This window comes from Lactuca sativa, chromosome 4 (genome assembly GCF_002870075.4).
Source record: "Lactuca sativa cultivar Salinas chromosome 4, Lsat_Salinas_v11, whole genome shotgun sequence".
Taxonomy (NCBI): domain Eukaryota; kingdom Viridiplantae; phylum Streptophyta; class Magnoliopsida; order Asterales; family Asteraceae; genus Lactuca; species Lactuca sativa.
Genome location: NC_056626.2, coordinates 308,306,175 through 308,378,263, shown reverse-complemented (window position 1 = coordinate 308,378,263; position 72,089 = coordinate 308,306,175).

Here is a 72,089-nt window from a genome sequence, read left to right as displayed (position 1 = left end):
TGATGGATGAAAGGACCTTTTCTTTGGTCAGGATGACCAAGGAATCATTAACAAGGTTTAGATGGACTTCTTGAGGGTTATCAACTGGGCAATTGTAACAACGTAAATTTCAAAACAAAATTTTCATTTTTGTCACAACCATTTTCACATAAAATATTTTATAAAATATCCAACAATAGTTATCAAAACATATCGTATCCCAAGATCACAAAAAATCAAATCCTCTCTCTAGTGTGTACGAGTCACGCCGGCGCCTTTCCACGGTCCTCGCTAGTACCTGAAACATATAACACAACAACTGTAAGCATAAATGCTGAGTGAGTTCCCCAAAATACCCTTACACACATATGCCTTTCCAGGCCATACTCTACACGACCTTCCGGTCCATGTGTCTCAGGGGGCTTCTGTCCCAGTCCCAGTAGAGCTTCTGGTCTTACTCGTATCGACCTTCCGGTCCATGACTCCCTGACCTTCCGGTCCACGTCATAATGCCTTCCGGCCCATATCATACATAGCATACATATCACATAAATAACGCATACAGAACATGCAACACATATCATACAAAACATGCATCTCATAACATACAACACCTTCCGGCTACACATAGGTACCTTTCCAAGTACAGTATAGTGAGAAGACTCACCTCGTATGATGTCTAGAATCTCACGTGCTCGATATCTCTGAATCTCGAAACAACGACCTAGCCCCGCCTAATCACAACAAATAATCATTCTAATTATTATCGGCTTCCAAGGCTATGCAACGTCCTTTTCCACTATCCCACAGAAGGGTAAAAGACCATTTTACCCCTACCTGACTCGAAAGTCCACATGTTGACCAAAACCCTAAAAGTCATCAAAAGTCAACAGCAAGCAATACGCGGGGCGTACCAGCTCCTGTACGCGGGGCGTACCCTTGCATTCCAGAAATGGGGGACGCGACCCATTACGCGGCGTGTACTGGGATTACACGCAACGTACACCCCAGTTTCTCACTTCCTCATTCTAATGTCTTAAACGATTAAGACATAACCCCATATTCTAGATCTGGCCATTTTAATACTTCTTAATCCATAAAGTCGAAACCTTTAAGCCTTTGCATGGCTATAAAGGTTCCCCACACCTTCTAACACCTTTCCTTTCTCTTCCAAGAGTATAGATCTCATGCATGGCTCAACATTCACGTCCAAGATTGCATTTTTATGAAAATACAACTCATATAGTTCTGGAATATGATAGATCTAGGCCAATGGAGACTACTTGCTCATAAAGTCTCCATCTTGGGACCAAAAACCCTAGAAATTGGTCCAAGAAGCACACCATATAAACTACAAGGCAAGACCTGAACTTTTTACCTCAGGAAGAAGCTCCAACCTTTGTATTCCTCAGATCTACACTTGTCCACCAACTTCTAGCCTCCACAATGGTCTCCTCTTCTTTTTCACCAACTTGAAATGGCACTTTGAAGCTTAGAACACTCACACCCAAGCTAAAAACGAAGGAAATGCTTTCTTAGGTTTTCTTTCTGAAAGATGGTGGCTGAGGGACAAGACCATCTCATTCCTTTTATAGCCCTCAAATCATATTAGGGTTTTGAGTCTGGGCCGGTTACGCCAGGCGTAACCTTAGGTACGCTGAGCGTACCCGGATGGAACCGCGTACAAAATAAGCGCGCGAGTACGCGCAACGTACTCCTTGTACGCCCAACGTACTCACAAGCTTAACACTCAAAACAAAGGACCCAATATGACAAGTTGGAAAAATTGAAGGGTTAAATGATTGAACCTGAATTTCGGGCTGTTACAGCAATATGCAGAAAAGGCACACTTGTAGAGATTGGAGAGTGGAACAATATCTATAAATGCATCAAAAGGTCCAAAAAGGGGATGATTCTTCAAGAACTTGATCACCAGTTTGGTTGGTGCATTATAAGTGGGTTGATCGTCAAACACCGCTTTGAAATTGCTCGAGGCAATCGTGGGAGAGTCTAAACCAGTTGGGTTCACTGATCCAGAAGCTTTGGATTGTTTCTTGGAAGCGTCGGATTTCACCATTGTTGAGGTGGTAAGAGCTTGAAGAATGCATAAAAGGATTGAGGGTTTTGAGAGCATAAAGGTTTCTTTGTGGAGAGAAAAAGGGTTTTATAGTGATTTGTAGGAGCGGGAAACGTTTAGTTTTTTTTTGACCTAGGTGAAATTGGGTAAAAAAAATTAATTTATCTTTGAAAGGGCATCTTTAATCTTCACCACATATTGACAAAAAGGGATAAAGATTGAAATTGGGATTAACCAAAAAGAACTCTGCATTTAATGATATGTCAGATGTAAAATCACGTCTTGAGAACGTGTGGATGGGGTGAGAAAAATTCATTGGATAAAGTAGAAGTTGTAACAGATGGGATGGTTTTGGGTAATAGGAAAAGACATTTTAGAGGATTTGATTTGGAAAATCTTTTATTTTGTCATCATACCTAAAATAGGTCTGACACAAGGTTTTGGGAGACAAGAATGTGATAGTTTCTCAAAGGAATGTTTTTATTTAATGTTTTTATTTAATGAAGGATCATTGAATAGCACACTATTTTTCTTTTTTTGTTTTTCAAAAAGAATGAACCGTCTGTAAATCAATTAATGTGACTGTAGATGAACACATAATTGCGGATGGCTTCTTTGGTATTGCGGATGACTGCAGTGAGAAAAACTGAGAAGTGAACTTGTACAAAAGTTAGTAATAACAAACAAGAAAGAACCATGAAAGATATATATAATATATGGTTGCCGTACATTGACTACGGTACACAGAATGTTCCAAAACCATCAATTATCAATAACTTTCAGTTAGAACTGCAATGGAGACCAGGAAGGTCTGTGGTGCCTGTCACTTCAAGAAGAATTTAGGGTCTGGATTCATCATTCCCAACATTTTTAAGAACACATTGAGTTTTGTATAGTCAAGTGCTTTTGTAAATACATCAGCAATCTCTTCATGAGTAGGGACAAAGATGAGCTCAATATTACCTTTCAGAATGTGGTCTTTAATGAAGTAATACCGTAGTTCAATATGTTTAGTCTTGGAGTGCTGAATAGGATTATGAGAAATCGCTATGGCACTTTCAGAGTGACAATAGATTGGTATCCGCAACATTCTGTATCCGTAGTCTAACAGTTGTGTCTTCATGCAAAGGACTTGGGAACAACAGCTGGCTGTTGCCACGTATTCTGCTTCTGCGGTAGATAATGAAACACAACTTTGTTTTCTTGAGGACCAGCTGACAAGTCTACATCCTAAAAATTGACATCCACCAGATGTACTTTTTCGGTCAAGTTTGCATCTGGTATGATGCGCATCGGTAAACGCTTGAAGACTGAAGTCATTGCCAAGAGATTTGCTTCCTTTTAGGTACCGGAGAATTTGTTTGGCTTCGGTCATATGTGATACTTTTGGGTCAGCCTAATACCTTGCACACACACACCAGTTGCAAAGACAATGTCCATTCAGCTTGCGGTGAGATACAATAGAGAGCCAATGATACCTCTATAAGTCTTGTGATCCGCAGATTTGCCAGAAGGATCAGCAGAGATCTTATATCCGAAGGCCATAGGAACCTTAGCCGAGGAGAAGTTGTCCATAGAGTTTTTCTTCAAAAGTTTAGTGGTGTATTTCCTTTGATGAATGAATATCCCTTGCTGAATTTGTTTGACTTGAAGACCTAGAAAGAAGTTAATCTCTCTATTCATGCTCATTTGAAATTTGTTTGTCATGAGCTTAGCAAATTCATCCACCATTCCTTGATCCGACGATCCGAAGATGATATCATCCACATATATTTGTACAAGCATAAGCTGAGAACCGTTTGCTTTTCTAAATAGCGTGGGATCAATCACTCCCCTTTTGTAGCCTGAAGAGACTAGGAATTCAGAGAGTGTCTTATACCAAGATCTAGGAGCTTGCTTCAGACCGTAGACTGCCTTTTGAAGCTTATAACAGTGATCAGGGAACTCGATACTTTCAAAGCCGGGAGGTTGTTGAAGATAAACCTCTTATTTTAATTCCCCATTGAGAAAAGCGCTCTTGACATCCATTTGATGTACTTTGATTTTTTTATGGGAAGCATATATGCTAAGAAGATTCAGATTGCTTCCATTCTAGCCACCGGAGCATATGTTTCATCGTAGTCAAGGCCTTCCAGTTGACTGTAGCCTTTAGCAACTAGTCTTACCTTATTTCTAATAACCGCACCAGATTCATCTAGCTTGTTCTTGAACACCCATCTTGTACCAACAATAGTATGGCCTTGTGGAATGGGAACAAGTTGCCACACTTTGTTTCTTTCAAATTCCTCCGGTTCTTCTTGCATTACAGAAATCCAATCTGGTTCCAATAATGCTCCGTTGATAGATCGAGGCTCAACTGTAGACATAAATGCTGCATAGTGACAACGATCAGATAAATCTTTGGCAGATCGAGTTTGGATACCTGCGGATGGGTTGCCAATAATTTGACCTAGTGGGTGATCCTTCGTCCATACATGTAGACGAGACAACAGATGATCAGCAGCTGTGGTAGAAGGAATGTTTTAAGTATCAGAGGTTGCTTCGGATGGGGAAGGAAGTTCTCCCTGGATTTGTGAACAGCCTACGGAATCATCTTGATTTGTTGGAGCGAGAATGACATTTTCTTGAGTAGTTTGGAGAGGTTTCCCCTGGATTGCTGAAGTGAGTTCCTCTGGAACCTGAGAAGGTTCCCCCTGGACTGCTGATGGGAGAGAAATGATCCTTGAGTTGGTTCGACTATCAATATTCTCTGTGATTTCCTCATCCGAATCTGAAGATACGTTTGACGGAAGTGATTTTCTGAGAATAGGAGCTTGAGCATCATCAAGTATTGGAACCTCGATGGTTGTAGTATGAACCGGAGTAGAGCTTTCCCCCTCAACCGGAGAGGTGAAAGTATTGAGAGATGCTACTTCAGATAGAGAAGGACCAGAAACATCAGCGTGTTGTTTTTGAGCAGTTGGTGATACAAGAACCTCAGATAGTTTTTCCGTTTCAACAGGGTCGAAAAGATCATCATAATTTACTTCAACCAGGTTTAGAGGACCTGATGAAGCAGGAGTGTCGCTTTCCATGATGGCAGTGGTTTCAGTAGATGGAGGGGTGTTGCGGATGTAAGAGTCATCAAACTTTACATCAAAACTTTCAATGATAAGCCTTGTACGTCTGATGAGAACCCGATACACAACCTTATTTGTGGAGTAACCGAGAAAGATTCCTTCATCTGACTTCGGTGCAAATTTGTTGAGTTGATCTTTGTTGTTGATCACAAAACGTCTACACCCAAAGTTGTAAAAGAAACGAACATTTGGCTTTCGGTTGTTGATACCCTCATATGGTGTCTTGTTGAGGCATTTGCACACAATGCTTCGGTTCTGAACGAACCATGCGGTTGCTACAACTTCAGCCCAAAAGTAAAGAGGAAGATGTGCGAAGTTGAGCATGGATCTGGCTGCTTCAACAAGGGTGCAGTTCCTTCGCTCTACTACACCATTTTCTTGAGGTGTATATGGAGCTGAAAAGTTATGAGAGATACCTTTTGACACGAAGAAGTTGTTGAGAGGATGATTAGTGAATTCAGTGCCATTGTCACTGCGGATGCGTCTTACAAGAAGCTTGATCTGGAGTTCTATTTCTTTGATGAAATTTATTAGAATCTGTGGTGTTTCGGATTTGAGTTTGAGAATGAATACCCAAGTGAAGCGAGTGATGTCATCAACTATAACCAGTATATATTTTTTATGATGGAGACTAGCTACGGTTGATGGACCGTAGAGATGAATGTGGAGAAGATCGAGTGGTTCGGATATAGAGGAGTCAATCACCATAGGGTGGCTTGCTTTTGACTGCTTACCACATTCACAAGCTGGACATAGAGTGTCATTGCTGAACTTGAGAATGGGTAGACCTCTGACCAATTCTTCAGTGACCAAGGTGTTGATGTATTTGAAGTTAAGATGAGCGAGCTTGTGGTGCCATAACCAGCTAACTTCGGATACAGATTTTGAGAGAAAGCACAGTTGCAGTTTACCAATGATGAGAGAGACATCCAAGGGATACATGGTGCCTTCGGATCGTGACTTGATTAAGAAAGTGCTTCTATCACTCATCATGATGTAATAGAATTGATCATCAAATTCCACTCGATTGCCTGCCTTACATAGCTAGCCAACACTGATGAGATTGTGTTTAAGGCTTTCTGTTGGATATAGTGTCTAAGTCCATAACTTTATTTGGTATGTACTTGATCCGACCCGGCATGGTCCATTTGGGTTGCATGGCATTGCAATACTTGGATAGACTAAATGAGAGAATATGGCACTTATGATTATTAATATATTATAAGTTCTAATATATTAATAATAGTATTATTTAATTAATATTTGATCAAGTATTAATCTAGTATTAATTTGGTGATCAAAGTGAGACTAATTACATATATAGGGTTGATTATGACAATCATCAAATCTTTTATGGTGGATTAATGATCCATGGTTTATGGGTTATGGATGTAACCATTTGGATCACCATGGATAGTCCATGGGAGTTACAAACCCATGGGTCATGAGAAATGAAGAGTCATGAAAATTAAGAGTATCATTTGAAAACCCTAATTGTGACACCACTATAAAAGGGACCCTTTGGCTAGTGAAATCGGACCTAGTAAGGTTACTAGAGAGGGCATAACCGATTTTGAGTGCTAGAAGTATTCTCTCCAGTTATTCCAAGTTTTGTGGTGTTGTGTGAAGCATTTGAGGCACAACATTTGGGGTGCCAGGCTCAAAAAGTCTTGAAGGAATCCAAGCAACAACAAGGTATGTATTTTTACTAGTTTTTATGTTTCATATATTCCCCATGCCATGCTAGTTAGGAAATAACCTTGAAAAAGAAATTTGCTTGTATATAGAGAAAACATAGATTCAAGGTTATTAGGGTTGCATGTACACTTAGGAAGTGTTAGAATGCTCAAAACCCATCAGTGGTATCAGAGCCTAGGATTGTTTTCTGTATACTTGATGCAAAACTGCTTGAAAATCGAAAATTCTGCTCACTGTCGACTGGACTCGCCGAGTTCATGGGGAGGACTCGTCGAGTCCATGTACAAATTCATCCTACTCGTTGAGTAGGATCATGCACTTGACGAGTAGGTGCGTGCTGGGCAGTCTTTTCGTGTTTTGTTGCTGGAAATGGATTAAAATCATTATCCCAATCTGTTTTCGACTTGTAAAATCTGTTTGTCAAAATGATAATGATTATGTTAATCCATTTTACATGACTTTTAACAATTTCAAAGTATTATATATGTTCATATGATTTCTTGAAATTGCTTGACATGAATTTGTGTTCTTATGAGTTTTTAGAAGATCATAGGAATTATGTGTAACCACCATGTGTGTTTAATTCTTGATCTTAATTGTATTAATGGTGTCCATAACTTGTCCTCAAGTTATGGATAACCAAAGGTCACTTCTTTAATTTTTGTTTAAAGAACTAAAGAGGTTTCATAAAATGAAGAGTCTTCATTTTTATGAACCATTAAAATTGATAAGTTACAAAATTGAAGAGACTTGTAATAGTTTCAATTCTTGCCCTCAAGTTTTGGAATTTGAAAAGTCTTACACTCTAATACTTTAATTCCAAATTAAACCTTAGATTTTTAAAAGGTTTAAAAATCAACACTTATACTATTATTATAATTTTATTATATAGATATGTATAAGAATATGTCGTTCTTACCGTTAGTAGGCCTCATTCACAAAGTCGGTCTATAAGGGGGGTATAAGGTTGTTGCCTATAAAATGGTGACTTAATGGGTGTCCACTCTCACCCACCGCTTCCTTGATCGGTGGAGGGTCGTTAGCCGAATGGGTAGGATACGACTTTAAATTCTCACTAAAAGTATAATGAATTATAAAGTAACTATACATTATAAATTCCCAATCTTAGTTACTTTAGGAAAATGTGAAATTGGTGCTAGCCCATAAAATTACACTTTGTACCTTACCAAGTCGTTAGTGGAGCGTGTGTGGTTAACCGACACACTAACATGGACTAGTAAGAGTGGCAAAGGGTAACTTGACTTTATTATAGATCGGTGGAGCGTGTGTGGTTAACCGACACATCGATTAGGTAATATTGTTAAGGGTACCAAGTCAATTTGTATAGTTATTCACACCTTGTTTGTGATCCTCGGCATCCCAGTCACAAACTTGAGAGGGCACATTCGAGATTCAAACATGCCATTGAAAAGTTCAATGTATCTCAAAAGATCTAGGATTTTCAAAACCAATAAAACCTAATAATAAAATATTTCGTTCTTATGGTGGAAATTGGTAAATCGTCATTTACCTACCTTCAAATATTCTGTTCTTATTAAGGATTCTTAATCTAATGAAAATTATCTTCCTTTTATTCCAGATGTCTTCCAATAACGCTGCTGGCTCAAACCCTACAGGCTCCTTTTCCCTAATGAACTTGTGTGGTAAGGTCATCTTTGATGGATCCAACTTTAATGAGTGGATCAGAAACATCAGGATGATTACCCGCTATGAGGACAAAGAATATGTCCTTGATAGGGAGCTTAAGGTTGTTAATGAAGCCACTGCTACTCCAGAAGAGCTTGCGGAGTTCATTGCTCATGAGAAGGATGCCACCAAGGTGTCCTTCATCATGATGGCCACAATGACTCCGGAACTCCAAAAATATTATGAAGATTTCTACCCCTATAAGATGCACCTAGATCTGATGGAAAGGTACCATCAGAGCGCGCGTCAAGAGAGGTATGAAATCATTTCCTCCATGATAACCGCAAGGATGAAGGATGGTGAACCCATCACCGGTCACTTGCAGAAGATGCAGAGGTTCGTTGACCGGTTGCTAAAGCTCAATGTTGACTTCCCTGAGGAATTGGCGATTGACATCATTCTCGATTCCTTACCTCCAAGTTATGATCAGTTTCATATGACTTATCATATGAACAAGGAGGAAGTCACACTTAGCAAACTTCAAGGACTCTTAAGGACAGCTAAAAATGGCCTTAAGGGTAAAGCGGTTGCTACTTCTACTCCTTTAACAGCCCCTGTTCTTGCAATTGGGCAAGGGAAGGGTAAGAAGAGGAAAAACCCTTCAAAGGGTACCAAGGGTAAGACTCTTGATGGTTCCTCTTCAAGTGGGACAAAGAAAGGTCCCATTACTCCTTCTTCAAACCCAAAGGAAGCACAATGCTTCTATTGCCAAGACAAGGGAAACTTCAAGCGAAGCTGCACCAAATATCTACAAGATGTAAAGGATGGGAAGGTTAAACCCACCCATGCAGGTATTTACACAATATTGTCTAACAACTAATCTAATGCTAATTCTTGGGTGCTTGATACAGGGTGTGGTATTCACATTTGTACTGATTTGCAGGCACTAAGAAGAAGTGAGCAAGTGGAGCACGGGAAGATAAACTTAGTCCTGGGCAACAGGAAAGCATCGCCTGTTACCAAGATAGGAGTTTATTCTTTATTGCTTAATAATGGGTTAATGTTTGATTTGAATAAGTGTTGTTACTCGCCCGAACTGGTGATAAATATTATTTCTTTTCATGGCTTGTACAAACAAGGTTTTACATTTTCATTTGATAATAAAAATGGTGCTATTAATGTTTATTACAATGATGCATTTTACTTTAAAGCAATACCTTGTGATGGCTTGGATAAAGCATCCTTGTGGCATTGTCATCTTGGACATGTTAGCAAGAAGCGCATAGGCCAACTCGAAAAGGCTGGAGCCTTGGAATCATTTGACCTCAAGTCAGATGATAGCTGCGAGTCTTGTTTACTTGGAAAAATGACAAAGTCACCATTCACAGGTACTTGTGATAGGGGTGAAGGTTTGTTGGACCTTGTACACACGGATGTGTGTGGGCCCTTCAGAGTTGCTACAAGGGATGCTAATCGTTATTATGTGACTTTTACTAATGATTACAGTAGATATGGATATATTTACTTAATCAAGCATAAGTCAGAAACCTTTGAAAAGTTCAAAGTGTTTAAGCAGGAAGTTGAGAATCAATTGGGCGGGAACATCAAGATGCTCCGATCCGATCGGGGAGGAGAGTATCTTAGCATTGAGTTCCTTGACTATCTTAAGGAATGTGGGATTGTCTCACAATTGACACCTCCCAGGACACCATAGTTGAATGGTGTAGCTGAGAGGCGCAATCGAACCTTGCTGGATATGGTTCGTTCCATGATGAGTCGAGCTTCGTTACCAATCTCTTTCTGGGTGTATGCCTTAGAGACTGCCGCCCATATCCTTAATCTAGTCCCTACTAAAAAGGTTGCCAAAACACCTCACGAGATGTGGACTGGGAAAGTAACCAATTTGGACCACATCAAGATTTGGGGTTGTGAAGCTTTTGTGAGGCGTGAGACTCATGACAAGCTTGAGCCCCGAAGCGAGAGGTGTATTTTCATCGGCTACCCACAGAGATCCTTTGGTTACCTCTTCTACAGACCCAGTGACAATGTGGTTTTTGTAGCAAGAAGAGGAGTCTTTCGTGAGAGAGAATTCATAAGCCAAGGGGACAGTGGGAGGCAAATTGACCTTGAAGAGCTTCAAGATTCAAGTGGTGAAGGAACCTCAAATGCTATCAGCCAACTTGAGGAGGAAACTCCTGTTGAGCCGATAAATGAGTCTGTACCTCCAAGACGTTCCACTAGGGTGAGGAACAAACCTGAATTTTATTATGGTTATCACATCACCACTGAAGGTGATACATTTATCAGTGATAGTACACTGATAGATTTGGATGAACCTAATAACTATAAGGAAACCATGGCAGGCCCTGAGTCTGCGAAATGGAAGGAGGCTATGGACAGCGAGATTCAGTCCATGTATGACAATCAAGTTTGGAACTTGGTTGACAATGTACCAGGTCGTAAGATAGTTGGGTGCAAATGGATCTTCAAGAAGAAGACCGACATGGATGGGAAAGTACACACTTATAAAGCGCGACTGGTTGCGAAGGGCTTTACGCAAACTCCGGGAGTTGACTATGATGAGACCTTCTCACCAGTAGCTAAGATTAAGTCTATTAGAGTGTTGTTAGCCATAGTCGCATTTCACGACTATGAAATATGGCAAATGGATGTCAAAACCGCTTTCCTTAATGGGAAGTTGGCTGAGGATGTTTACATGGCTCAGCCAGAGGGTTTTGTCGATCCAAAATACCCTAATAGAGTGTGTAAACTTGAAAAATCCATTTATGGATTGAAACAAGCATCTCGCAGGCGGAATCTTTGCTTTGATGAGAAAGTCAAAGAGTTTGGCTTTACTTGGAGTGAAGATGAGTCTTGTGTATATGTCAGGGCTAGTGGGAGCATAGTTAGCTTCTTGGTGTTGTATGTGGATGACATACTTCTCATAGGAAATGACATCCCAACTTTGCAGGAGGTTAAGGCCTGGCTTGGGAAGTGTTTTGCTATGAAAGACCTTGGGGAAGCTGCCTATATCCTAGGGATAAGGATATTGAGAGATAGGAGTAAGAGACTAATTGGAATTAGTCAAAGTATTTATGTGGATAAGGTACTAAAGAGGTTCAGTATGCAAGATTCCAAGAAAGGAGAATTACCAATCCAGAGTAATGCCAAGCTAAGTAAGACTCAGAGTTCGAGTACAGAGGCTGAGATAGCTGAAATGAGTCAGATGCCATATGCTTCCGCTGTGGGCTCGATCATGTATGCTATGACTTGTACTCGCCCTGATGTGGCCTTTGCTTTGAGCATGATCAGTAGATATCAAGGGAACCCTGGCAAGGCACACTGGACAGCGGTAAAGAACATTCTCAAGTATTTGCAGAGGACTAAGGACTGGGTCCTTACCCTCGGAGGCAGTGATGACTTGCGATTGGAAGGATATAGTGATGCTAGCTTTCAAACTGATAGGGATAATTTCTGCTCTCAGTCAGGCTGGGTCTTTATCCTAAATGGAGGAGCCATTACTTGGAAAAGTTCCAAGCAGGAGACAGTAGCTGATTCGACTTGTGAATCAGAGTACATAGCAGCAAGCAAGGCAGCAAAAGAGGCGATATGGCTGAAGAACTTCATCGGAGACCTTGGAGTTGTACCAGCTATAAAGGAGCCAATGGAAATTTTCTGTGACAGTGAAAGTGCGGTTGCTTTGGCGAAAGAACCAAGAGATCACGGGAGATCTAGGCACATTGACAGAAAATACCATTTCATCAGACATAGAATAGAAGAAGGACTCCTCGTGGCAAAGAGGGTATCATCAGATGAGAACCCGACAGATCCCCTCACGAAGGGACTGAGCAGGGTTAAGCATTTACAGCATGCAAGGCGCATTTGGCTGAAGGATGATATTAGTTTCAATAATTAGATTCCTGAAACTTGTAAAGTGTAATTGACATTTGATGATAAATAAAATTTGTTATTTATTTATGAGTAAGGTGTTACTATCTTGTGTTGATTGTTTACTATGTTTCAATTTTTCATGTTTTTACTTCCAGAATAATTATGTTATGGTATATATCATATTATTCAAACCATCCACAGTTAGTCAAACTTTGGAAGTAAGTATTGATTTAATATTGTCATGAATTTGGCTTGTATGATTTGTCTAAAGTGCTTTGGACAATGCAATGGTTGCTACAACATTCATGAGTACTCATAAGGGCTGAGTATTGGATTCAACCCACGCTCACTTGCATAACTTCATGGAATTTATCTCAAGTGATCGTGAGACGGTAATATCATATAAATCTTCAAACCTAGAGATATGAGTTGTTGACTATGAGTTGGTTATTCATTGATTGTACGAAAACGCATTGGTAACTCGATGTTATAAAACGTGCTGGACAATAAGTAAGACCATGTTCCATGTGTTTGTCCGGCTGATATCATGAGAGCAGAGGATTATATGATCACTTATCTTAAATGGCGTATCATCATCATCTCAGTTCCGAGAGACTTTGAAAGAGTTACGATTGCTAGTCGGATTTTGAAGTCATATTTGGAAATATAGTTATTAGACTTATCCAAGTGGGAGACTGTTGGATATAGTGTCTAAGTCCATAACTTTATTTGGTATGTACTTGATCCGACCCGGCATGGTCCATTTGGGTTGCATGGCATTGCAATACTTGGATAGACTAAATGAGAGAATATGGAACGTATGATTATTAATATATTATAAGTTCTAATATATTAATAATAGTATTATTTAATTAGTATTTGATCAAGTATTAATCTAGTATTAATTTGGTGATCAAAGTGAGACTAATTAAATATATAGGGTTGATTATGACAATCATCAAATCTTTTATGGTGGATTAATGATCCATGGTTTATGGGTTATGGATGTAACCATTTGGAGCACCATGGATAGTCCATGGGAGTTACAAACCCATGGGTCATGAGAAATGAAGAGTCATGAAAATTAAGAGTATTCATGTGAAAACCCTAATTGTGACACCACTATAAAAGGGACCCTTTGGCTAGTGAAATCGGACCTAGTAAGGTTACTAGAGAGGGCATAACCGATTTTGAGTGCTAGAAGTATTCTCTCCAGTTATTCCAAGTTTTGTGGTGTTGTGTGAAGCATTTGAGGCACAACATTTGGGGTGCCAGGCTCAAAAAGTCTTGAAGGAATCCAAGCAACAACAAGGTATGTATTTTTACTAGTTTTTATGTTTCATATATTCCGCATGCCATGCTAGTTAGGAAATAACCTTGAAAAAGAAATTTGCTTGTATATAGAGAAAACATAGATTCAAAGTTATTAGGGTTGCATGTACACTTAGGAAGTGTTAGAATGCTCAAAACCTATCACTTTCTACATAAGCAACCTTATGTATTGAGAAGTTCGCCGTAGTGAGTACACCGTAACCTCGGATAATTCCATTCGCATTGTTGCTGAATGTAACATTTCCACCATTGCATATAGGCCTAAAATCCCGAAGGTATTCTAACCTTTCGGTCATGTGCAATGAGCAGACACTGTCAATCAACCATTCTTCTTCTTGATCCTCCTTGCACAAAGCCTACATAAATTAAGTGGTTAATTTGGGCACCCAAGCGAGTTTGGAGCCTGGAGTCACATACGATGTATTAATTGATGCATGATGCGAGGTAGCAAGGACATGTTTTAAGTCAACTTTCAAGCCTAGTCCTGGGTGTTTGAGATTTTTTGGAGTTTTGTGAGATTGTGGATAGTTACGAGTCTTTTGAGAACGATGAGATTTGTCATGAGAGAAGATCTTTTGACACTGACATTGACACGTGAACTTTTTGTCATTTCCCCTGACATTTGACTTAGTTTGAGGTTTTGAAGAGAAAGTATGCTTTTGTCCAGTCCGAGGATTATGAGATATGACCCTTTTGTTTGTATGTTTTGAAAAGGTGTTTTTTGTAGGTCTTGCAGGTGTGTAGACACGTGCTTGTCTTTTTTGAGATGATTTCTTAAACTCTTGAGGTGACCTTTTGAGTGCCGGAGTTGGCAAAATTCGTTTCCATTTTTGAGTTTTTGAAAGTGATGTTAGAAGGATTGGAGTAGGTAGAATACCTTTCCATTTTGGATTGTCTAAAGAATAGAACTGAAAACCATTTGATCGAAAAGACTTATCTTTAGAGTCAGATGATTTTTGAGTAGTGTCAAAAACAGTGAACTCGTTCCTTTTTGTTTTCTTGGAAACAGTTGATTTGAAATGATAATTCGAGAAAACAAGTTTTTCTGGACTCTTTGACTTGGGACATTTCACAAATTTCTTTTGTTTTGAATGAATTTTGTAACACCCAAATTTTCAAAATGATTTTTTTTTCATTTAAAATAGTTTATCTCTTTAACAGTTTTCATAAAATCTCCTTTTTCTTTTAATTACAATACATGACTCTTTTGTTCAATCAATTAATAAACCAGGATCCTCAAAACAAACTCTTCCTATGGTGTGTACAATCGAGCCGGTGCCGTCCCGTGATCCTGAGAAAACGTGAAACACATAGCACGAAACATTTTAAGCACGAAGCATAGTGAGTTCCCCAAAAATACCACACATATCACATACTAGCCACTCGAGGCTATAACTTTGTGGGCCCTTGGGCCCTAACTTTGAGGACCCTCTGGTCCTAGCTCTATGAACCTTCCGGTTCTAACTCTGATATACTCTGATATACACATGGCATAAATCACATAGAAATAATGCAGTGCAACACATCACATAGATAGCATAGAATAACTCTGTCAGATAAATCTAATTACCTACTCAAGGTAAAGTATAGTGAGAAGACTCACTTCAGATATCTCGGTAAATCTCTGACTCGGTAGAAATATGGTCTAGTCTCCGCCTGATCACATAAGGTAAATACTCTCATAAATATAACTCTCGAAACTAGACTCAACTCTCTCTTGGTATCCTCAGAAGGGTAAAAGACCATTTTAACCCTCTCTTGGCTCAACGGGCCCATTATTGACCATACCCTAAAAGTCAACAAAAGTCAACGGTCAAACTTTGACCTGACTCGTTGAGTGCACTTGGGCGACTCGGCGAGTCTACATGTGTCCACTATCTCTTTAGTCTCTCTTGGCACGTCGAGTATTTCCCTTTGCTCGACGAGCTACACCTGGCATGAATCGTGGGGCCACCCCGACACAACTCGACGAGTCTCAAGAACAACTCGGCGAGTTCCGCCTTGAACTCCAGTCCCCTAATCCCCCTCTGACTCACTGAGTTATATCCCCAACTCGGAAAGTCTACTCACTGAGTGATTTACGGGAAACCCTAACCCTACTCGTCGAGTTGTTCTTCAGACTCGGCGAGTTCATGCCATGCACAAACTCCTTTGACCTCCTGAGGTCAGATCTATTCCTTAAATCTATAGATCTGACCTTCCCAAGCATGATAATCACGTAAAGTTCATACCTTGATACTAATATAACATCTAGATGGTCTCACTTGGTGATTTAGCCCCAAAAATAACATCCTAAGTTCATGGCTCCCAAAATAACTCATAAAGCTCCAAGGGTTAAGGTCTCTGGACCTCTTTGAGTCCAGATCCAAAGCATAAACTCGAGAAGGGACCAATTGCTCCACATATCCATCCTCTAAAGGGGTTAGAAAACCCTAACTCTAAGAATCAACACCAAATCTAAAGAAGGTCCAAATAAATACCTCAAGATGAAGTCTATGAACTCTAAAGTCACCAGAATCGCACCTCCTTCAGCCTCCTCTTGCCTTGGTCACCTCATTTTGCAATTACACCAACAAAATGATCAAGAATGGCCTCTCCTTCCTCACAAACGCTCTAGATCTCCTAGGGTTTCTCTCTGGGGTTTGGTAGCCGCAAATGACGGCCCTAAGGGCCTTTAAATAGGTCCCAAACCCAGGAAATTAGGTTTTCATTAACCAGCATGGACTCGCCGAGTCCACTCATTAACTCGCCGAGTCTAGCTGTGAACCCGGATAAGAATCCGCGACCATACTCGGCGAGTCTAACACCAACTTGGCGAGTCCCCTCCCAACCTCCAAAAATAAAGGAATAAAATAATATACCTGGGAATCCGGGTGTTACAATTCTTCCACCCACTAGAATTAGACTTCTCCCTCGAAGTCTTACTCTGCAAACAACTCTGGATGCTGCTCCCGCATCCTACGCTCCGGCTCCCCAGTCAACTCTGACCCTTTCCGATGCTGCCAATGGACCTGCACCAGAGGCACCTCCTTGTTCCTCAAAACCTTGATTTTCTGATCCCTAATCGCCACCGGTCTCTCAATATAGTTCAGGCTCGCATCCACCTGAATATCGTATAATGGAACCACTGCCGACTCGTCGGCTATACACTTTCGCAGCTGCGACACGTGGAAAGTGCCATGGATCTGACCCAACTCTGCAGGTAACTCCAAACGGTAGGCTACCCTGCATACTCTTGCGATCACCCTGAAAGGACCAATATATCGGGGCCCCAACTTGCCCCTCTTCCTGAATCGAATCACTCTTTTCCAAGGTGAGACCTTCAGGAGCACGAAATCGTCGACCTGAAACTCAAGCTCGGACCAGCGCCTGTCTGCATAACTCTTCTGACGACTATGAGTGGTCAACAACCTCTGTTTGACCTGCTGAATCTGCTCTGTCGTCTGTAGCACAATCTCAATACTGCCCATCACACGCTGCCCTACTTCGCCCCAGCAAATGGGGGTCCGACACCTCCTCCCATACAGCAGCTCAAAGGGTGGCATACCGATGCTCGAATGATGGTTGTTGTTATAGGAAAACTCATAGAACCTCAACCCCATAGTTGAACTTCCATGGTTACCCATGACATGATTCACAATGTCTCACTAACTTCCTTCTCGTGTCAACTATCTCGGCCCAGTGACACACAAGTCACAAAATTCTCTTTAACTCATACGAAAACTACAATCCAACCGAAGATTGACTCAACCTTGACCTCTGATGTCTGCTGCGCATATCTCATGTGCATCTCGCGGTATCTCCCGTACCCGATTACTGACCTATACATGTTTTAGACATCGGATGACAACAATACCCTCATCCAAGAATTCACCTCAGAATTCCAGAATTTCATCTCATTTACCCATGCACCATCAATGCCAAACTCAACTCGAGAGTTTGGTTCGACCCAAAGTTGGAACCTCGCTACCCAATAAGATACTCTTCTCATGACTCAGCCTGCACCCCGTGCAATACCACTTTTCCAACATCCTCATGTTGCGACAATCACAACTCAAAACAAAATATAATGATTCCCGACAGAGACGGAGACCCCAGTCTCACCCCTGGTTCAACCACTAGGCTCCAAAAACACAATACTAGGGCTACTCAAGCCTAAAACTCTTCTGCATCATACACTGATCGGAGAACACTCCATCATCGCACTCTCTTGCCGTCTAGTGAGTACTATGGCTCCACGCAACATCACGACAGCCTCTGACTAGTGAGTACTATGGCTCCCCGTAACACCACAATGCCAACTGACTAGTGAGTACTACGGCTCCCCGCAGCACCACAACACCAACTGACTAGTGAGTACTACGGCTCCCCGCAGTACCACGACTTCCTCTCTCTGACTTGTGAGTACTACGGCTCCCCGCAACATCACAATACCCTATGAATAATGAATACTACGGCTCCCCGTAGCTTCACCCCATACTCTCATTCTCATCACAAAGCCACACTACATCCACTAACCCATGCTCCGTAGACTATCATAGATAGCTACACACCTTTGGCCCACATATGCATCACAGTCTCTAGCGGTAACCGCTATAACAAAATTCCTACCTCTGCGGAGATCCACTTTCTTAATTAATCCCTCTTGATGCAAATACCCGAAGGGCTCCCACTGGAACTGTAGATACATGATACACCACTAGTCGTCTCAAACTTAAAATTCCAAATAACTCCGAAATCGGAACATTATACCCGGGTATTACGGAACACCATTACAGAACATCATTGGGTCCTGCTTCAACCACTGATCTCCTACTCCCAGCACCATACAGATACAACAATACATTTCCTCTGAACCCTATAAATAAGTTTTCATTTTACCCAATGCGCAACTTCAGTGTATCCAAACACTCAATTAGAATACAAAGAAAGCGCTAACGCTTTAGAACACGTTGATGATCCTACGAAACCCTTTCCCCTACTGCTCAAATCCAAGCAAAAATACACATACCGGTCTGGAAGTTGGCTGCTCGATAATCTTCTATCCATACTTCGACCCAGAAGTCCTCAACTGCCCATACCATCATTACGAGCCTTCCACTCGAAACGGCCCTGACCACCTCCAGATTCCTGACCATCGGCCGCCTGCCGTGGAGACACTCATCCTTTCTCAGACACGCACCACAAGCATTATCTCGCTCTGCACCTCTCCTTGATCACCAATGACCCTGGTCTCATGAATTTGAGCCGCAGGTCTCCGAATCCAACCCCTAACTGCTCTTGCACAAATCTCTGGTTTCCCCCAATAAAATACCCGGTTCTCGCCCTCTTAGGGTTCGAACCATCACCAATTGACGCATCAATAATCTACCCCACAAACGGTTTCCTCCAAAAACATCGCACCTACGCTTGGAAGGTGCCGTAGAACGCCCAATGATCTCCCCACATAGAGATCAAGAAACCTCAAATACCCTAAATCTCCGAAGAAATCCTCAGGGACTTCTCATCACGACTGTCTCTAGCCATTCGAAGTCTCATACTATCCCAATACTGAACATCCCAACTGTTCAGTACTATCACTGACTCTTAGACTGAAACAATAAATCATCATACTCCTCCTCCTCGACTTCTCAACCCCCGCTCCAATACGTGAATCATCACGAGAATAGGGACTCCACTACCATATTCAATGTCCAGCATAGACAGAAGAGCCACCGCTCTGATATACTTGGCTGGATTACCCGCTAATACCGCTACTACAAGCCCTACTATACTCAATTAGGGTGTAATGTGGTCCTTGACCATCTTGGTCCCCACTGACTACCTGCTCATGGTAGATTATTTCCTTGCGGCAGACATGCTGCCTGATACTCTGGTGGAAAAATCGACATCAATGTCAACCCGTAGGGTTTACTCCTAAACCCAAAACTGAAATCTCACGCCTCTCCTACTTCCCATAGGAAACGTAAATAGCACCCAACAAGTCACAGGAGGTGACATCTCTTCCATCGGCTGATTGGTCACTCAGACCGTAATCCCTCATAAAAGCCTACTCTACTAATCTCTATGTCTTGCGACTACATCTGACATCTTACCAAGGTACTCTAAAATGCTCTCGACCACCCCCTCAAGGGATGCCTATTCGAACTCAATCATGGCCCTCAGGCCTTAAACCCCATCGCGTCCAACTCCACCAATCAATCCTGATCGGACAACCGAAGAATCACAAGCATCCTATGCTAAGAACCATGATACTCATCCCCTGGCATCTCTTCTCAATCTGCTACAATGCATGGTACTCGAACCATGACTTCACTCCCCAATCTGCTCCGATGTATGGTACTCGAACCATAACATCACTTCCCAATCTACTCCGATGTATGGTACTCGAACCATAACATCACTCCTCAATCTGCTACGATGCATGGTATTTGAACCATGACATCACTCCTCAATCTGCTACTTAGAACCTTCAGAATACTCCCTGTATCGAGTATGGGTCCTCCGCTTTCGGTAGTACGGGCCCATACTACCTGCCACATCTACCCATACTTTCCACACGGACCATCCCAGAGCTCCTAAGTAGCTGCTCAACCTTCTCGTTCACCAATTTCGTCATGCGTTCTCGCTCCTCAGCGAAATGCTATACTCTGCCAGCGCACTCATCTGGCCAAGGTTACTACCTAGGCTCTTTCTTGGTTCTACCACTTCTCCGCCATCAGCTGCTGAAGAACTCCTAATGATGCTAGCCATCTACCTCCTGAATATCGTCATATTCACTTAGTAGCTGACTCTCATCATCGAGAGCTCCACAAAGCACGAAGCAAGCAACATTCGGGCATCGAAGCATCTCCTTCAGCATGTAAAACCTCCCAAGGTTGTTATCCACTCGCTTTCCTCACACTCAAAGGATATCACCGAACTCTAACATCTTCGCCCACATGGCCTATTGCTATCCTCTCGGCAGACTCCTCATATGCTCATATAGATACCTCTCTTAGATTACTCCTTTACTCGAATCCCCTAAATGATTCCTACTGAATACTCTCACTTTATCTCATACTCAAAAGCACATCACATACAACAGCAACTCCTAGGCTAAGGCATCACAAATCAAGCCACTCTAGTCCTAAGATATGAAATACCTAGCCTATCTCTAGCATGCATAATATCTTATAAAATGTATCATAAATATCTCATAACAAAGTAAGGGTATTTTGGGAAATCACCGTTCGGGCTCTGGCTGATTGTACACACTGCTCTTTCTCGCTTTCTCTTTGAACTCTTATTCACTTTTTGAAAATCATTTCTTCAAAAAAATTTCTTACTTCCTCAGTTTGAGTCCAGATTTACCCGAAGGTGCATCTGAATCCCTCAAACCAAGGCTCTGATACCAACTTGTAACACCCAAATTTTCAAAACGAATTTTTTTCATTTAAAATAGTTTATCGCTTTAACACTTTTCCTAAAAATCTCCTTTTTGTTTTAATTACAATACATGAGTATTTTGTTCAATCAATTAATAAACCAGGATCCTCAAAACAAACACTTCCTCTGGTGTGTACAATTGAGCTGGTGCCGTCCCGTGATCCTGAGAAAACCTGAAACACATAGCACAAAACACTGTAAGCACGAAGCTTAGTGAGTTCCCCAAAAATACCACACATATCACATACAAGCCACTCGAGGTTATAACTCTGCGGGCCCTTGGGCCCTAACTCTGTGGACCCTCTGGTCCTAGCTCTGTGAACCTTCCGGTTCTAACTCTATATACTTTGATATACACATGGCATAAATCACATAAAAATAATGCAGTGCAACACATCACATAGATAGCATACAATACCTCTGTCACATAACTCTAATTACCTACTCAAGGTAAAGTATAGTGAGAAGACCCACCTCAGATATCTCGGTAAATCTCTGACTCGGTAGAAATATAGTCTAGCCTCCGCTTGATGACATAAGGTAAATACTCTCATAAATATAACTCTCGAGACTAAACTCAACTCTCTCTTGGCATCCTCAGAAGGGTAAAAGAAAATTTTACCCCTCTCTTAGCTCAACGACCCCATTGTTGACCAAACCCTAAAAGTCAACAAAAGTCAATGGTCAAACTTTGACCCGACTCGTCGAGTGCACTTGGGCGACTTGGTGAGTCTACATGTGTCCACTATCTCTCTAGTCTCTCTTGGCACGTCGAGTATTTCCCCTTGCTCGACGAGCTACACCTGACATGAATCGTGGGGTCACCCCGACTCAACTCGTCGAGTGTCAAGAACAACTCGACGAGTTCCGCCTTGAACTCCAGTCCCCTAATCCCCCTCTGACTCACTGAGTTATTTCCCTAACACGGCAAGTCTACTCACTGAGTGATTTACGGGAAACCCTAACCCTACTCGCCGAGTTGTTCTTCAGACTCGGCGAGTTCATGCCATGCACAAACTCGTTTGACCTCCTGAGGCCAGATCCGTTCCTTAAATCCATAGATCTGACCTTCCCAAGCATGATAATCACGTAAAGTTCAGACCTTGATACTCATATAACATCTAGATGGTCTCACTTGGTGATTTAGCCTCAAAAATAACATCCTAAGCTCATGGCTCCCATAATAACTCATAAAGCTCCAAGGGTTAAGGTCTCTGGACCTCTTTGAGTCTAGATCCAAAGCATAAACTCGAGAAGGGACCAATTGTTCCACATATCCATCCTCTAAAGGGGTTAGAAAACCCTAACTCTAAGAATCAACACCAAATCTGAAGAAGGTCCGAATAAATACCTCAAGATGAAGTCTATGAACTCTGAAGCCACCAGAATCGCAACTCCACTACTAGAAAACAGCCTTTAACGACGCGCAATCAATGACACGCGCTGATAGAAGACACGTATCTGTGAGTGCCTTAAAAATTGATGTCAGTTTTCCAAAATACGAAGTATAGAAGACATGCATTTTTGCGTGCCCTGAAATTAGTGTCTATTAAAAAAAACACTGAGGGCACCTTAAATAAAATGTGTGTCGTCTGACCATGTCGCTCTATAATTTTTAATGAAACACGCGTTTCATCCGAGGGGGAAATGAAATCCAAAAATTAAAAATCCCGCTTTGTTTCCACCGGCTGAAAACCCTAGCTCATCCCCGCCTAAAACCCCCTTTCTTTCTTTCATTCTTCTCTCTCGATTCTCAAACCTACATTCACCTTCCGCCATCTGCTGATTCTTTGACCCTTCCAAGTGTCTCCCACCGCCATCCTCTATTTTTTGTTATATATTTAACACCCTCCGTTGTCAGTTTGGAGTTCATACGATCTCTGTCTCCAACTTTGTATTTAGCCCTCTTTAATTTTGATGAGAGCAACGACACCATCGAGAATGTCAAAGAAAAGATCCAGGTTCTTATTTCTCCTTTATTCATACCTTTGATTTCGATTTTGATTCTTCTCGTATTCTCCTCTGTAAAACCCTAACTGGAAAAGCGATATAGATATTAATCATGATTTCCTCCTCCTTCATTGATCCCCAATTCTACTCTCTAAGCATCTCAGGTACGTTCCGTTCCATCTCCCTTATTCTCGTTTTTTTATTGCTCAGGTGAGACATCTATCTCCCCTACTTTTCTTCTTCTTAATCTCGTTATGATAGTTGTTCACAGTCGCACACAGCACCACACACACATCCACATGTTTACTGTTTTGGGTTCAACTTTTTGTCTCAATTAGTCCGCTTGTATTAACCCTAAATTTTTCGCATGTAAGAGATCTTGCAAGCAATACAGAACTTGCAAAGGAGAATTGTGTCTATATGCTTTTTTGTCTATTAAAAAATAAAATAAAAAGGGTTTTTTCTTGTATTCAAATTTCTTTCAAAATCACTGTAATTTCTTTCCTTCTTTCATTCTCAGGTCTCCGATGGAGAGAGGTTGAAGAAAATCTCCAAAATCATACAGTTCATCTGAAGAAACCATATACCATCCCCAGCTTTTGAGATTAGAATCACGATTGGAAACAGATGATGCTAATAAAGATACAACAGTTGAAAGTGACATCATTAAACGATTCAACAAACTCACTTTACGCAATAAAGATGTTCTTGATGGATCGAATAGTGTGGGACCCGAATGAATCTGTTACAAAGCCGAAATTACTTCTTGATCTTCAAGATGAACAGATACTTTTTGAAATATTGGATAACAAACATGGAGATGATCTTCAGCTTCATGTTGGAGCCATGATCACAACTCGGTCTGCTGAGTCAACACCAGATTCATTAGAGCTATTACATGGTTATGGAGGGGGGAGATTTAATATAGCTAATGACAAATTCTATTCCAACAGGAAATCTTCCCAACAGTTGAAATCACATTCCAAGAAAAGCACATCACATGGTGTTAAATTCTTGCATTACATACCTGCTCTCAAGCTGCTGACAATGAAAGCCAAACTTAGCAAGTAACCACAAAATCTCTAGTGTCATTTTTCTTTTACTCTGTTGTAAACTCATTTTTCTTTTACTGTATTTGCAGTAAAGATATAGCCTATTTTCATAGGCCAAAAGCTTTATGGTAGCCTCATGAAAATTTGGTGGCACTTAAAGAACAAGGAAAGCTGCTTACAAAAGGGTCAACGAAAATTGTATTGAAAAGCTTGGGAGGGAAAGAGAGCAAGCTTCATGTAGATGCTGAGGAGATTGTTTTATCTCTCAAAGGAAAAGCTATTCTGTGATTTTCAGGTGAAATTTTACTCTTTACTTTACTTTTTTATTACCCATAATAGAGATATATTAACAGTTTGTTTTTATATTTATGTAATTAATCACCAGAGGGGTTCATTTGCAGGGGATCTTGAGAACCTTATAGATGCTGAAGAATGTGATGAAGATGAAGAGGATAATAATAATTATGATTCTAATAACTTGGTGGCTGGTGTTAAAGGCCTTAAAATGAGACGCATGCCTTCACAAGCTCAAGTTGATGTGGAAAATGAAGATGAAGCTGCTGAGTTATGCAGAATGCTCATGGATGGTATCAGCTAATAACTTCGTTATGTTTTATATTTTTCTTCTAAAAATTTCCATTTTTAATTATTTATTCATTCTACCAACTTCCATTCTTTTCTTTTCTTGTTGCACTAGTTTCTGTTAACCACAAATTTCAAAAACATTAAAATGACCATTTTACCTTTCTATTCCAAAAATAAAAAATTACCTCTGCCTCTGATTTCCCGATAAGTGATTGATTAAGTTGTTGTTTCAATTCAACTTGTGAGCTCCTAAGTGATTTAACCTCTTTCACAAGAATTTTCACCTCTGCTTTTGATTTAATTTCTAATTCTTGATGTTTCTTTGACAATTGGTCAAGTTTACTTTTGGTATCTTCCAATTCCTCAAGTAGCTCATCTTTTTCTTCCATTTCCACCTTTTCATCCTAAAAAATCTTTAACTTGTTAATAATTGTTGTAAACTTAGTTTAATAAAAAACAAAATGGAATAATAATAATAATAATAAAACCTGTTGAGATTGAGACTTCAATTTAAACTCCATTTCTAGTTATTTCCTTCTAAGTTCTTCCATATCCGATTGCATTTGAGTAACTCTTTCTCTTTCCATTAAAATTGTTTTATGAAGATTTTTTTACTTGTCACTTTTGTAGTTTCAAGCTCCTCCTCCAAATCCTTCACCTATTATATAAACATCAAAGTTCCATAAATATATATACATTTTTAAATTAAAAAATCATATTCATACTCATACCTTTGTTGTAAGATAATATTTAACTACTATTTCTTGATTCAATCTTGAAATCAAATCCTCCATATCTGTTTTTGCAGTTCTAAGAACAGGGACCTCAGATAAAGTATTGTTGCTGATGCTCTCATGCTTTATTTTGTTTACAGACACAAATGCCGTAAGCAGCGACTGGACAACACCTGTAGAATGAGGTGAATCTGTTCCTTTCTGCATTGTTGAGTTGTATGATGTTGCCTGCGAATTATTTCTAGTGTTGTTACTTATATCTGTATGCTTCCTACTATAGCTATAGCTCCCAGAAAAGGTGTCATCTTTCTTCATACCATGAAATTTAAGTGTAAAGTCTGTCTTTGATAAACTATAATCATCCAGATTTTTTGGTTTAACAGCAGGTTAGGATCTCAATGTCTCTTCACATTCATGCATATCAGTGTCAAATTCTACATGTTGCTTCTCAGTGTATGCTTCTTGTTTGCTATCAGTGCCATCTGGCGATGCTTGCTTTAATGAAAACTGTGAAAAAGACATACCATGAGGAGAACAAAGCCTTGAGTTGTTTCCACCCCGAGTGAGCTCCTCAGGTCCCTGTACCAAAAAGCTAGCAAGATGTGGGGCATAGATCTCTAACAAAGCTTCTTTTAAGGACTTCAAAAGAGAGTCTTCGTTAGAGAAAAAGACTTTTCTTTTGTCTGGTGTTACATTGACATCGTACACCTTGGTTGGAACAATAAAATTCATGATTGCAATTGGATATTGCTTTGTGTTTGCAGATCTATACAATTCGTTCAGAAGCTTAGTGACTTGTGGCATGTCAACAGGTCGACCATTTATAAAAAAATACTATATGTCACCTATATTTCGTCCACAACCATTGCCCGACTTAGAAAGAAACCCATCCACCTTGCAGGAATCTGATATAACTAGACTCATAGGTTCTAAGCAGTTGAAAGTGCTCATGCCAAATACTGTAATGATGTTATCTTTGAGTGATCCGCTTCCCTGTGTTTTAAGTACTGCAAAGGTTATGTTTGCTCCAGTCGTATTTGTACAAACCATCCGAATATAAGAGAAAGTTACAAACAAAAAAATATGTTCCAAATGGAGCTACATGGTGTTTAAAGCAATTTTGATTATGATAAGGAGAAGCTCCAAGAGAGATTAGCAAAACTTTCTGGTGGTGTTGCTGTTTTGAAGGTACAATTCTTATTTTTGTTTTATTTCTAAATAATTTTGTAATGTATATAATGTGTTGCTGTGATTGGTCAGATTGGAGGAGCGAGTGAAGCTGAAGTTGGTGAGAAGAAGGATAGAGGTACTGATGCTCTAAATGTCATGCTGGAATCCTGATTGCATGAATTCATGGGATTTAATCTCATTGAGTTTCTACTATTGAGTATATGTGGGAGTGAAAAGCAAGGGGTAGTTTTGGTATTTATGATTAGGTGGGATGACATAAGTTCTTAGAAGGAAAAGCCATTCTCCCTTTTGTTTTTAAAAAATTTCTTTATAAATAATAACTCGCTTTTGTTGACATCAGCATAATGAAAAGTTATTCTCGCTGAAAACCGTGGCGGATGGTCAGGTGCATTTACACTCGGTAAGTTCGTTTTTCTAAATTCTTATAGTTTTTTTAATCTGAATTTGTTTTTTTAATTCTATAGAACTCGGTTAATTCCCGGGCTTTGAGAATTCCATTCCCGTGGTTGGTCTTTAATGAGAAGATCAAAGTGAACTCTGTTTTTCTCCTAGATACGACTGTTGTTTCCGATTTTGTCCTGCTACTGTTTGGTGCAAGCATCTCAAAAGGCGATATAGTGAGTCTATTACCTTTTCTTACTCCATTCCTTTTTGATTCCATTCCATTTCATGATATGAAATAGGATGGGCACTTGAAAATGTTGGGAGGATACTTGGAGTTCTTCATGGAACCTTCATTGGCTGAACTGTATCACAACTTAAGAAAAGATCTCGATGAGTTATTCCAGTATAAAGTAAGTAATGTATCCTCTCTTATTCATTATTACTAAAATAATGATCTGGAACACTTCTTGTATAAAACTATACATAATCGGTGTGTTTTATTATGATTACAATAGTAATCTGAGTTTTTTGAATAAAGCAGTTTTTTGATACTTCTATTTACGGTAGTGGGTTTCCACGTGCAGCTGATGAAAGACCATCACCATTGGTATGTATAGCTTGAGTGCATCTGTGGCTTAATCTTAATAATAATTCAGTTTTATATTATCTTATTGTCAAGTTTGTTTAGTAAGCTAAAGAAGAGTAAACATGGTATCCTTATCTCAGTTGCAGTCAAACCACAAGCTTCCAGGGCCAATTCAGTTGCTGAGACATTTTCTGAATTCAAACACCTTCTTTCTTGTGTATAAGTTCTATTAGAAGACAAACATATTTTTGATCCCTTTGAGATTTATCCATTTGTCTACTATTGGAATGATTATTTGTATGACATTAACAAGTGCAATGTATTATATTTTTGTATATGGTATTTTATTTTCTATTATGAGACATTAAATGGAAATTTAATTTGAAAATTAGTAAATCTATGAATAATTTTTTTATACATTTAAAATTATGATACGCAAAAATGTGTGTCGTCTTCATTTATGACATGGCCTTTCTTGACAGGGTCTTTCTTGATACACATTGCGTGTCATTAACACGCGCGTCGTAAGGTTACGACATGCGAATGTGTGTCGTCTTCCTTTATGACAGGGCCTTTGTTGATACGCATTGCGTGTCGTAAACGCACGTCGTAATTGCGCGTTGTAAATGAGCGTCGTCTCTCTTTATGACAGGGCCTTCCTTGACATGCATTTTCGCGTCGTCTGAGCCCTTTACGACGCACAATGAGCGTCGTAAAAGTCTGTTTTTCTAGTAGTGCTCCTTTAGCCTCCTCTTGCCTTGGTCACCTCCTTTTGCAATTACACCAACAAAATGATCAAGAATGGCCTCTCCTTCCTCACAAACGCTCTAGATCTCTTAGGGTTTCTCTCTGGGGTTTCGTAGCCGCAAATGTCGGCCCTAAGGGCCTTTAAATAGGTCCCAAACCTAGGAAATTAGGGTTTCATTAAACAGTGTGGACTCGCCGAGTCCAGCTGTGAACCCGGATAAGAATTTGCAACCATACTCGGCAAGTCTAACACCAACTCGCCGAGTCCCCTCCCAACCTCCAAAAATAAAGGAATAAAATAATATACCTAGGAATCCGGGTGTTACAAATTTCCCGTTGCTTCCCATGGGAACGAAATTCTTCTTTAAAAGATTTTTTTTCTCCGATCTTAGGAGAACCGCAATCAGTGACATTTAATTGCGGTTTCCTTAAATCTTTTGGAGTTTTTGAAAAACAAGGACTTGATTTGTCCGAACCGGAGAAGTCAGGACTTTGAGAACATTGACCAAATTCAAAATTTTCGATTGGTAATTCATGATTATTGGTTTAATAGTCACAGAACTTTTGACTATTGTCTGCGGTGTAGTGCTTTGGACAAGTGCATAGTAAGTCTTGGTGGACACTTTAGTGGCACATTTGATACAGGGTAATGGAACGGTGTGCAGTTCATGACTGGAGTTAAGAACACAGCGGTCAGTCTGTAGAGATGGGAAGTCTAATGAGACTTCAAGACTTTCTACAACAATTTCCTCATTGGCTACGGATGATACTTGAGAATCAGAATGAACTATATTATCAACATGATTAGAAAATTTAGGGAGAATTTCCTCGATAACACAGTTATTACTCAGATCATGGAGTTTACCAAAATGAGCTTGGATATCCTCAGGAAATGTTTTGTCATTGACTAGGAATAAGAAGCTGCGGTCTGGAGGGACATAAGGACGTTCCGGTGTGAACCGAGGTGAGGAGTCTGTTACGGTTAAGTATCCATTAGACCAACCCCAATTAAAAGTGTTATCAACATTCCCATTATTAACAAGATTCTTAATGGCCTCAGATTCATTAAAAAGCTTTTCAATTAACAGATTTAAGCGTACAATTTTACTCTGTGCTAAATCTCTCTGATTTAAAGCTATTTCTAGTTGTGTTTCACTTAACATCCTAGCATCTTTTTCTAGCATCAAGTCCTTCTCTAACATTGCCATTTTGAGTCTCTTATTATCCAAACATCCTCTAATGTGGAACATCTCCTGCGAAGCGATGTTCTTCTCATCTAAGGCTTTATTGTAGTATGTAAGGACGGCAGAACATGTGTCATTGAGTGTGTCTATGAAAGGTTGACAATCATGCATGTTGTAATTTAAAGTTTGAATCATAAGTTTTACCTGTTCCACAATGCTTAGAGTTCCATCTTTTGCCATATAGCAATGGTTCTTCTTTAGATTGGTTGAGTCGTCTTCATCAGCAGTTGCTACCATACATATCTTGCCTTTTCCTTTACTTTGATCGTCTTCGTCTTCATCTCCTGAGGACCACACTTGATGATTCCTTTTCACTTGAGCAACATAGGCTTTTCCCTTTTCTTTGTATTCTAGTTCTTGAACCATTCTGAGATATAAGGCTCTATGTTTCACTACGTTTGCCTTGCAATCCTTGGCAAAATGGTTTTCTTTGTTGCATTTGTGACATATAACAATGTCACTTTTGTCTTCTTAAGAGGTACCAGAGTCAGTTGATTGAGATTGCGGTGGTATGTCTTTAGACTGTGTTTGTTGAGGCTGCGGTGATTTGCAAGAGCAACTCCACCAGAGATTTCACAAAAGGCAATAACATCATTTTCCATCTTGTCTAGATCATCTTTGGTGGGATGGTTCAAAGCTGGTTGACCTCCTCCTAGCCTTGTTGTGGCTCCATCAGTTTGGACTGGTGTAAGGACTGGGACATTGGGTACTTCTTCTATGGATCTCCAAACATCTCTACCAAGTCTTCTGAGATATTCATTGGCAACCAGTATTGGGGCTCGATTAGAACTACCAACAATGTTGGAGACATTCAGTGATAACGATTGTGCCATTTAGAAGAATTTTTTGAGTTTTAGAAATGAGCTTCAGTGGTATAGAAGGCTCTTTGAAAAATTAGAGTTCCGATTTTCAAAAAGCAACCACTATGGCTCTGATACCAATTGTTGAGAGAAAAACTTTGAGACACACTTGAACAAATCGTTAGAACAAGTATATAGCGGAATAGTTAATCTCGAAGGATATGTTAGCTTAACAATAATATTAAGAGTTAGAAGTTAGTGAGTTAGATGCGGAAAAGTAAAGAAATATAAATAACAACAATTGTTATATCAAGTATACACATAAGCAGATTCATAACAAGGAATGCATTCAAACCAAGTTAATAAGTGAGATCTAGCTTAGTGATTAAGTCACAAGTGACTTGCTCCAAAGAGAGATGATGACTGATTAAGAGAGTAAGAAGATTTGATAAGTAAGATATAATGAGAACTTTGAGATGTGTATTAGAATTTGAAGAGAGATTCACATCGGTACCGACTACATGAGAAATGAACTCTATTTATAGAGACAAGTTTACAACTCTAAGAGTAGCCATGCAAGGCATACTGGACATTAGAGTGTTTTATAGAATAGACAAAATAAACTAAGTAGAGATAAAGACTGCGGTGTTGAAGACTTCGGATGACAAGTTGATGAGATTGCTTGACTGTGGTGGCTTGGTGGCTGCGGTAGCTAAAGTTCAAGAGGGTCACTTTTTTTTATTCAACAGGTACTTCTCTTCTTCATCATTTAACTAAAGTCAGACACTACGTCGAACTTATTTCGTGATTAGTCGGACTCGATTCACTTTGACAACTAGGGTCAGAATATCATCACCGAAGCAAAGGTAATGACGGAAATGAACAAAATCGCTCAATTACTAGCATCTTAGTAACCTTATGACTTTCCCTGATCCAAATACGAGTCATGTGCTTATGGTAGTATAGACGTCTACTACCTTTCACACCTACACATAATTGTCCCAAGTATTGTCTCTTAGTCCACTAAGTTCTATTCCTAAAATCATCAAACAATTTATCATATACTATTGTGCCCAAATAAGAACATGTCGTAATAGACTCTTCTAGGGTTTCTTCCTTGCATATCTTCAACCACATATCTTCTTCTACTTGGTTGGTGGGAAAACCAAGCGACGGGATGATTTCAAGAGTTACACCAAAAGTTCTATCATTGATATCTTCCAATTGGTATCATTCACTATCGTAAGCCTTCACATTAGCTCAGTCCACTACGTGTTCTTATCATGACGTTTTGTACACCAAAGCAGGCCTTTGGTGTACCAGATGAGAATATAGATAGAGAAGGTTTAGATATGTAATCCTCCTTATTACGCTGAAAAGTTAAATGCCAGATCTGATACAGTAATTAAATGTTTAGAAACCTAAACACATAAAATTTATTTTTCTAGGTCGGTAATAGACCTTAAATCTAATCAGATAATAGCATTTTAAATAGGCAACCTAAGGCATGCTATAATTCAAACCATTTCGCACATAAAAAGCAAATTAGGCATCATACCCGAAAGTAAGCTAGTGCTTTTATAATTCATGTGTACTACCAAAAATAATATGGCCACACACCTCACGATCATTTCTTAGCATTCTAAGTTTAAGCCTAGAAACTCCCTAAAATTCCTAGTTCGCTTAAACTAATGATCTGATACCAACTGAGACATCCCCAAATTTATGGACATTTTAAAAATTTTATTTATGTTTATTTTAAAACAAATTATTTCTTTTGTTGCGGAATTTGTCCCAAAAATATTATTTCAATGTGAGATAATATTAACATTAAACATTTCCTAAGAAACATTCAATAATGATGTTCTTTTAAAACATGGGATGTCATAACTGATACAAAACATAAGCATAAACAAACATTACACTAATTTACACTAATGATATACATCTCCTTTAGTCTCTCCGTGTAATGTATCGTTGCATTGATACCTATGATACAAATTAATTGAGTGGGTCAGGTTGGGAAACCTGGTGAGCACATAGTGATTTCAATCCCACAATGTTATAATATATATATATATATATATATATATATATATATATATATATATTTCAATAATATTTTACAAGAAATTATTACCAAACAATATATAAGTGCATCCGATTTGGATATCTACATACCCTCATAGCTAATCCTACCCGCACCCATCGATCCTTACAGATTCTAGTCTACGATTATCAAGGGGGATTATCCTGCCTAATGAACCATTTAGAAATATGTATACATACGATAACAGTGGTCTGATCAGGACCTACCATTTTTGGTTATCCAAGAATATGCAGACGTAGCGTTGCAGTTGTCTGATCAGGACCTACCATTTCTAGTTGTCCAAGAATATGTAGAAATACCATTATAATTGTCTAATCGGGACCCAACATATCTGGCCATCCGATGTGGAACACTATATCGTACTCCCATACAAATATACCATACATCAACACCTAAAAGTGTCAAGGAAGAAAATTCTACTCTCCATTCCTAACTTACACACACGTTTTGAATGAGACTATCCGATATCAAACTTAATTAAATTAGTCTTATATGATTAATGAGCATAGCTACAAAACCTCTAATGCCAACTCTGTCTAGATAACATTATCCTATCTTAGTGTATATGTATATATTTAGCGTAGAGTATTTTAAGTATTAATATATTTGTGTATTTCCCTGATGACATTTCTAGTATTGTTATCGTGAGAAAATAGACATATACCTTTTTGATCATATATAGAACCATATTTGGTTCACATGTGATATACTCTTAAATACATTTCTAACACATAAACTAGGCAATAAGAATATAGTTCGCATATAAAATTCCTAACATACATTTAATACTTTAATTAATACTTGTATTAAAATCATGTTCATGAAAGAGACTATACACTCACATGATAAAAGTGATGACTCGAAACTCGGACACTGCTACACTTTACACATAGCTTTTCCTTTGACGTGACCTAGGTTCAATTAACACTAAGTCTTAGGCCACTATTCCTTAAGAATAAAGATAGCCAAGATCCATAATTAATTCCAAAGTCTACTGATCTATAACTGATAAGGGATAACCAGGTAGGATCATATCAAAGGTAGGGTCCGTTGGATATACAAAGTATACTGTTTGGAAATGCCAATTTGAAAACATCATAAAATACAGTCTAGACATCATCCCCGGGAGCTTTCTGAAGTCTATTTATAGCAAAATTGCGCGTTGTTCCTAGTGTGCGCACCATGCACACCTGAGAAGTTGATCCTCCCGTTTTTCTACAACATGTCGCAAATATGATAGTCCATGCCCCACTTCTAGAAGGTGTGTGCCGTGCAACCAACATGCATGTGGCGCTTCTCGAAAAACTTCAGAAAATCGTATCTTCTTCATATGAACTCCATTTTTGACGTTCTTTATATCCATGAAAAGCCCCTGACGAGATCTACAACTTTCCTTTAGACTCTGTCGGCTAATTTTTACATTATTTTATTTACACAAGCTTAGACTATTAAGGCCCGTATAAAATGCATAACACTCACATTCGGCTTCCGTTTCCGATGGTTTTTATGTAACACTTGGATTGGGTATGTGTCATATTTAGCGCTTCTTACCCAAAACATTGCATTTCTGGTCCTTGTGGCTAGTACGCAGGATGTACCATAGTGTATGCTTGGCGTACTAGTAGAGTCTTGATCGCGGGCTCGAACCACATACGTTGGACGTATGTAGGTTACGATGGGTGTACATTGGCCAGGGGCAAACCCTAAACTTTAGGTTTTGTTCCCTATTTAATCCTTATTAGCTCACCTCCTGGACATTTTAGACCAACCTCCACCCTTTGAAAAATCTACTTCGTTCCTTACCTTTGTGTGGTCCTTTTGAGCTATTGTTTTGATCATTTGAGGGTTTTGTGCATCTTGAAGTGGTAGAAGAAGAAGCTTGAAGACTTGTTCTTTAGAGGGGAGCTTATAGATCCAACTTTAACACCTTCAGTTTGTGGCTTTTGAGGTATAAAATTCAAAGCTTGTCATGTCATTTCATAGATCTATGCCTTGGCTTGCTTTTGGTTATTTGGTCCATTTTTGGTTGGTTTTGTGAGCTAAGGTCGTTTATGAAGCTTATCCTCTTTGATCTGGGCATATTAAGGGTTTCTTAAGCATAAAGGTTCAAACTTTATGGTGGTTTTAGTCTCATGCATGTGTTAAGTAATTTATTAATCTCTTCTGAGCTCTAGACCCCCATTAAGCCATGCATGCACGTAAAGTTGGCAACCTTACATGATAAACCACCTTAGGGAAGTCAGATCTAAGATTTGGGTCGATGTCTTAACCGAATGAGTGCTGAATGAAGGAAGTTGGCCAAGCTGGGAGTATGATGGGCGTACAAGCTGGTACGCCATGCGTACAAGCCCTAAAGTGAGTATGCTTAGCGTACAAGCTAAGTACGCCCCGCATACTCAGCAGATGGGCTTTGAAATGTTTGGGCTCATGGTGTTGGGCCATGTTTGGACTCTAGATAATTAGGGCCTTTTTGGGCCATTGGGATATTATTTTGGGCTAAGGATATTTTAATGGACCTTTGTTTAAAGGCCCATGAAGGGGTTTGGGCCCAATTTGGAAAATGGGCCATATTTGGGCATTGGATCATTATTTTGGAATTTGGGCTTTTTGGACATTTGGTTTGGGCCAAGTTATGGAAAGGGTAAAAAGGTGTTTTACCCTAGTTTGGAATCCGAGTGTGAGTCGGGATCTCATTATTAATTGGATGTTATTTTGCGATAGCGTGGGGATTTTAGCGAGCCAGCAGCCAGAGATTTTTTTCTGTGAGATTCAGTAGGGCGAGGTTAGTTTCCTCACCATGTTTAGAACGTCTAAGGTGTCACACCCCCAAACTGGAACGACAGAAACGTTCGGGGGTGGATGACGTCATTAGGAGGATCACAATAATTGCATCATAGTAATCAGAGTAAACACAACCTTTACATTGAATGTATAAAAAGGTATTTACATTTGTTTGATTTATATTTATATACATCAAAATTAGCAAAATAAAGATGAGACTCTATATGCTTTGTCTTCTCAAAAGTCTGCCGAGGTACCTGTCTACTGATTTCCTGAGAATTCAACCGGTTCTGAAAAGAGAGTATCAGCATAAAAGTTGGTGAGTTCATAAGCATGTTTTAGAAATGAAAACCTGTTAATGAATCAATGAAAAGATTTGTATGCTTCCAAGAAAATCAAAAAATTTCTAATGTATGATTTTGTTACAGTGATCTACAAGTACGAAAACCCTGGCTAACACCATTATATATATAATGTTCTGTTGGAAAACCCTGGTTACTACCAGTATGTATAGCAGTTTCATTTATTAAAATAAAACCATGTATTTTATTCCCTGGAATCCTCCCGTATAATGTATAACAGTTCTATTAATAAAAATAAAACTAATGAAGACTGAAATCTTGTAAACAAAAGGTTAGTTTATACTATTGTGAGTCATATAACCGTGCTTGATATGACCTAGTGACCTTTACGAAGTTCTTCAAGTGTCGAATATATGACATGTGTCACCCCAGGCATGCCTGCCTAACTCTAGCTAGCAGTTCAGGTGTGGGATTGTCAGTCCCGAATAGATCTATTCACAAATCTCACGCTGTCCCTCCAGGAGACTCTGGTTATACTATGATAGGATTTAGTTCAGTACACCAAAGGGTACAATTTTGAAGTAGAGTGTCACAATTCTGTATAATCTAGATTACGTGTAGTTCTGTAATGATCTATTGTATTCAGACCCGTGTGTAGACTTTATAGAGTAATAATTATACTTAAATAATTATGAAATAAAGTATCTTTGTTACCCAAGTATATCATATACTAAGTCTGTCATAGTTTATATGTTTAGCAATGTATAAGCTCTGAATTGAAACCCCAAACTATACCTATTATAGTTTGCATGTGCATTATGTATTTGGATCATGGATTGATCTGAAAACTATGCAATTTGACAGTAAGTCGAAAACATCCCTTATGCTCAACATAATACAAAAGGGATAAAATATCTAAATGTTTCATGAAATGTGGACACCGTATTACCTCAATTTTAAGTGTTTTGAAATCCTTTTGTTTAAATTCACAAAATCATTTGTGTTTGGCTTGCACTCTTCCCCTGAAAGCATTAAAACCATAAAATCAAAGGGGTATGAACTCACTGTTGGTCGTGTGAAAAGTCGGATAGAAAAACTGGGAGTGAAGACCCTCGGGTGGATGCACGCGGTACCTAACGGGATCCTAATCAACAATTAAATACATAATTGTATTTTATTAGCGAAACCATTATTTATAGTGCTAGAAAAACACTTATTTTTGGTTTAGGAATGTTACTGGGACTCGATTGAATCGGAAAAACGGGTTTTCAGCCAAGTTCACCACTTAGGAAGGGTTTGCGGCCATGAAGAGGATTATGGTCGTGAACTGTTCTTGGCCGTGAACAGCCCTTTGAAGGCTTTACAGCTGTGAACGGTGTTCTTGAAGGAAATATGAACTTTTGAAGGGTGTACGGCCGTAAACGGTTTGCAGCCCTTGAAGGTTTGAAGATTTGAAGGGTGTACGGCCGTAAAATCAAGAACAGCAACACTTGATCTCGATGAAAAAGTGATGATTTGATGCTTCAAAACGAGTTCCAAGGCGGATAGAATGATAAACGAAGAGAAATCTTGTGTTTCCTTGTGTTTTTGAGTGACGATTTTTAGAGAGAGAAAGTGTGTTCGCGGCCAGAAAAATTCAAATGAGGGTGGGAGTCTCGTATATATTGGGTGGGGGTATGGTCGGTGGTGGGGTCCATCCATGAATGGCTTTACGGTCGTGATCGGTTTACGTCCGTGATCGGGTTCACGGCCGTAAACACCAGTCAGGCCGGATTTTCGTTGATTTTCGAAGGAAACTCGGCTTTTCACATGATTTTGGTTCCGAATTATAAAAGAAAATTCAATTATATAACTTCAATGATTTCCAAATCAGAAGAATTTGACAAAATTAAATAAAATTCAAATTTTTATTAACGGAATCGGGCTAACATTAACGGAAAAAGATTTGGGTTGTCACATCATCCCCCCGATAGAGGCAATTTTGTCCCGAAATTCAAACACATAATAAAAATCATGGACTCGGAAAAAAATGCGGGTATTTCTGTTTCATCTGGTCTTCACGCTCCCAAGTGAATTCAGGTCCCCGCTTGGCATTCCAACGGACCTTCACTATCGGTATACGACTTTGTTTTGTTCTTTTGACTTTTCGATCCATGATTTCGACTGGTTCTTCCATGAAATTAAGGTTCTTATTGATCTCGATCTCATCAATAGGGATACCAAGGGTTTCGACAGATAAACACTTTTTATGATTCGAGACGTGGAAGACCGGATGGATATTACTAAGCTGTCTGGGTAAACGAAGTTTGTAGGCTACGGGACCGATCCTAGCGAGGATCTCGAACGGTCCTATGTATCTCAGATTCAGCTTTCCACGCTTTCGAAAGTGTATCATGCCTTTCTAGGGTGAGACCTTCAAAAGAACACGATCACCAACCTGGAACTCCAAAGGTTTTCATCTCTTATCGGCATAGCTCTTTTGTCTACCTCTTGAAGCTTTTAGTCGTTCCTGGATTTGTACGATATTTTCTGTGGTTTCACGGATGATTTCTGGGCCTGTAAGAGTGCTATCGGGGACTTGACCTTTAGCTAACTGCGTTTCACCCACCTCAGCCCGACATAGAGGGGATCTACACTTACGACTATAGAGTGCTTTAAACGGCGCAACCTTGATGCTGGTATGGTAGCTGTTGTTGTAGGAGAACTCGACCAAGGGAAAATGGGTGTCCCACGACTTAAAAAATTATAGGACACATGCTCTCAACATGTCTTCCATTTTTTGAGTGGTCCTCTCACTTTTCCCATCGGTCTGTGGATGGTATGTTGTGCTCATATCTAGCTTAGTTCCAAGAGCCTTTTGCAGTGACTACCAAAATCTCGAGGTGAATCTGCTATCCTGATCGGAGATAATGGACACAGGTACACCATGCATATGAACTATATCTTGGATGTAGATTCATGTAAGTCTCTCCATCTTGAATGTCTCTTTGATTGGAAGGAAGTGGGCGGATTTGGTCAATCGGTCAACAATTACCCAGATGGTATCGTGCCCACTCGGAGACTTGGGCAACTTGGTGACGAAATCCATCGTAATCCTTTCCCACTTCCACTCAGGTATTTGTGGCTGCTAAAGTACACCTGAGGGCTTTTGATATTCCACATTTACCTTGGCGCAATTCAGGCACATGCCCACGAAGGTAGCGATCTCTGATTTTATGTTTGGCCACCAATAGAGCTTTTTGAGATCCAGGTACATCGTATCTGAACTTGGGTGAATGAAATATCTAGTCTTGTGAGCTTCATTCATTACAACCTCCCTGTGACCGCCGAACTTTGGGGTCCAGATCTGGTTCATGAAATAGTAAACTCCGTCTCCTCTGATCTCCAAGTTCTTTTCCATTCCCCTCAAGGCTTCATCCGACATGTTCTCTGGTTTTAAGGCTTCTAGTTGAGCCTCTCTGATTTGAGCAGACATATAGGAATGGATGGTCATTGTCAGTGCCTTCACTCTACAACCTAAATACTCTTTTCGGCTGAGGGCATCCGCTACCACATTGGCCTTGTCAGGATGGTAGCGTATTTCGCACTCATAATCACTGAGTAGTTCTACCCATCTTCGTTGCCTCATGTTCAACTCTTTTGAATCGAAGATATGTTGTAGGCTTTTATGGTTGGTAAAGACAATACACTTTGTTCCATATAGATAGTGTCTCCAAATATTTAACGCAAAGACCACTACTCCCAACTCCAGATCGTGAGTTGTATAATTGATTTCGTATGCCTTCAGTTATCTCGAGGCATAGGCAATAACCTTTCCTCACTGCATGAGCACACAGCCTAGGCCCTGATTGGATGCATCACAGTAGACAACAAAGTCCTATGTCCCTTCAGGCAGAGATAAGATAGGTGCACTGCATAGGGCCTGCTTCAATGTTTGGAATGCAGTGTCTTGCTTTTCTCCCCAACTAAAGGGTATAGCTTTCTGAGTCAGGGTTGTTAAAGTCTTAGCAATCCTGGAGAAATTATGGATAAACCTGTGATAGTAGCTAGCGAGACCCAAGAATTGACGGATTTCTGTGGGCGTCTTCAGTGCTGACCAATTCCCAATCGCCTTGATTTTGGAAGGGCCCACGTGCATGCCTTCCTCGCTAACCACGTGACCAAGAAAAGTTACTTTTCTGATCCAGAATTCGCACTTTGAAAACTTTGCATAAAGTTTCTCCACCCTTAGTGTTTCTAACACTAGCCTCATGTGCTGTCTACGATCTTCCTCACTCAGAGAGTAGACAAGTATATCATCAATGAAAACTATCACAAACTTGTCTAGGAAAGGGCGGCACACCCGATTCATCAGATCCATGAATATTGCGGGTGTGTTGGTTAGACCAAAGAACATTACTACAAACTCGTAGTGACCATAGCGTGTTCGAAATGTTGTCTTGGGAACATCACTCTCATGAACTCACAACTGGTGGTACCCTGATCTCAGGTCTATTTTTGAGAAATAGCCGGTTCCTTGGAGTTGATCGAGGAGGTCGTCGATTCTGGGTAGGGGATAACGGTTTTTTATGGTAAGCTTGTTCAATTCACGATAATCTATGCACATCCGAAAGGACCCATCTTTCTTTTTCACAAACAAGACCGGGGCTCCCTAGGGTGAGGAACTTGGTCTTATGAATCCCTTGCTGAGTAGTTCATTGAGTTGGTTGGATAAGTCTTGCATTTCTGCCGGTGCTAGACGGTATGGGGATTTAGCTACAGGAGTAGCTCCGGGAATTAAGTCGATACGAAACTCGACTTGGCGCTCAGGAGGGATTCCGGGAAGATCTTCGGAGCAGGCATTAGGAAAGTTGTAGACTTCAGGGATGCTCTCGAGGTCTTTAACTTCCTGCTTATCATTAACGACATGGGGTAGGACTGCATGGCATTCCTTTCGTAGATATTTTTGGGCTTGAATGCATGAAATGATACGAAGGTTTGAGCTGATTTTATCACCGTAGATTATGAGGGCTTCGCCCGAGGACAGATTGAGGCGAATGGCTTTTTCATAGCAAAGGATATCAGCACGATTGGGGCTCAACCAATCCATGTCAATGATGACGTTGAAGCTTTTTTTGGAAACTGGCATAACGTCGGTTGGGAAGGAATGGTCGTTTAGGGTAAGGGTACGGCCTATGAATATGTCGTTAGTGCTCTCTTTCTTTCCGTTAGCCATCTCAATGGTAAATGTTTCGGTTAAAGGTTAGGATTTATGCTTGAGAAGATTCTTGAATGCATGACTAGCAAAACTTCTCACTACAATAGAATAAAAAATAATACATGCAAAAGAGTTGTCGAGGAGTAACGTACCCGTAACAACGGTGGGATCAGAAAGGGAAGATCCCAGGAAGATAGCAGATCACACACCACCTTTTTCCGTATTTTAAGATTTACTCTGATATGTTTTTTTGTAGTGACATACTTTGATCTTTTGGGGTTGTATGTGTTGGATTTGTTGTCTAAGCCTATAACTATAATTGGGATGTACTTGACCTGATTATAGCATGGTCCTTTTAGGTCGCCTTCACAAGTGCAATTTGATAGGATGGACTTTTGAGAGAAACGTTATTTGTGATTTATTAATATGTTATAAGTATAATATATTAATTGAGAAATCATATTATTTAATTAGTATTGATCAATACTTAATTTGGAATTAATTTAGTGATCAAAAGAGACTAATTAATATATGGGGACTCCTTAAGTAAATCAATGATTCTTATAGTGTGGGCCAAAGATGGATGGTTAATTAGGATAGGCTAAACCAACATGGATAGTCCATGGAGGTTTAACCCATGGAGCCTAAGTAATATGAAGGGTCATGGTGCATTAGGGTTTGCATGGATGAAACCTTAGCCTTTGTAACACTATAAAAGCAATCCCCTAGAGCCAAAATCGGTTGCCCCATTCATTCTAAGAGAGTGATAATCAATTTTGTGCTAACTGGCCTATTCTCTCAAGTCTCCTCTTGAATTTGGTGTTTGTGAAACATTAGAGGCATCACACTTGAGGTGCTAAAGCTTTCTAAGGCCAAGAATTTCAAACTACATAAGAGGTATTCATCAAACTATGAGTTTTATATTGTATATCCTCTATTGTATGCTAGTTAGGATGTGTGCTTTGGAAAACTGAAAATACATGTATAATTAGAGAAAACGTAGATCCAAAGCATCTAGGGTTGCATGTGCACCATATGAGTGTTATAGTGCTTATAACTAAAAGTGGTATAAGAGCATATGATTGTTTTATGTTATATTTGATGCTTGCTAATTTTCAAAGCTGAAAAAATCGATTTTCTGGCCTCTGACTGATGAACTCGCCAAGTCCAATGCCTGACTCGACGAGCCCACTCAGTAAAAGGGCAACTCGACGAGTCTAGTTCATGTACTCGTTGAGTAGATGCTTCTGGTTGCAGAATTTAGAGTTTTTGGCCAGAATTGGTTTACGATCATTATCACAAACTGTTTTGTAATCATAAAAAAATGTATTTTCTGATTTGGTAATGATGATCCTCATCCAATTAAAGGACAATTGTCAAATTTTAAGATAATAAGATATTATTTGTATTATTTGGTATGAATTGCCTTGATATGAGTTAGATTACATCAATAGTGAAATTATATGATAATGTTGTAAGCTAAAATTGATCTAAGTTGTTCTTGAAGTGAGTTTTGTAACTTGTCCTCAAGTAATATGAAGATTCTCATTCATGAACATTAAAAACTCATAAGTTTTCATAAGTTATGGAAACCAAAAGTTTTGAAAGTTACAAAACTTTCCCTCAAGTTTTGGAATTTGTAAAGTCTCACTAGCGAAACATTTAATTCCAAACCTTAGAATTTTAAAAGTTTAAAATCCAACCCTTATACTATTATAATAGTAAAAGCTTAATAATATATATATATATATATATATATATATATATATATATATATATATATATATATATATATATATATATGTATATGTACAAGACAAGTCAGATTTACTATTAGTAGGCCTCATTCATGAGGTCGGTCTATAAGGGGGGTATAAGGTTACTGCCTATAAAATGGTGGTTTAATGGGTGTCCACTCTCACCACCGCTTCCTTGACTGGTGGAGGGTCATTAGCCAAACGGGTAGGATAGGATATTAATTATCGTTAAAAGTATAATGATAATTATAAAGTAACTACACTTTTATTAAATTCCCAATCTTAGTTACTTTAGGAAAAATGTGAAATTGGTGCTATTCCATGGAATTGCACTTTACACCTTACTAAGTCGTTAGTGGAGCATGTGTGGTTAACCGACATACTAATCTAGGACAGGAAAGAGTGGCAAAGGGTAGCTTGATGTTAATCATAGATGAATGGTGTAACATCCCAAAAATCATGACCATTTTTTTAATTATGTTACTTATAAAACCGTTTACTGAAAAACATCATCAATATCATATCAATCCATAATCCCATAAGTCAAATGTCATAAATCATGTCGTGGAATAATAATAATGTCAGAGTACAATCCCAAGAACATCATAGTGCGGAAATCATGTGTGGGATGCGCTGCTACCGTGCCAGCTCCTTTCTTTTCGAAGAAAAAGTACCTGAAATCAAAACTTAAAACTATAAGCATGGAGCTTAGAGAGTTCCCCCATCATACCACATACCATACAATAACATATCTAGCCAAGCATATCTCGGTGCCGGCCTCCCCTTCGGTCTATTTCAACCGAATAATTGCCTAGCATATCTGGGTGTTGGCCTCCCTTTTGGTCTATTTCAACCGGATAATTACCTAGCATATCTGGGTGCTGGCATCCCCTTTGGTCTATTTCAACCAGATATCGGAGACTATTTCACCCCTACCACTACCACATAGAATCATAACATACTGGAACATAAAACAAAACAGATAGTGGCATACCAGACAATTATCACACAGACAATCATCTAACTACAAGCTCTTACTAGTGGGTCGGCAATGTGGCCTTAGACCCACCTCTACTGGAAGGTAACTCACCTCAATGTCATGCTACGTCTGAACTGTCCTCGACGCCAGGGTCAACTCCTCTCAACTCGTACACATAACAACCTTCCTTAATTATCACTTCATGCTCTTAACCCTTTTTAAATGTCAAATCAGGTCACAGTCAAAGTCAAGGTCAACACCTTGGTCAAAGTCAAATTTTGGTCAAAGTCAACATCTGGTTGACTCGACTCGCCGAGTTGGCCCACCAACTTGTTGAGTTCCATAATCCACAAATACTACAAGTTTCAATCCTACTCGTCGCGTCTTTTAAGAGCCCGCCGAGTTGTCCTTCTTAAAGAGTCATGACCTTTGCACATGACTCGGTGAGTTTCTCCTTTAACTCGTCGAGTCCGTCTTCATGCTAGTTGGGACATTTAGTCCTTGACTCCGAGTTCCCCATGAACTCGTCGAGTCCTTCTTCATGCAAGTTGACACTTTTAGTCTTGGACTCTCCGAGTCCCTCTATTTCCAAAACTATTTAGTAGATTTTAGTCAGCCTTAAAGCATCCAGAACACAAATCTAACCTCCTACGGTCCATATTACACGTAAAGTCACAAACTTTACCCACAGGCATGGATCTTTAAGCCCAAAAGACCGAAAAATGAGGTCCACATGGTGCATATGACTCCCATGGCCATAAAGATGGCACCTTTATGTCATGGGAACCCTCAATGGTTCAAGAGCTGAACTTATACCCCCTTAGGACCACAAAATCCAGAAAATGGCTCTACTAAAGCTTAGAAAGGGTACAAACTTGCCCTAACTAGAAATCTAAGAGATAAACGGCCAAGGTTGAAGCTTTTTACCTTAAGCAAGCTGGAAATGTGCCAAAACGTTTGGATCTACTTGCCTTCTCTTGATCTCCCAAGCTTTCTCCTTCTTCCCAAGCTTCTGACACACACAAAATGGCACAAAGAGCTCAATAACACCCAAAATTGGTTAGGGTTTCGTGAGGAAGGTCTGAAGGTGTTGGAGGCTGTAAAGGAAGCCAGTTAAGGTGTTTAAATAGTGTGCAGACCCTTAAAATTAGGGTTTCATCCAGACATGCCTACTGGTCGAGTCCGGGCATTCGACTCGGCGAGTAGGTCCTTCCACCCGCGTCCAAGTTTCACCTTGACACGAGAAGTTGGGGCTTCCAACTTGCTGAGTCGCAGAGAAAATGAAAAAAATTCATATTTACAATATGTACCAGGAAGCAAGCGCTACAAATCTCCCCCACTAATCTTAGACTTTGTCCTCGAAGTATGCTACTGTGGCTGGAAAAAGCTTTGGGTAGTGCTCCCTCATCTCATCCTCCAGTTCCCATCTCCATTCTGAGCCCTTGCGGTGCTGCCATTGCACCTTTACCAACTTGACCCTCTTGTTCCTCAGATCCTTCGACTTCCTGTCGAGGAGAATGTAACGCTTGCAGATTCGGGCTAGTCAATTTAGAGACGACAAGTGTCAAAATGAATTTTTTATAGAGGATTATTTAAAATAAATAATCTCAACTAAGTTTTAGTATATGTCACAAGGTTTGCTTACATATAAAGAACACTGAAATCCGAGTTATAATGAAAGAGTTATGACCTGTCAAAGTTTCGCGACAAAACCGACACGACACCGAGAATCATAAAAATTGAGTTTATGATAAAATAATTTTTAGAGTACATCTCCACCTACGTGTGGATATAAAGTACATCGAAAACGGAGCTCGTATGCAAAAGTTATGACCTTCCGAAGATGCAGCTGTCTAAGGGCATGACACGTGGCAGAAACCCTAGCCGCCTTAAGTAATTTTGAACTAGGTGTTCATTAAGTAATTTTGAACTATCTGTTCACTAGATGTTCTGAACTATGTGTTTACCAGGTATATTTTAACTACGTGTTTACCAGATGTTTTGAACTATGTGTTCACTAGTTGTAATTTAAGAATCCTGGCAACTATAGACTTAGTGCCTTATATATGTACGTTGGTAGCTATGGATTTAGTACCGTATAGTTGAACATTGGTAGCTATGGACTTAGTACCTTGGCAGCTATGGATTTAGTGCTTGTTGTATAAACCACAGGCGGCGATGGACTTCATGCTTATTCCTTAGGTCAATCCTTAGGAATGAAGGATAGATGATTCTTAGAGTAGATCCTTAAGATTAAAGAAGATAATGGGGATGGGTAATTGGGTTAATTGTTTGATGATTAAATATAATAATTATATTATTGTGGGTTGAAAACCGTATGTACTCACCATGTTTCCCAACCTGACCTACTCAGTCTATTTGTATCACAGGTGTCAATACGAAGCTACTTTACACTGAGAGATTTAAAAGAGATGTATATCACTAGTGTAAATGAATGTAAAGTTCTGTTTATGCTTATGTTTCTGTACTGACGATGACATCCCAAGGTTTTAAAAGGAATAAAACACATTTCGTCGAAAATGCTTGGATAACACATTTATCATGTTTTCCTGGAAACAAATTCCGCAACATTTTTATTAAAAGAAGTACTCTGATTTTTATAAAGCATAAACAAAATAGGTCTTTTATGGCCGTGAAAATGGGGATGTCACAGTTGGTATCAGAGTATTAGCTTAAGCGAACTAGAAATTTGTAGGAAATTTCTATACTTAAACATAGAATGCTAAGCGATGATTGTGAGATGAGTGTCTACTACACTTTAGACACGAGCACTACCTTACTTTAGGATTAGATGCCTAAATTGCTTTTATGTGCTAAATGATTTATCTTATAGCATTATATGCCTTATATGCTATTATTTGATTGGATCTATGGTATGTTGCCGACCGGATCTGGAAAATTTATGTGTTCATATTTCTAAACGTTTGGCTACGGTATTAGAGCTGGCATGTAACTTTTCAGAGTAATAAGGAGATTTATACGTCTATCGTAAATAAAGCTTTCCTATCTTAAATTCTCGTCATAGTACACCGAACATCTACTTTGGTGTAAAAAACATCATGGTGAAGACAAACTAGGAAATATCCGTAGAAGATGACAACCTGAGCTTAAGAATGTGATAGGTCATGCATCGGTCCTTGTGTCTGCACCCGAACCTATCACAATGGCAGAAATTCAGGATATGATGCGAACCAAGATAGATTGAGAAAATTGAGGAAATAAGATGGATTACGATAGTGAATGATACTTATCGGAAGATATCGTAAGAGAGGTATCTTGCCATTAGAATGTGTCTATTAATAATACCTCTAGTACGGGAGAAGTAGACGTTCGATTGTAGAAAGAAAATTTTTTGGTATAATCCGTAAAGTTATCCCATGGTCTGGAATTTCCATCACCAACCAAGTTGAAGCAGAATTGATGATTGAAGATACGCATGGAAGAAGTCCTCGTAGAATCTAGGGAAAATTATATGATTGTTTGGACACATTTGTATGTGTTCAAATTGTTTTTGTGATAATGACTTGCAGAACTGCGAGACAATACTTGGGACGAGTATGAGTAGGTGTGAAAGGTAGTAGAGGCCTATACTACCGGAAGCACAAGACTCACACTTGGATCAGGGAAAGTCATAAGGTTACCAAGAAGCTAGTAATTGATTCCGTTTTTATTCATGTATGTCGTTACCATCGTTTCGGTAATGACTAAGAAGATGATTGTTATTCTGACCCTAGTGGTCGTATCAAATCGAGTCCAACTAAGAGGAGTATGTTACATGATTCAGAGAACCAAGATCAATGTAACATCTGAATTAAGCTAGAAGATTGAAGTGAAAGATAATCGAAGCGATCAATAGAAGTATCGCAATCACCGTTAATGTAAGAAGCTTGTAGCTAGAAGCGCTACATAATAGAATGTGATTATATCACATTATAATATGAAGGAAGGGGTATTCAATTCTGGAATTTGACTCTAAAAGACCTGAGTCTAAGCGTTGCATCATACGATGAGAGGTCATTAGAACATGGACCATCGGTCTATTACAATAAATGATGGAAAGTACTTATTTTAAGAAGATGAAGGAGTCTTAAATAAAGATTTATTTTGTAACTCGAAGGTTACGATTGAAAGTCCAACATAGTACGAGGACTAAATGCAAGATTGCGCACCACTTGTAGTCAAGATGTCCAAGAGTTAGATACTCATTCGAAGGAACATAGAAGTTATGACTTACCTAGGATGAAGAGATAACATATGGAGTCATTATACAAGCCATGTTTTGTTGATGATTCTGGGACGTAATCATCCTAAGGGGGAGATAATTGTAACGCCCACAGATTCGGGCTAGTCAATTTAGAGACAATAAGCATCAAAATTGACTTTTTAATAGAGGATTATTTAGAATAAATAATCTTAACTAAGTTTTAGTATATGTCACAAGGTTTTTGTACATATAAAGAACGCTGAAATCCGAGTTATAACGAAGAAGTTATGACATGTTGAAGTTTCACGACTAAACCGGCACGACACCAGGAATCATAAAACGTGAGTTGATGATAAAATACTTTTTAGCTTTTGTGAACTAAAATAAAGTTGTAGAGTATGTCTCCACCTATGCGTGGATATAAAGAACATCGAAAACGGAGCTCGTATGCAAAAGTTATGACCTTCCGAAGATGCAGTTGTCTAAGGGCATGACACGTGGCAAAAACCCTAGCCGCCTTAAGTCACGACGTGAACATGAAGTTCACGACATGAAACGTGTCAGTGACACTAATCGGGGCTAGAAAACACTTGTTAAAGCTACGGGATGACTCATGGAAGTTCACGATGTGAACCTATCATGTTCACAACGTGAATGGCCCCAGAACACCCTATAAATAGCAAGTTCAACCCTTTCATTCCTTACACCATTTCTATTCTCTCTCTCTCTCTCTCTCTCTCTCTCTCTCTCGTTTCCGAAGGTCGTTTCCGCATCCCGAGCCCGACGATCACGAACCGCCAACCGTTTCTAGTTAGATTCTATCAACTCACGCTACTAATGTGAGTGCATATTATTTTCATCTTACACATAGATATGAAGTATTTTATATAAATTACGTGCTATGTGTGCATATTTTCTGTATACTTGCTATATATGATGGATGAACAATTTTATACGTATTTTAATTGATTTAAACTGTATATGTATTTTATATCTACAAATATGTTGGGTAAAACATGGGTAGATGAATTAGATGATGTGTGATGAAATAAAAATTGATGAGAGGTCTCAATGTTTAAAATGATCTAGTCATCTAGCAGAGTATAGACATAGTTAATTGTTATTAATCCAGGAGTATGGATTAAGACATAGTTAATTGTCCCTAGTTCGAGAGTGTGGAATGGGCACAATTATTGATCCGGGAGTATGGATCTGACATACCAGATCCGGGAGTGTGGATCAAGTAAAGAGGTTAGTTTTAGATCCAGAAGTATTAATTAGGTATTTTTGAACGAAGTGTTCACTAGGTGTTTTTGAACTTGGTGTTCATTAAGTAATTTTGAACTGTGTGTTCAGTAGATGTTTTGAACTATGTGTTTACCAGGTATATTTGAACTACATGTTGACCAGATGTTTTGAACTATGTGCTCACTAGTTGTAATTTAAGAATCCTGTCAACTATAGACTTAGTGCCTTATATATGTACGTTGGTAGCTATGGATTTAGTACCGTATAGTTGAACATTGGTAGCTATGGACTTAGTACCTTGGCAGCTATGGATTTAGTGCTTGTTGTGTAAACCACGGGCGGCGATGGACTTCATGCTTATTCCTTAGGTCAATCCTTAGGAATGAAGGATAGATGATTCTTAGGGTAGATCCTTAAGATTAAAGAAGATAATGGGGATGGGTAATTGGGTTGATTGTTTGATGATTAAATATAATAATTATATTATTGTGGGTTGAAAACCCTATGTACTCACCAGGTTTCCCAACCTGACCCCCTCAGTCTATTTGTATCATAGGTGTCAATACGAAGCTACTTTACACTGAGAGATTTAAAAGAGATGTAGAGCACTAGTGTAAATGAATATAAAGTTCTGTTTATGCTTATGTTTCTGTATTGATGATCACATCCCTAGGTTTTAAAAGGAATAAAAATACATTTCTTTGAAAATGCTTTGATAACACATTTATCTTGTTTTTCTGGGAACAAATTCCGCAAGATTTTTATTAAAAGAAGTATGCTGATTTTTATAAAGCATAAACAAAATCGGTCTTTTCTAGCTGTGAAAATGGGGATGTCACAAATAGCTACTGGTCGCTTGATGTAGCTCATGCTGTCATCAACCTGAAAATCCTCGAGAGGTAACACTATTGAATCGTATACCAGACACTTTCGTAGCTAGGAGATGTGAGAAGTGTTGTGAATCTGGGTAAGTTCGGTTGGCAAATCCAGCCTATACACCACCTTGCCCTCCCGAGTTGCAACTCTAAAAGGTCCAATGTACATGGGGCCCAACTTGCCCCGCTTCCTGAACCGGATGACAACTTTCTAAGGTGACACCTTTAGGAGTACCATGCCGCCCACCTGGAACTCCAAATCTGAACGCCTCTTTTCGGCGATGCTCTTCTGCCGACTCTGAGCAGTCTGGAGCCTGCTCCAGACCTATTGAATCCTCTCAGTAGTCTTGAGTACTACTTCGGTACTCCCCATGACTCTCTGACCGACCTTGCCCCAACATATTGGGGTCCTACACTTCCTCCCGTAGAGCATCTCAATGAGAGGTTGGTCTATGCGGGCGTGCTAACTGTTGTTATACGAAAATTCCTCTAATAGAACATACGTATACCAACTGCCACCGAAATCCAAAACACATGCACGAAGCATGTCCTCGAGAGTCTATATTGTCCTGTCACTCTGCCCATCTGTCTAGGGTGGAAAGCGGTGCTGAAATGGAGACGAGTACCCATCTCGTTGTGAAACCGCTTCCAAAATCTAGAAGTAAAATGGACGTCTCGAATCTCGATCTGACACCACCGAGACATGCACCCCATGTCGTGCCACCACCTCATTCACGTAAATCTTGGCCAGCTTCTCGGCCGATATACTCTCCTGGATCAGGATAAAATAGGCACTCTTGGTCAACCAATCCACAATAACCCATATCGAATCAACTCCACATGCGTTCCTGGGAAGCTTCGTAATGAAATCAATGGTGATATCTTCCCATTTCCACATGGGAACATCTAATGGCTACATCTTTCCATGTAGCCTCTGGTGCTTCGCCTTGACCTTCCTACATGTCAAGCACCGCTCTACATACACTGCTACAAGCCGCTTCATGTAGGGCTACCAATAATCAAGGCGAAGATCCCGATACATCTTCATCGCCCCAGGATGGATAGAGAACCTAGACTTATGGGCCTCATCCATCAGAATCTGTCGTACTCTGCCCCAGTACGGGACCCAGACCCTCCCATGCAGGGTCAATAGCCCACAACTATTATATTCAAAAGAGGCCAACTGTCCTATGATCCACTCGCACTTCCAACGCTCTTACATCATACCCTCTACCTGTGCCTCTCAGATCGTCTCCAGAAGTGGAGTAATCATTTTCATCCTCAGACAAATATCTTGTATCGAAGTCGCTACTGCCTTGCGGCTCAGGGCATCAGCCACCACATTAGCCTTGCCCGGGTGGTAAAGGATCTCACAATCATAATCCTTCACCACATCCAACCACTGATGTTGTCTCATGTTTAGATTTGGCTGATCCATGAGATACCTCAAACTCTTGTGGTCCGTGTAGATGGTACAACGAACCCCATAGAGGTAATGCTACCAAATCTTGAGGGCGAAAACCACAACCCTGAACTCTAAATCATGCGTTGGATAGTTCGCCTCGTGAGACTTCAATGGCCTCAAAGCATAGGCGATAAAATGCCCTCTCTGCATCAATATCGCGCCCAAACCTGAATGAGACGCATCGCAATACAATACAAAATCCTTTACGCCCTCTGGCTGGGCTACAATCGGCACATCGCTACAAAAAAGACCACGGCCTTTTTTGTCAAATGGGTCGAGGGTACAACTATCTTGGAGAAGTCCTGAATGAATCTCCGGTAATAGCCTACCAATCCAAGGAAACTCCAACTATCAGATGGATATTTCAGAACCTCCCATCTCATCACAACCTCTACTTTGGCCGGATCGACCAAAATCCCGTTCTAGTTGACAAGGTGCCCTAGAAACTGCACCTTGCGCAACCAGAACTTGCACTTGGAGAACTTGGCATACACGCTCTCCCTCCTTAGGGTATCTAACACGTCCCATAAGTGCTCCTCATGTTGCTCCCGTGTCTTGGAGTAAACCAAGATGTCATCAATGAAAAGTATCACAGACCAATCCAACATCGGTCTGCATGCACAATACATCATGTCCATGAACGCCGCAGGAGCAATGGTGAGCCTGAAGGGCATCACCACGAACTCGTAGTGGTCATAGCGATTCTAAAAAGCAGTCTTCTATACATCCTCATCTCTGACCCTCACATGATGGTAGCCTGAACGCAAATCTATCTTGGAAAACCAAGATGGTAGCTGCAGCTGGTCGAATAGATCATCAATACTCGGTAGTGGGTAACGGTTCTTCACTGTTACCTTATTCAGCTCCCGGTAATCTATACACCTTCGATACGACCCATCCTTCTTCTTCACGAACAGAATCGGGGGTCCCCAGGGTGAAGTTCTTGGTCTGATGAACCCCTTGTCTAACAGCTCCTGTAGTTGTGTAGATAACTCCTAGATCTCAGGAGGAGCCAACCGATACAGTGCCTTGGTTATCGGAGTCGCACCAGGGACCAGGTCGATCCTAAACTCCTCTGGAAACACCTTCGGGTACTCTCGCACCACTAGCATATCACTCACAGTCACCTTACCCTCCTCCCAGGTATCCATGATGTAGGCGACATATCCGGTGCGACCTTGCTGGAGGTAGCGCCTAGCCCTCGCTACTGAGCATAAAGTTGGTCCATGTTGTGGCCTCTCGCCCTGAATCACCAGCTCTCCCCCACTTGGGGTCCTGACACGTACCAACTATTGCACACAGTCTATCACTTCCCCTATTAGGGCTTAACTAGTCCATAATGATGATGACCTTGTTCCCACGTAATGGTGTGGGAACCAAGTCTACCAGGTAGCTCTCCACGAACAGCCTCAAAACACAATCTCTGAAAACCTCTGATGCTCGAACCGATCAGTCATCAACAATATCGACCTCTAGAGGGCAATCCAACATGCTCAAAAACTCAGGGAACCTCTTGCTAAGTGCAAGAGAGACAAATGACCGGGTAGCACCCGAATCGAACAACACCTGATTCGGAATACCGCTCACATGGAACGATCCTAAACAAAACACATAACATGGCACATAAATATCATAAACAACATATAATAATAGTTAGGGAGAAGGAATCATACCCATCACCACATCGGGTGCAACGCGTGCATCCTCGGTAGTCAACTGGAAGGCTCGGCTCCTCACCACTGGAGCCTCTGACTTGCCCTGCCGACCATTGGTAATCCGTAGGGTCGTTGGAGCTCGCGCCACCACTGGTGCAGTTGCTGCTATCAATCTCGGGCAATCAGACTTATTGTGCCCTTCTGATTGCAATGGAAGCAAATCAGATCTGATGTTTGGAATGTGCGGGTAGGGGTTGTACAATCCTTGCTGAAATGCCCAGTCTTGTCGCATTTGTAACAGCCCGATCTCCTGGCTTACGCGGCCCCTCATGTGACTTCCCACATTTCCCACAGTGGCCCCGACCCTGCTGGCCCTTTGACCTAGCGTCGAATCCCTTGGGTTTCTTCCCTGAAACCCTAGTCACATGCTTAGTCTCCATTTTCCTCTTCCAAAGGTGATCTGTATCAATCTCCCCCTCCCTTGCCCTCGTAATCATGGAATCCAGTGTCGGGTAGGCTGAGTAGCTGACATGTTGCCGGATGTCAACCCTCAACATGTCATTGTACCTGGTCTTCTTCGTCTCCTCGTCACTTGTGTACTGAGGTACCAATAAGGCCCTCTACCTAAACTTGGCTGTAATCTCCGCCACTGACTCAGTTGTCTGTCTCATATCAAGAAACTCCCTGGCCAGCTGTTGAAGCTCCACAGACGACACAAACTCAACCCTAAACCTGGTCACAAAGTCCGACCAAGTCATAGCCTCAATGGTTGGGGCTCCCAGCGAATCACTAACTGCCTCCCACCAATCTCTAGCCCTATCCCTCAAACAGCCTGCAGCATACCATACCTTTGACCCCTCAGGGTAGAAGCTCGTTAACTTAGTAGACTCCATGTCTGTAATCCATCTCCTCGCAACAATGGGATCCTTCACCCCATGGAAGTCTGGCGCACCACATCCCATGAAATCCTTGAAGGAGAGTGTGTGTGTCCCTAACTGAGTGGCTGGCATGTCACTCCGAAATGCCCTGAGGTGATCCTCCATTGGCTCGATAATCCCTTCCTTGGTCGACCCGAAAATCACTAGGGTCGACTCAAGGATGCCTCTCGTGATCTCAGAAGAAATGAACTCACGTAGTCCCTTATCGAATGGCTCGGTACCCGATCCCGAACCTGATCTGGAGCGTGATCCTATCTGTGATCCTCCCCCTCCGTGTTGTGTAATCATCACCATTTTGAAACAAAACACATAATCTTCAGGGTCATACATAACCTCGAGAGGTCTCACACATTCTACAAGTTCCCTGGTTCTATCTTATCCCTCCTTGACTCGAGTACGGATCCTCTATTTTCAGTAGTACGGGCCCATACTACCTTCCACATCTATCTGTACTTTCCTCAAGGATTTCCTTGACTTTACCAAGTTCCTTCTACTGCTACTGTTTACTGCTCTAATTTCATCCTAGACTTACCCTAGGTTAAATCTCTCTCTCTCTCTCCGACCTACACTTTGTCATCAACTGCATAAGGTATTCCTGCCACCTTTACCTAACTAGCTTGCGAATACCATTACATATCACTAAGACAAACAAGAGCTGCATAGTAGGGCTAGACCTAACCTTCTGAAATTATTTAGTCCTTGTAATATGTAACTTAACGTATTTGTTTACTATTAAGCTAAAGATAACTAGAACTCCTAAAAGCACAAAGCAAGCAGCATTCGAGCATTGAGTAACCATACCAAGCATATCCTATTTAGGCCATCATATTACTGACTTATCAGTTCTAGCATGTAATTCAATAAGCAGATATATCAGGCACATAAGGCATCTCCCTAGATCCTTAGCCCTAGTCTAGCATGCAGTTCTCAAAAGCTTAACATAACATGTATGGGTATCTTGGGGAAAACTTACTTGAGCTCGGCTGGTTAAACGCATCCCACACCTTGTTCTTTCTCTAAGTTCCTTCTTCTTTTTTCAAATTCTTTTCAAAATTCTTTTTATAAAAATCATTTTTCTTTTGAAAATTTTCATACCAAGTCCTCAGTTTAAGTCCAGACACTCTCGAGAGTGTACCCGAATCCCTCAAACTAAGGCTCTGATACCAACTTGTAACATCTCAAAAATCATGACCAAAATTTTTGTTTTTAATTATGTTACTTATCAAAACTGTTTACTGAAAAACAACATCAATATCATATCAATCCATAATCCCATAAGTCAAATGTCATAAAACATGTCATGGAATAATAATAATGTCATAGTAGAATCCCAAGAACATCATAGTGCAGAAATCATGTGTGCGATGCGCTGCTACCGTGCCGACTCCTTTCCCTTCGAAAAGGAAGTACCTGAAATCAAAACTGAAAACTATAGGTACGGAGCTTAGAGAGTTCCCCCATCATACCACATACCATACAATAACATATCTAGCTAGGCGTATATGGGTGCTGGCCTCCCCTTCAGTCTATTTCAACTGGATATTAGGGACTATTTCACCCTTACCACTACCACATAGAATCATAACATACTGGCACATAAAACATAACAGATAGTAATCATACCACAAAATTATCACACAGACAATCATCTAACTACAAGCTCCTACTAGTGGGCCGACATTGTGGCCTTAGACCCATCTCTACTGGAAGGTAACTCACCTCAATGTCGTGCTGCGTATGAACTATCCTCGACGTCGGGGTCAACTCCTCTCAACTCCTACACATAACAACCTTCCTTAATTACCACTTCATGCTCTTAACCCTTTTTAAGGCTCAACTCAGGTCACAATCAAATTCAAGGTCAACACCTTGGTCAAAGTCAACTTTTGGCCAAAGTCAACATCTGGTTGATTCGACTCACCAAGTTGGTCCACCAACTCGTCGAGTTCAAAAATCCACAAATACTACAAGTTTCAATCCTACTCGTCAAGTCTTTCAAGTGCTCGTCGAGTTGTCCTTCATAAAGAGTCGGGACCCTTTGCACATGACTCAACGAGTTTATCCTTTAACTCGTCGAATCCGTTTTCATTCTAGTTGGGACATTTAGTCCTTGACTTGACGAGTTCCCTATGAACTCGTCGAGTCCTTCTTCATGCAATTTGACACTTTTATTCCTGGATTCACCGAGTTCGTCCTTGACTCACCAAGTCCCTCTATGTCCAAAACTACTCAGTCGATTTTAGTCGGCCTTAAAGCATCCAGAACACAGATCTAACCTCCTAAGGTCCATATTACATGTAAAGTCACACACTTTAAGCCCATGCATAGATCTTCAAGCCCAAAAGACCCAAAAATGAGGTCCACAAGGTGCATGGGAATACCATGGCCATAAAGATGGCACCTTTATGTCATGGGAACCCTCAATGGTTCAGCATCTGAAGTTATACCCCCTTAGGACCACAAAATCCCGAAAATGGCTCTACTAAAGCATAGAAAATGTACAAACTTGCCCTAACTAGAAATCTAAGAGATAAACGGCCAAGGTTGAAGCTTTTTACCTTAAGCAACCTAGAAATATGCGAAAACTTTTGGATCTACTTGCCTTCTCTTGATCTCCCAAGCTTTCTCCTTCTTCCCAAGCTTCTAACACACACAAAATGGCAAAAAGATCTTAAGAACACTCAAAAATTGGTTAGGGTTTCGTGAGGATGGTCTGAGGGTGTTGGAGGTTGTGAAGGAAGCCAGTTACGGTGTTTAAATAGGGTGCAAACTGCAAACCCTTAAAATTAGGGTTTCATCCAGACAGGCCTACTCGTCAAGTCGGGGCATCCGACTCATCGAGTAGGTCCTTCCACCCACGTCCAAGTTTCACCTTGACTCGATGAGTTGGGGCCTCCAACTCGTCGAGTCCCTGAGAAAATGCAAAAAATCATATTTAAAATATGTATCAGGAACCAGACGCTACAAATGGAGCGTGTGTGGTTAACTGGCACATTGATTAGGTGTTTTGTTATTGGATTAGGTGTCTAAGCCCATAACTATAATTGGTATGTACTTGACCCGAAAGTAGCATGATCCATTTGGGTTGCCTTCACCAGAGCAACTTGATAGGATGGACTTTTGAGAAGAGGTTATTTATGATTTATTAATATATTATAAGTTCTAATCTATTAATATAAAATCAAATTATTTGATTAGTACTGATGAAGAATTAATTTGGAATTAATTTAGTGATCAAAAGAGACTAATTAAATATACGAGGACTAATTAAGTAAATCAATGATTCTTATAGTGTGGGCCAATGATCCATGGTTATTTAGGATGGGCTAAACCAATATGATAGTCCATGGATAGTCCATGGAGGTTTAATACATGGAGACTAAGTAATATGAAGGGTCATGTGAATTAGGGTTTGCATGGATGTAACTCTAGACTTTGCCACACTATAAAAAGAACCTATAGTCACCAAAATCGGCCCCATGCATTCTAAGAAGAGTGATAAATGATTTTGTGTGCTAAGTAGCGTCTGTCTCAATTCCTCCTTTGTTCATGATGTTTGTGAACCATTTGAGGCATCACATTTGAGGTCCTAAGTTCTTAAAGGCCAAAACTACAAGCTACTACAAGAGCTAATTCTATAACTCATTTCTATGTTGTTTATGTCAATTGTATGCTTGTTGTAGGCTTAATACTTTGGAAAGAATATTGCATGTATAATTAGAAAAAACATAGATCCAAAGCATTTAGGATTGTATGTGCACCATACAATGTTGTAGTGTACAAAACCCAACAGTGGTATCAGCGCCTACGATGAATTTTGCCTTGAACTCGACGAGTCCATAGTTGGGCTCGACGAGTTGTGTGATCAGATTGTAGTTTTTCGGTTTTTTTTTGGCTATAATTGGATTAGGATCACTACCACAAACTGTTTCGTATCATAAAATTTGTTCTTCTGATATGGTAGTGATCATCCTTGTCCAATTAAAACGATAATTGTCAAAATTTCAAGATTTGTATTAGTTTATATAATAGGCAAATTTCTTGTAAATTGTTGATATGAATTGTCTTGACTTATGAGTTTAAATAGATCATAGATATATTATATGATAATTTTATTTGTTAAAATATTGATCTAAATTTTCTTTAATGAGTTCCATAACTTGTCCTCAAGTTATGGAACATGAAAAGTCTCATTCTTTAAGAAAACATTAAACTCATAAATTATGGAAATCAAAGGTTTTTCAAGAGTTACAAAACTTGCCCTCAAGTTTTGGTATTTGAAAAGTCTCAAATTAAGAAATTCTTGTAATTAAAAGGTGTAACTATTGAGTTCATAAATTATAAAATTAATTAAATAAGTTTTAATTTTTAATTTTTATTTAGAACCTTGATGTTTTTGAATAGTTCAAATTACACCTTATGGACTTTATTAAACTATTTAAAGCGTTTAATTAAAAGAGAATTAATAATTCCATAATGACATGGTTTAAGTTTAATTAAATTAAAAGTATAATTTATTTAATAAAATTAAACCATCAAGTATTTTAAATGTGTAAAATACACCCTCATCCTATTATAATATTAAAAGTTTATATATATATATATATATATATATATATATATATATATATATATATATATACTAGGTATGAAACCCGTGTATTACATGGGTTGATTTAAAAAAATTAAACATTAAAACTGTAAACAAAAAATATTTTTTAATGTACAATTTTATAATAAGGAAGAAACATATTTATTGCAATTGAATATCATATATATGATATTTAATATTTTACATATATAAGTATATGACTTTAATTTTAAAAATTGAATCAAATAAAAAATTGACAAGTGGATAATATTTATATCAAAAATACCACAAGATGAGAAGTGTCGAAACTCATGAGATATTGACATGTGGAAAAAAATCTTCACTTATTAAGGAGGATATATGTATATATATATATATATATATATATATATATATATATATATATATATATATATATATATATATATATATAAAACAAGTCAGTCTTACCATTAGTATGCCTCATTCGCGAAGCCAGTCTATAAGGGGGGTATAAGGTTACTTCCTATAAAATGGTGGTTTAATGGGTGTCCACTCTCACCCACCGCTTCCTTGACTGGTGGAGGGTCTTTAGCCGAACGGGTAGGATAGGGCATTCTCATTAAAAGTAAAATGAATACTTTAAGTAACTAAATGTCTTACAAATTCCTAATCTTAGCTACTTAGGAAAAATGTGAATTTGGTGCTAACTCATGAAATTGCACTTTGCACTTTGTTAAGTTGTTAGTGGAGCGTGTATGGTTAACCGACACACTAATCTGGGTCTGAAAGTGTGTGGAAAAGGGTAGCTTGATTTTAATCATAGATCAATGGAACGTGTGTGGTTAACCGGCACATTGATTAGGTGATCTGTAACATTAAGAGTACCAAGCACATTTGCATGGTTATTTACACCTTGTTTGTGATCGTCGGCATCCCAGTCACAAACTTGAAGGGCACAATTGAGATTTAAACATGCCATTGAAAAGTAATGAATCTCAAAGAATCTAGGAATTCCAATTCATTTAAAACTTAATAATCAATTTCATTTTTCATGGTGGAAATTGGTAAATCTTCATTTACCTACCTTTAAATATTTTACAATTGGCACTTTCAAAAAAAATATTTTACAATTGGATTACGACATCCCTCTTCCGAATTGTAGAATATTGTGTTGGGTCCTAGCCTTAATATTTCATGTTGGGTGTTATATTAACGACTTAAATCAACTAACTTGAATTTCTCCCTTATAGATGTCTAGTTCTGACAACTATGGTCTTCCTCATCCTTTTGGAAAAAGATTTCTTCAAAAAGATGATATTCCACAAGATGATCAAGGTGAAAGATTAATCCCTTCTTCGTGTTGTAGTGGAACTTCACTTCCTCCAAATCTTCCAATAATTCTCCTTGGCCCACTAGTTCAAAGACTTGAAAAGTTCAAGGTCATTCAAGCCCTATTGGCTAGCGAACACCAAGATGGAAGGTTTGTGTGTGCACATGTCTTGGAGATGAAGTCACACATTGACAGGTTGGGAATGTTAGGAGTCGATGTCTCAAGGAAGTTGGCTGTTGAATTGGTTCTTAAGTTACTCCCTGAGTCATATAGTAAGTTCATTAAGGACTATTATATGACAGATCATGACATGACCCTTATCAATCTTGCCTATTTGCTTGTTGCTGCTGAATCAACAATGATTTGGCACACTAGTAAAGCAAATTTAATTGGAAGATCTACTCCCAAAACTTCCATCGACATTGACAATGGAAACATTGGAAGTCCAGAAAAGATTTCTCTTTCAAAGGGAAAGGGAAAGGCTAAGTTTGTTATTGTCCTGTATATTATTCCCAAAGATTCCATATGTTTCTATTGCCAAGAGAAGGGGCACTGGTTGCGAAGCTGCCATATTTACCTAAAAGATTGCAAAGATGGTAAAGTCAAAAAGTTTGACTCTGCTTCAGGTAAGTCCATTGTCTAACTCTATTAAGTTCCTATTTGGAGATTCTTAATACATGATGTAATGTAATTACATTTTGATGTTTTGTAGGATCAAAGAAAAGAAAGGAAGCTTAAAGGAAGAGTAAGTTGATTTTGATCGTGAAGCGATGGATTTCAATCGCATGGTTCGATGATCAGAATTTTGAGCTGTTGCTTAAGTGTTATGATATACTGCTTAGGAATAGATAACAACACAGTTTTCATTTGTATTTGCATTGTAAGGAAAAGCTTTTCCGCTGTTTTATAAATAATATTTTTTTTTATTTTAAGCTTCCTTACAAAGGCATTTGTGAAAATTGTTGTTTATATGTTTCCAATGATAGCAATATTGAAAAAAGGATTTGATTCTTTCATTTGTGGTAGTGTCATAATTTACCAAATAAGGAAAGATTCTCATCACCCAAGTTTCAATTGGATAGAAACTTGGAGTCATGCAAGTTGTATTATGTGATGAATGAGAACCTTCATCTTTGGAAAGTTAAGACTAATTCCTTGTTCACATGTATATGTGAGTCAAGTGAAGGACTAGGGATCGGGTGCACTTAGTTGTGCGTTGGTCAAGTCTACCACAAAGAACGATAAGACTATTCATTATGATTTACTAAAGTTTAGTAAATATGGTTATGCTTACAATAAGTGTAATTCTAAATCATTGAAAAAGTTTAGATGTATGGCAGGACGAATAAGAAGAATCAAATTAGGCAGAAAGATAAAAGTTTCTCCAATCTGAGAAGAAGGGAGAGTACTTGAGTATCATGTTTTATGATTATATTAGTGGTTATGAAACCATATCATAATTGATCCTCTAAGGACATCTTAGTGCATTTGTATGGCTAAGAAGTGGAATCATGAATTGTTGAAATGGTTAAGTCAAAAGGTGAATCATACTTCCAAAATCAAATCTTAGAGTCACACTCCAAGATTGTGCCTTGAGTGACATAATCTTAAGAAAGGTTTATAACACTTATCAAATGTAGAGTAAAATGTTTTCTACTCTTGTACATTTGAAATTGGTAAGTTGTGATGTTTTGGATAAAACAAAGACCAACTAAGGCCAATTGTGTGAAGTTTTTGTCTTGATAAGAAACCGCACTAACACTTGAATATTTGTTTGTCAAGGAATGTTTCTTGACAAGAGAATCTTATATGTCAAGAGGAAAGTGGGTGTCTTAATGATCTTGAATAGTTTCAAGAACTAATCAAGAGTAAACCTATTGTTAATCACTAGCACACGACTTGAGGTTGGTAACCTATCGTGTTGACATATTCTTGTTTATGTGGTCATTCAAGTTAAAGTTGACTATGCATGTGAGTTCTATGAGTTCTATGAGTTCTCAGTTGTTTGCATAAAAACATGGAAGCAATGGTAGGCCCTTGTGCTGCCAGGTGGTAAGAAATTAAGATTGAACAAGTTCAGTCCATATGAGTTTGGATTTGTCACTAACCTTATCTTGTGGTTATGGTTATGACAAATTCACATGGAATGGAACACATATACCATAAAATATAAGTGTCATAAGGTTTTTCTCCAATTCATGAAAATGATTGTGAGGAAAAGCTTTCACTAAATATATTTTAAAGAGATAGCAATTGTAACCTTTTCATTCTCAAATTCGATTATGATTACAGTATCCCTCTTTATAGTTCGAATTATGAGAAATAGCAAAAGGTCTAAACATTTCAGACTTATGGCTGTAAGTTCTAAAATTGTTTAGACACACATGTGAGCTATCTAAGAAAAGATGTATGAATTTGAGAAGCCTAGATAAAGTCTTATCGAAGCATCTCGTATCAGAAATATGAACTTTGGTAAGAAAGTCAATAAGTATTGATTTCTAGAAGTCCAGCAGATTTCTGTGTACATGTAAAAGCTAGTGGGAGCATAAGTATTATGCTAATAAGAATGTAATTATTATGCTAGTGGGATCACAATTATTACGTTAAGTGTTGCGAGTTAACAATGTTAACTATAGAATCAAAAGATTTCCAATTTGTAAAGTTGTAGGGTTTGAAAAGTTGTTTTGCTATAACTAAGGGAGAGGAATTCATACTTCATTTCAAATCCAAATGCCCGACTGTATGAAATAAGTTTATGCATACAATGAGGGCATTGTATGAAATAAGTGTGGGGCAGGGGGTTGAAAAAGGAATTTAAATTGGAAAATTAAAAATTGCTAGATTAGGAAAATTAAAAATTTTATAAAATTTAAATAATAGTTTAATTTAGGAAAATCTAGTGATAATTTAAACTTTTTCTAATATTGTATGGGATGATCTGATGAGAACTCAAATGTTTGCTCGAGCCAACATATGTTATAGTATATTTGTGGCTTCCCATTTCCTAGTGAAAAGTCATGAGGTATGAAAGATAGTCTGGTAGTTTATATGGCATAATATGTTTTGCATCCTAAACTTGGAATCTATCCAGGGGAGCTTATGTAGTCATTTCACTTAGACTAATACCTTAACCAATAAGGGTTGAAGTTAAGCACCCCTGCTTAAGCATGTAGGTTTTGAGTGAAAAGAAAAACAAAAGTGAGATACATGTTAAAAAAACGAGAGAGAGAAATTACCAAAAAGTTGTTAGAATTTTGGAGCTATCAAATTATGAAGATCAAAAGATCAAAATTCTAAAGAAATCCAAAAGTTGAAGATACCAAAAATCAAACAAAAAGGTGGTGAATTCAAAGAAAGCAAATATCAGATATTCGAAGAAGTGACGAATTCAAAGAGCTCCATTGTGGTATCAAAGTTGTAATTTCTAGAATTTATGTATGCTTGGTTGTTTAGCCAAAAATACCTTGATTTTAAGAAATATTTCTAAGGATTGATTCGGAGGGTTACAAAAATGAGTGTCGTATAAACTAAGGGGCGAAGGTTCATAAGGATTGTGAGTATTTAGTAGTGGGAAGTTTCTTAGGATTTATAGACAAAATACATGAATTGCGATCTTGGGATAATGGTTGGGTTTGAAATGGATTATTCTATGCGATATTGGTGAGATAATAAAATCAGTTTTGCTTGAGGGCAAGCAAAAGGCTAGTCTGGAGTAATTTGATAACGTCTATTTTATGCATATATTTATGATGTTTTCTTATTATTTTATACTATGTTTTTATGTTATTTAGAACTAAAAGATACTTAATATACTTTGAAATATTCAATTATAGTAAAAATGGGAGCTGGAATGCAAAAGGAAGAGAATGGAGCTGAAAAGATGCAAAAAGGATATTGCTAGCAGATTTACCCCTCTTCGGTGTTTCAGGTATATCTGATGAGTCATAAGTCCAATTGACGAGATTCAAAATGTTCTGAAACTAGACGAAATTTTCTACGACTTATGTGAGAAGGCCATTTTGTGTCACACCCCAAAACCGAGAACGGCGGAAACGTTCTGGGGCGGAGGACGTCATGTAATGTACCACAACAATGAAAAGTAGTAAACAAGCAACAACATCATCCATTGAATTAATAGTATAATTTTAATTACAAGTGTGTTCTTTCATAATATACAACAATAACATGAATAATCAGAAAATAAGACGAGTCTGGACTGCTCCGTCTTCACAAAACCTAGTCGTCGTACCTGTCTATTTGTGACCTGAGAATACAAGTTATTTTGAAAGCGAGTATCAGCCAAAAAGCTGGTGAATTCATAAGTATTAACATGTCTTTGATTTGTAAAATTTGCAATGAAAGTCTTGACATTTTTTTGAAAGAAAGTTCGTATAAGTATGTAAATGTTTGTAAGTAATGGAAAGCGTTTGAATAACCCTAGAAATCCCTATGATCACTATAAAAGAAGTCTTCTACCAAGACCCTACTGTTTTGAAAGTAGTCTTCTACCAAGACCCTACTATTTTGAAAGTAAGCATCTCTGTAAATGTGATGTTTTTCCTTGTTTAACTATTAATATAAAACTATAGTACACCTCATCGTTTATGTGTATGAGTCACAATATAAAGGTAATAAGGAAAATAGTTATCTATATCAAATATATCCTACCTCGTCGATCATGTGAATGTGTCACAAAGTAAAGGAAGAAATAATATAATGACCTAAGTATTATCCTTTTGTACTAGGATAACTAACAATGTTAACTTAAGAAATCCGTAGATGTACATTTACCTCTGTTGCTAACAGCTGGGTGTAGGAATAGTTAGTCCCTTAAGGTATACCTGTAGTGGTATCAACCGAATACATTCGTAGATGTGCATTTACCTCTGTAGCTAACAGTGGTGACAGGAATGGTTAGTCCCGCAAAGTATCCATTGGTACTAGGATATAAAGTCCAATATATCTTGTCGATTATGTGGTTGTATCACAAGATAAAGATAAGAAAGAGAACTATATAACGGTATCTACACATATAATATATAATAGTAACTCATCATATATTATCTATGTAAACGTACTCATCTAAGCGTATCTATGTAAACATATTCATGTAAGCGTATCTATGTAAATGTATTCATGTAAGCATATCTATGTAAACGTATTCATGTAAGCGTATCTATGTAAACATATTCATGTAAGAGTATCTATGTAAACGTATTCATGTAAGCGTATCTATGTAAACGTACTCATGTAACATGTAATGTACTAATATAGACTCATGAATGAACTGACTCTTGTGTGATTCCCTGTACTTGGAATGGTAAGTGGTATCTCCTTACTATACCTATAATAGTTACTAACCATGTACATGTATAACCTGAAGTATGCCTTTGCTACCCAAAGGTACTGAAATGACTAAGGAAAACTTTTATGTCTCTATATGTATACATGATATATAAATGATAGTTAAAAGACCTTCGGACGGATACCCGATACCCTACCAGACCACATCCCAACGGGGAAAAGGAAATAAAGCGGGTTAGCCTTCCTAAGTCCTTTAAACATTATTTATATAACTATACATATACAGGCATGCAATTGACAATATAAAAGCATATAAGGAGTTTTATAAAACCTTTGAAAAAGATTAATACCTAAGAAAAGATCGACTTGATGTCAATTTATAAAACGGTTTGAAAGTATTTGTTTGACAAAACAGTTTAAGTATAAAGGAACCTTTGTTTGAAACACAAATGTAATAGGGTTTTCAAATGAAAATACGGTGTTTAATAAACAGTTCAATAAAGTGTTTTAAACACCTATAAACGTTTTAAGATAAACATTTGAAGAAATCTGATTGGTAAAACAGTTAATGTATAGTAAAGCCATTTGCATGTTAATTATTAATCATATGTGATTGATATAATAACTAAACATGATTCAACTTGTATCTCCCTCCCCCCATAAAGCATTTATAAACATTTAAGAACATTTAAAAGGTTAATTCAAGGGGTATGAACTCACCTGTAGTTGGCGGTTTGGATGAACTGAAGATGTAGGATTGCTAGGTGTCAAGTGACGACTTGAACACACTCTATGATCCTAGTTAACATATAATATCACATATATGTATCCAATTAGTCTTTAAACAACTAATAAACAAGGTTAAGACACCCTAGGACATGCTATACACCTTATTCATGTGTTATAAGTCCCAAGGATTGCATCTAAGTGTTGTAGGGAAAGGCTAGTGTGCTTGGGATTCAAGGAAAACTCCATTAGGGAGTTTACGGTTTTGTAGTCACTAAAAAAAGAGTTTACGGTCGTAAACCCTTGAGTTTACATCCGAAAGCTCATACACTTTTGACCATATGTTGGTTTGAAGCCTTAAAAGTCCCTAGAAGCTTTTCTACTTGAAGTATGAGACAAAGGAAGGAACTAGGGCACCATTTCACTCCTATTTGGAGTTTACGGTCCCTAAACCATTTTCCTTTGAGTTTACTACCGTAAACTCATAAGGATTATGGTATTTTGGGGGTTTTCAAGTCCTTAGCTCATCAAAGAATGGAACCATGTTAGTTACTATGGCATAGGAAGGAAATTTGGGTTATTTATACATACTTTGAGGTGTTTACGGTTTTGGGAGCTCCCCAAACCGTAAACACATGTAAATGAGAGATTTTTGTGCCATTTTATGTGATAAACACATCAAGGAAGGATCTAGACATGTCCCTAAGGCATTGTGAAGGACTAAGGCACCTTTACTTGGTGTTTACGGTTCAAGGATTTCTTGAACCGTGAACACCTTGTTCTTGGTGTTCTTGGGACATTTTATTGATGTTTGGAAAGGTAATAAGCTTTACAATATAGTAGGGTAGAAGCACTTACTATATGGAAGCTTGAAATGAGCTAAAAGTCCAAGAACACTAGTGTGTGTTCTTGGTGTTTTGGAAATCTAATCAAAACATGAAATTTGATGGATTAAAAGAGGTATAACCACTAGTTGTTATGATATAACAACAAATCAAGCCAAGAAGTACTTACGTTTTTGTGAAATCAGGTGAAAGACGGGATGGTAGTTGAGAGTGTTTGGAGTTTGCTCTTGAGATTTCAAATAAGAAGTAAGGTGCTTTGGGGAGTAAACTCATGCTTAAGGCATGAGTTTACGGTTTTGGAAGAATTTACGGCCCAAACATAAAAGTTTGGCCGTGAATTTCTTAACTACGTGGTACTTGCGGTTTTGGAATTTCAAGACTCGAGACGGAACTTCCTTTCACCCGTTCGTTTAAAGAATAATTATTATTATAATCAAACGAACTTTAAATTTGCTTTTAAATAAATAAAAATGAACTTGACTTATAATTTGAAGTGATTGACTTTAGGGTTTGACCGAACGAAAATTTCGGGTTGTCACATTTTGCATGCTAATTTCGCATTTATCTTATCCAAAATTGGCCTTGAAGATGAAGCGTAAAAGTTGGACGGAAATACCCTCCAAGTTACTTATTCCCCATAGATCACTTATCTTATTTTTATTTGCTTAATCCGTAAGCCACCATTAGTTTCCTTATTCAAATCCAACTCTAATATTCCATATTAATTCCATCTCCATTCAACTATAAATACCCTATATCATTCTACTAGTTTCATAATGTATGATATTCCACTTCGACTTGTGCGACAAGAAAACTTCATAACTGTCGTTTTGAGGGTCTAAAAGGCAGCTGGAAGGCCGTTAAGCTGACAGGTGCGAAGATCTGAAGGATTAGAGAGCGGATTTGTGTTGGTAATCATGTGGTTTGTTATTGTGACCATGTTTAGCATTCCACTGTGATACTAATATGTTTTTACTTTCTGATTTTGGTGTCAAAACCATTTGCTTTGAGTTTATGATTAGATAAAATCTTGATTTGTGTATTAATTGCTATATTGGATTGTTTTATTTGTGTTTAATTTATCTTGTTAAGATTGTTAAAGATCCTTATGTGTTAATGAAAATTATTTTCTGTTAATTATTAAGTATATATATCGAGTTGTATGAACATCTGCTTGATTACTGGCCTCTTATGATTTTGATGACCATCAAGATTATATGCCTAGGAAAAGTGAACATGAAAATAGCGTTAACTAGGAAATAAGTAAATTAATGTGTGAGTATATGTGATGATCAAACACATATAAGTTGGTTGAATTGACAAATTTAATTAACATTATTACAAGTCTTGCTTGGTACGAACTAAACACTAGTAAACATGTTAGTTTAATCAATCGATCACTGCTTGAATTGACTTGTTTTCTAAAGGATTAGTAATAGCGAACGTGAACCTAATCATTTTAGAAATCAGTGAACATGATTAAATAAATCCATGTGTGCAGTTATCTATGATTTTAAGATGTAATCTGTCTAAACTAAAGTACCTAAAGAGATTTGTCTTCCTGTCAGTTTATCGATATTTGTTATTTAGTTGTTCATTTGACATTTAATAAACCCTTTCTTTACTGCTTTTGTGTGTTTTGTGTAACCTATAATCACACATTTTAAATTAATTCACTATCGTTCCCATTGTGTTCGACACCCTTTCTTATCAAAGCTATACTATACTCGATCGGGTTCACTGCCTGTAAGGTGTGGTTTAGATGCGATAAATTAAGAATTAAAAATAAAATACTAGTACGTTAAATATTCACATCACCCTTAGAGGGATAAAAGCGATATATGTGGGCCTCTCGATGATTTAGTAATGATACCCTAAGCGCTTGGCCAAGCCTGGATGTAACAATCCGAAATTCAGGTGCATCTCATAAACACTTCTTCTTTATCAAGTTGTCAAGTTTAGCGCTAAAGGAAAAAATGTATTGAAATTGAGTATGTTGGGCATACTGAAGAGTACGCTGCGCGTACTCATGCGCTTATTTTGGACACGGACTCACCTAGGTACGCTGGGCGTACCCAAGGTTATGCTGGGCGTAGTTGGCCCAGATGTAAAACCCTAATTGTAGCTTGAGGGCTATAAAAGGAATGATATGGTCTTATCCCCAGCCACCATCCCACAGAGAGAAACCCTAGGAGAGCTATATCATCTTTCTAAAGATTGTGTGTGAGTGTTCTTGAGCTAGAAAGTGCCTTTGTGTGATAGTAAAGAAGAAGGGGAGGTTCTTGTGGAGGCTAGAAGTTTGAGTGCAAGCTTGGATCTAAGTTCAATAGAGGATGGAGCTTAACTTGGAGGTAAAAACCTCAAAGCTTTCCTTATCATTTTTTATTTGTGCTTCTTGGACCAATTTTTAGAGTTTTTGGTCCCAAGGTGGAGACTTTATGAGCAAATGGTCTCCATAAGCTTAGATCTGCCCTATTCCAGAGTAATATGAGTTGTGGGTTCATAAAAATCCAATCTTGGATGTTAAGATTAAGTCATGCATGAGGTTAGGTCTTAATCGGGAAAGAGGTTATATGTTTGAAGTGAATGGTCACCTTTTCAGCCATGCAAAGGATTAAAGGTTTCAACTTTATGGCTTAAGTGGCATTAGAGAGCTTAGATCTGGAATATGAGCCTAGGTCTTAATGGATTCAGACTAAAAGTGAAGGAAATATGAAACTGGAACTTACGTTGGACATAATCCCAGTACGTGCTCCGTAGCGGGTCGAGTTCCCTGAAACTGGTTAGCTAGAGTACGCCCCACGTACTGCTTGCTATTGACTTTCGTTGACTTTTAGGGTTTTGGTCAACATATGGACTTCTGAGTCAGGGAGGGGTAAAATGGTCTTTTACCCTTCTGTGGGATTATAGGAAGGGTTTAATCTAGCCTTTAAGATCCGTTTTTTATCTGAGGAATTTGTTTATGCGGTTAGGCGGAGGCTAGATCAGTATTTCGAAAACGAGATTATCCGAGTTACCTGAGGTGAGTCTTCTCACTATACATTACCTAGAGTGGTATCTATGTGTAGACCGGAGGGTCTTGTGTGCTATGTGTATGTATGAGATTATGTGCATTGTAATATATGTATGCTATGTGTTGTATAGACCGGACCGGAGGGTCCAACGATATAGACCGGACCGAAGGGTCCAACGATACAGATCATACTGAAGGGTCCAACGAGCTATGACCAGACCAGAGGGTCCAACGAGCTACGGGACTAGAGGGTCCCACTGAGACACATCGACCGAAGGGTCGTACTGTATCCTCGAGTGGCGTATGTTTTGTATGTGGTATTTTGGGGAACTCACTAAGCATTTATGCTTACCGTGTTATGTGATATGTGTTTCAGGTTCTAGCGAGGATCGCAGGAAGGCACCGACATGATCAGTACACACTGATGAAGATTTATGTACTTGAGATTCTGGGGTTGTATTGAGATAATATGTGATACAATGGATTTTGTTATGAATGAAATTATGTTTTAAAAACGAAAAATTATTTGAAAATTTACGTTGTTACACTGGCAGATTTGATTTGTTCAATTAGTCAGTCGTCATAAATCGCAAATCGGGAAACAACAGATGGACAGAGAGAATGATTATAATCCATGTCTCAGTCCATATGATATCTTGTAGAATGGAGAAATATATGATTCCTTATCTTATGGATGCGTAATTGACTAGGTTAGAGTTCGACAACGGCTTTTAAGAGCTACAATTGCTATTTGGGATGTGGAGTCGTACTTGCAATAATAGTTATTAGACTTATCCAAGTGGGAAACTGTTGGATTAGGTGTATAAGCCCATAACTATAATTGGTATGTACTTGACCCGAGAGTAGCATGGTCCATTTAGGTTTCCTTCACAAGAGCAATTTGATAGGATGGACTTTTGAGAAGAGGTTATTTATGATTTATTAATATATTATAAGTTCTAATATATTATTATGAAATCATATTATTTGATTAGTATTGATCAAGAATTAATTTGGAATAAATTTAGTGATCAAATGACACTAATTAAATATATGGGGGCTGATTAAGTAAAGGAATGATTCTTATAGTGTAGGTCAATGATCCATGGTTATTTAGGATTAGTTAAACCAATATGATAGTCCATGGAGGTATAACCCATGGAGCCTAAGTAATATGAAGGGTCATGTGAATTAGGGTTTGCATGGATGTAACCCTAGAATTTGCCACGCTATAAAAGGAACCCATAGTCACAAAAATTAGCCCCATGCATTCTAAGAAGAGTGATAAACGATTTTGTGTGCTAAGTATCCTCTCTCTCAAGTCCTCCTTTGTTCATGGTGTTTGTGAACCATTTGAGGCATCGTATTTGAGGTGTTAAGTTCTTAAAGGACAAAACTACAAGCTACAAAAAGAGGTAATTCCATAACTCATTTCTATGTTGTTTATGTCAATTGTATGCTAGTTGTTGGCTTTAATGCTTTGGAAACAATGTTGCATGTATAATTAGAGAAAACATAGATCCAAAGAATTTAAGGTTATATGTGCACCATAGGATGTTGTAGTGTACAAAACCCAACATTTGTAACATTAAGAGTACCAAGCACATGATTTTCATGGTTATTCACACCTTGTTTGTGATCCTCGACATCCCAGTCACAAACTTGAAGGGCACAATCGAGATTTAAACATGCCATTGAAAAGTTCAATGAATCTCAAAGAATCTAGGATCGAATTTCAATCCAATTAAAAGTTAATAATCAATTACGACATCCCTCTTCCGAATTGTAAAATATTGTGTTGGGTTGTAGCCTTAATATTTTGTTTGTGTGTTATATTAAGGATTCTCATCTAATCTAAACTTTGTTCTTCTTCTTTTCAGATGTCTGTCCCAAACAATGATTTAGGCTCCAACCCTTCTAGCTCATTCTCGCTCATGAACTTGGTTGGGAGAACTATCTTCTATGGGTCAAACTTTAACGATTGGATAAGAAACATTTGTATAGCCCTTCGCTACAAGGACAAATAATATGTATCGGATAAAGAGTTGAAGGAGATTGATGAACAAACTGCTACTCCCGAACAAATCGATGAATACAGGGTTCATGAAAGGGACGGGACAAAGGTGTCGTGCATTATGATTGCTACCATGACTGTTGAGATTCAAAAGTCCTATGAGGACTTCTGGCCCTGCAAAATGCACCAAGATTTGATGGAAAGGTACCATCAAAGTGCTCGGTAGGAGAGGTATGAGATCATTGCCTCCATGATCACAACCAAAATGAAGGATGGAGAGTCCATCACGGCCCACTTGCAAAAGATGC